Raw genomic sequence first — 72,089 nt, 5'->3', positions numbered from 1 at the left:
ATGCCACTTGTGCTTCTTCCCTATCTTTTTAGTATGTGCGGACACAATGAATCCGAACCACAGACTTTTCCCACTCTTTGTTACTTTATCAAACATTAACCACTTTCTACCTGAAATGTTGTGAGATTCATTTTATTGGAATTTATTCACTATTATTGGACAGTTACTTCTTCCCCTCAGAGACCTCTCTTCCCCTTCTTCAGGCTCTGACTCCTCATTCCCTGGCTCATGTACCCCTGACTGTCCCAAAATACATGAGACTTCCTATCTTTTGAGCTCGCAGATGTGTTCCAGAAATCCATTTCCATGTTTGTCCATGTCAGTTTGTCCTCTCTGCTCCAAAGTCCAGTAAATGCGAGCTGTCCTTATGCTCAGTGGATGGGATCATTCCTGACAGACGCGATGGGCTGGGTCCTGTGCAGGAGGCAGAATTCCCGGAGTCGGCCTGAAATGTCAGGTGGAGGCCCGCATATTATCATCCTCTCCCTCCAACCCTCCTCCCGCCACCCCCAGGACCGAACTTCCTTTCCCATTAAAGACTTTACAGGGCTGTCGGTTGCACAATCACAGGGCCGGCAGCCTCGCAGTAATGGCAGCACCATGGGGAGCGGTGGCCACTGCCTGTACTAGGAACATAGGAACAGGAGTAGGCCTTTCAGCCCTTCGAGCCTTCTCCACCATTCAATACGATCATGGTTGATCATCCACTTCAATGCCTTTTTCCCACACTAACCCCATATTTCCTTATGTCGTTGGCATTTCGAAATCTCACAATCTCTGCTTTAAACATACTCAATGACTAAGCTTCCACCGCCCTCTGAAGCAGGTAATTCCAAAGATTCACAACCCTCTGAGTAAAGGAATTTCTCCTCATCACTCTCCTGAATGATTTACTTCTTATTTTGCAATTATGTTCCCTGGTTCTCGACTCCCCACCCAGGGGAAAAATCTTACTTGCAACGACCCTGTCTGTCCCTTTATGTATTTTTTAATGTTTGCATTAGATTACCTCTAATTCTTCGAAACTCGAGAGAATACTCGCCCAGTTTCCACAATTACTCTTCATAGGACAGTCCCGCCATCCCGGCAGCAAGTCTGATGAACCTTCGTTGCACTCCCTCTATGGCAAATAGATCCTTCCTAGGGTAAGGGGACCAAAACCTTGCACAATAATCTTGGTGCGGTCTAACCAAGATTCTGTACAATTGAAGCAAGACTTCACTATTCCTGCACTCAAATCCTCTTGTGATAAAGACTAACATCCCAGTAGCCTTCTTAATTGCGTGCTGCACCTGCATGTTTGCTTTCAGTGATTATTGACAAAGATATGCAGGTCCCTTTGTACGTCTACACTTTCTAATCTCTTGCCATTTAAGATATAATCTGCACATCAGCTGCTCCTGCCAAAATGGATAAGTTCACGATTTTCCACGTTATATTCTATCTGCCATTGTTCTTGACCACTCAGTGGGTCTGATCAAATCCCCTTGAATTCCAATTTGCATATTCCTCACAAAGCACATTCATCCCGAGTTTTGTGTCATCCACCAACTTGAAAATATTACATTTAGCCCCCACATCCAATCATTAATATTTATTGTGAACGGCCTGGGCACGAGTACTGATTCCTGTGGTACCTTACTATTTGCAGCCTGCCAATGCCAATGACACGTTTATTCCTACTCTCTGTTTTCAGCCTGTTAACCTATCCTTAATCCATGTCAGTATATTGCCTCCTATCCCACGTGCTTTAATGTTGATATTACTCTGCTGTGGGTGACGTTTTCAAAAGCCTTCGGAAAATCCAAATATAACGGGTCCACCGACTCCCCTTTCTCAATTCTGCTGGTAAAATGCTCAAAAATCTCCAACAGGTTCGTCAAACATGATTTCCCATTCATGAAACCATGTTGACTATGCCCAATCAGATCATTATTATTCAAGTGTCCATTGATCACATCCTGCAGAATAAACTTTTATATTTTCTCTATTACTGATGTACGGCTAACAGGTCTGTGGTTCCCTGTTTTCTCTCTCCCTCCCTTCGAAAATAGTGGTGTAACATTTGCTACCTTCAAATCTGCAGGAACCATCATCCCCATTCATTTCTCCAATACAGGCTTGATCCTCACACTAATTTCCGTCATCTCCTCTTTCTCCCGAGTCCCTTGGATGTCTAATTTTTGGAGAGTTCTTGTATCTTCCTCAGTGAAGAAATGCACAAAGAAATCATCTAGCTTCACCGCAATTTCTACGTTCCACTGCCTGCAATGGACCCAAATTTGACTGAGCCAAACATTTCCTTTCTTTGGACATATCGAAGCTTTTGCAGTGCTTTAGTTTGTCTGTTTTTTGATTATTACATTCATATTCTGTTCTCTCTCTCTTTGTCAGTTTTTGGTCCTGCTTTAATGTATTCTCAAATCTTCCCATTCCACTGGTTTGCTACTATTTCTGGCAACTTTATACGCATTTTAGTTTAATCTTATAAAACCCTTAACTTCCTTTGTTAGCCACTGTTGACTGCCTTTACTTTTGGGTTTTTTGTACCTTGAAGGAATGTACAGTTGCTGTCAACAATGAAATAATTCTTTGAAGACTATCCATTGCGTCTGTACTGTCAGACCTTTGAATGCATTTTCATAATCCACCGAAGTCAATTTGCCCCTCATACCTTCATAATTTCCTTTATTCGAAATTAACAGCCTGGCTTCAGGTTGAACTACTTCAGTTTCCAACATAACGTAAAATTCTATCGAATAAAGTCAATCATCCTGACAGCATTTTTACCAACAAGATTATTAATTATCCCTTTCTCGTTACCTAATACTAGATCTAAAATAGCCTGTTCTCTCGTCTGTTCCTCAACATAGTGCTCTAGAAAACCATTCCGAACAGTCCAACTTCTCGTCCTCCACAGCATTAGTGTTCATTAGATTTACCCTGTCTATCTGCAGATTGAAGTAACCTATAATCATTGTATTGCCCATGCTACATGTTTCTAATCTCCTTATTAACACCGTGCTCCACACTGTCACTACTGCTTGTTGGCCTAGAAGCAACTGCTACCAATGTTTGCTGCCCCTTGCTGTCTCGTAGCTCCACCCAAACACCACATTTTGTTTTTACGATCTGAGATCATCCCTTACTAATATACTAATCCAATCCCTTATTATCAGCACAAAACCACTTAATTTTCCTGCTTTCCTTTCCTTTCCAAATCTCGAATCTCTTTGAATCTTCAGTTCCCGGTCTTGGTCACCCGAGAGCCATGTTTCTGTAATGACAATTAGATCATACCCATTTACCTCTATCTGTGCCTTTAAGTAACCTACCTTGTTTTGACTGTTGCGTGCATTCAGGTAGAGTGCCCTTAACCTTGTCTTCTTAATATTATTCTGCATTCTAAACCTAGTTGAGGTTTACACAGAGGGTGGTGAGTGCCGGAATCTGTTGCCGGGGGTGGTGGTGGAAGCAGGTACCATAGCGATGTTTAAGAGGCATCTTGACAAATACATGAATAGAATGGGAATAGAGGGATACGGACCCCGGAAGTGCAGAAGGTTTTAGTTTCGGCAGGCATCAAGATCGGCGCAGGCTTGGAGGGCTGAATGGCCTGTTCCTGTGCTCTACTGTTCTTTGTTCTTGGAGGCTTGCCTTTATTTCGCCTACTTTCTGATGCTGCTGCCTACTATTCTCCCTCCTGTTTTAACTCTAGTTTCTTCCAATTTGAGCTATGCCTCCGGTTTCCATCCCACTGACAAGATTGTTTAAACCCTCCCCAGCAGCGCAGCCCAATCTCCCTGTGAGGATATTAGTTCCAGTCCTGTGAAGCTGTCGCCCGGTTAATAGGCCACTCAGGAGCCTCAGTTGGCCTCAGGGCGTGAAAGCATCATTAGGTCTATCCAGCTCCCGGGAGAATCAGAACCTGCAATCCTGATGTCAGGCTCTATGGGAAATGATTCTGCCTTGATTCTCAAAGCCCCCACAACTAAACCCGACTTCAGGAGGAGAACAGGCTCCAGCAAAGTGAGTCTGTTTGTCACCTAGTTTCCTTCCATCATCTTTTTCTGGTAGATTTCGAGGGTCCTATTTGAAATTGATTGTTATTTGTGTCATTTGCTCACCATTTCCACTGGAATTCCACTCTTTGTCAGTGACTCTTGCCTGGGAATCAAAACGAAACGAACCACTTTTTGTGATCCTGAGAACTGTGCAGAAACCCTGTTGTAAATTCTATGTGTATGGACCTCTGGTGCAAACAGTTGGATACTAAACACACAAATAATGTCTCTGGAACACTGTATGAGTTAAGCAGCACTTCATTTGCTTAGAATACGGGGACCATTCTTTGTTCCCTTCCTTCACATTTTTTCCCGAGTTTGCTGTGTGCTGCTGCTTTTTACTTCTTTTGCCTTGAACTGGAAAATTTCATCAACTTTTTCCCTCAATCCCATTATTCCCTGGGTTTCTCATGGCCGTCTCTGATACTTCCCTTTTCTTCCTCGACCATACTGCCTCTATTGCATGGATTGGCTATCCACGAATATCTACTCTAAACCCACCAACTCCCACAGCTGCCTTGATTATCTTTCCTCCCACCCTAGAAAGACTCAGTGCCATTCTCCCAGTTTCTCCATCTCTATTCCATCTGTTCCAACTATGTTACCTTTCATACCAGTGCTTCAGAAATCTCGTCATTATTCATCATCCAAGGATTACCCTCCACTGTGGTTAACAGGACCTTTCATCATGTATATCCTATTTTCCGTGTTACTGCCTTCACCCATTCCCCTCCCGGCCAAAACCATCATAATGTTCCCCTTGTACTCACTTTCCACCCCACTCGCCTCCACAATGAACACACCATCCTCCAACATTTCCACCATATCCGGTTAAGTCCAGCATTAAACATATATTTGGCTCCTCTTCTCCCACCCTGTTCCCTGCACCCTGGTCCACTCCACAATTGGCCACAATATCAGATAATTTTCCCTGTCACCTTCACATGCAAGGGCAGGAGAGGCAACAACTCCCTTTTCACCTCCTCCCTTCCCTGTATCCAAGGCCCCAAACAATCCTTCCCAGTGAAAACAGTTTGCTGTACTATTTACCATTTAGTAATAGTATTCAGTGTGCGTGGTGAAGTCTGCTGGACATTGGGACAGGAGCAAATGCAGATTGGGTGATTGCATTGCATGACTCCTCCGTTCAGTCTGCAAGCGTAATCCTGACCTTCCAGTCACTTATCACTTTAATTCTACACCCTCCTCCACTCTGACCTCTCTATCGCTAACCACTATCCTCTTCCATTGCAGCTCAATTTCGAATAGGTGTTTTATTGCATCTCGGGTTCAACACTTAGATTAAAATATTCAGAGAATAAACATTGCTTCCACTTTCTCGGACAGCCTGTGCTGTTACTGGGGGATTGTTACACCCGAGTCAGTGAGAGTGGAGGTGGTGCAGGGATTCTCTATTAATACACAGCTGGTGGGTTTTCCCATCATACTGTGTCACTTTTCCAGGCTCGTCTTTGCCAGATTTTCCAGGTTCCTCCCTCCTTCTGTAATCTGCTGTAACCATTTAAACCACCCACTTTCTAATCCTCCTTTTCCTTTGCCCCATCCGATATCATTCCTGCCCTCCAACTGATCACAGACCTTCCCCATTGTTCTTTTCTCTCCCATACCCGACTTTTCACAGACTCTATCATTGCTTTAAAACTGTTCATCTCTAATATCGCCCAGTACTGGAGAAAGGCTATCAGATTGAATCGTTAACTCTCTTGCTATATCCATAGATGTTGTCTGCCCTGCTGAATGTTTTCTTTCATTCTTCCACGGGATGTGTGTGCTGCTGGTAAGGCCAGCATTGATTGGCCATCCCTTATTTCCCTTGACAACTGAGTTATTTGCCAGAGCAGTTCAGAGCGCATCGAAGATTCAAACACATTGCGCTTGGTTTGGAGTCACATGTAGCCAGATTTCCTTCCATAAAGGACATTAGTGAAGCAAATATTTTTTGGACAATAACAAATGCTGGTATCATTCCACCATTAACTTTCAATTCCTGCTTTTTGTTGATTCGCCGACTTTATTAATTACATTGAATTTAAATTCCACCAACTGCCATGGTGGGATTTGAATCGGTGTCCGCGGGGCATTAGCCTGCTCCTTTTGATTACTAGCTTAGTGACACTACAACATCTTTTCCTCTTCAACATTGTCCTATTTTCAAACAGATTTCCATCAGTGTCAATATTTTGTTTTTAATTTGGTCTTGATATGAACGGGTGAGTGACATGGGTGAGGATAGGTGTTCCAGAGTTTTAACTTCATACACTAACATTTTAATCCTTGACGGGTACCCCGCCTGGATGTCACACTAACAGGCTTTGCTTCCAATTGGGCAGGATCGACCAGATCCTAGGACCAGGGCTGTCCAAATACTGACCCCGGGGTATGGGAACAGCTGCCTGACATTGGGGTTTCCAAAGGCTAACTCTGGAACGGGAGAGAGTCTTGTAATGTCCGATCACTGGGTTGCCAATCCTGACAGCAGGGGAGGTGGCTTCAATCCTGAAGTGTGATCTCAGGGCAGGGAAGGATGTGTCCTGGAGAGTATGTTATCCAAGAGACAACAAATAGTCTGATCAAGGGAGAGGGGTCCAATCCTGGAGGGAATTCTGATCCCGGAAGAGCGGGTCTAATTCCGGGAGTGGGGTCTAATCTCGCCTTTAGGGGTCCAGTTCTGGTGGGGGATGGTTAGAATGGCCAAACCTGGCTTTCTTTGTACATGGCGTCTCACATGCAAATGTTCCCGATGATAACAGGGAAAGCAGGCTGGCCAGAGTTAAACCTGTCAAACGTATAAAATGAGAAATTTACAGCATCAGTAAAATATTCCAATTGCTAACCTGCCTCCTTGGAGCGTGGGTCTGCCCATCCCCTGTCACAGCTTCATTAAAACCAGAAATGGACGGGTCAGAGGTGGGTTGTGATCGGAGTTGAAATTTTTAATATTTTTACCTCTGACACGCCAGCAACTCACCTATTTGATGTCATAAAATCCTGCCCTTACTGTCTGTAAAATGTTGATCGTTAATTCCCAGTCATTACTCCCTTCTCTCTCTTTCAGTTAATTTAGTGGCGATTGTGATCCTGGCTCGGGGAAAATGCGCCTCTCCACCTGCACCACTCGCTACCTGTTGGCTATGGCAATGGCGGATCTACTGGTCATTATCACTGACGTCATACTGTTTTGGATCAGTACTTATTATTTCCCAATTTCCTTCCTGAAAATCACCCCTGTGTGTAGTGTTAACCTTGTCCTGGTCTGTGCAGCCGCAGACTGTTCTGTCTGGTTCACCGTCACTTTCACCTTTGATCGATTTGTAGCCATTTGTTGCCAGAAGCTGAAAACAAAATATTGCACCGAGAAAACTGCAGCTGTGGTTCTAGCAACAACCTGCATTCTGCTCTGTTCACAAAACATCCCCTACTACTTTATCCTTGAACCTCTATGGGTAATGGACAACGTACCATGGTTCTGTGTTTTCAAAGCAAGCTATTATACTGATAATGGATGGGTGGGATTTGACTGGTTTAATAAGCTTTTAACCCCATTGCTCCCATTCGCTTTAATTCTGTTGCTCAACGGTCTGACAGTCAGACACATTTTAGTGGCCAGTCGAGTCCGTAAGGGACTGAGACGTCAAAGCAAGGAGGAGAATCGCAATGACCCAGAGATGGAAAGCAGAAGGAAGTCTGTGATTTTACTCTTCACCATATCAAGCAGCTTCATATTTCTGTGGTTAGTGCATGTTATACATTTCTTATATTATAACATCACAGTATCTGATCCCAGGGTTTACAACAGTTCACAATCTATATTTCGACAAGTCGCATGGATGTTGCGGATTTTAAGTTGCTGCACAAACACATTTATTTATGTGGTGACTCAGTCCAAGTTCAGAGAGCAGTTCAAGAGCACGGTGAAATATCCAGTTACATCAATTATTCAGCTAATGAATAAACATTACAACTGGGAGCAGCCCAGAGGCGGGTCCAAGTAGTTCCAGTACATGAATATAATATTTATCCAAAATGGGAAAGATGTGACTGACAGCGGGTTGACCCACAGTACATTGGTGGGTTGGTGTTATGAAGAGACACTCGCCAAAGAGCAGTGCAGCAGCAGAGAAGAGATGACAGACAACTCGATGACTGAAAAACCACTGGTGTTGGCGTTGTCACACACACCAAAGGGCAGCTGGGCAGTGTGCCAGAAGCGAGCAGTTGGATACGGGAAATACACTGACTGGGTTTGGCGAGGTCGATGGTTGCACATGACAAATAACAATGTGCTGGTGGGCAAGAATTGACCTTCGGAGCACCGGACAGAAAAGAGGGAAGGTAAAGAGTCAGAGTTCCCTCTGCAGAATATGAAGGGAAATCGCAATCACAGTCTCCCCTCAACTGCCACGAGTTCCATTCTCAGTTCATCAGTGCTACTCAGAAAACAAAACTTGGTCGGAGAGCAGCAACATGCTACAGATGGTGGAAAGCTTTTTGTGTCAGTCATTATTATGAATATTATTTGTTCATATTTTGTGAACACTTTATTTATTCCGACTCCCTTACATTCCCCCCAACTTGGTCACTGCTATTTCTCTCTCTCTCTCGGGAGAGATTAAACTAATAATATTTTTAGGAGCCACATGGGTTACACATTTACCCCAAATCCCGCTCAATGTGACATGCACACAAGTCCAAACACGCAGTCTCATTCATAAACACCATCTCAAACACACACACACACTCACACATACTAAATAAAACTCACCATGTCATTCTCACAAGCAATTAGACACGGGCAGAAACTGCTGGCCTAGCTAGCCACGTCCACAGCCCATTAAAGAATCAAATCAAAGCACACTCACATTCACACACACAAACACTAACATATACACACACGCACACACACAAATACACATGTACGCACCCCCCCCCCCCCCCCACACACACACACCCACACAGAATCCAGTGTGAGTCTTGTGGCAGTAGGAACTGACTTATCGTTTAAAAAACTGTTGCTGGGAAGAGAATGAGTATAATTGAGGAGGAGAGCATGTTGGCATTAATGTGATAATCGTAAGTAGCAGAAAAATATACCGTGAGTCTGCAAGTACATCCAAAAATAAATGATTGTTCATCATTCCTTGCACATAATAACGGGATCTAATCTGCTTAGTTTTGTCTTCTTACTACTGGTATACATATAATTAGCTGGAGGCCATTCAGCCCTCAAGTTTGAACTGCCAATTAGTGACATCATAGCAGATCTGAATCTGAACTCCATAACCCACCTCAGAGTTTATATTCCTCAATCCACTTGGTGAGAAAAAAATCTATCCATCTCAGGTTTAAAATTATTCGTTAAACTCCAGCATTTCCTGAATTGTTTTCATGGGAGAGAGTTCCACACAATCAATATTCTCAATATGATGCACTGTTTCCTATCTTCCACCATCAATGGCCTGCCTTCGACTTTAAAGGTCTGCCCTTGAATCAAACAGCAGCAGGAAAAGGCTAATGTCCACACAATTCTTATTAATTCCTTTCATATCTGATAAAACTTTAATCAAAACCTACGCTACTGCCCCTCCTATCTCTGTAAACTCCTTCACTCCTACAACCCTCCCTATGTCTGTAATCTCCTCCACTACTATAACCCTCCCTATCTCTGTAATCTCTTCCACTTCCACAGTGCTCCCGATGTCTCTAATCTCCTCCAACCCTGAAACGCTCCCTCTCTTTGCAAGTTGCTGAGGCCCTGAGCTCTGGAATTCCCTCCAGATCCTACATCTCCATATCTCTGAAAACTCCTCCAGCCCCTACACTCTCCATATCTCTGCAACTTCCTGAAGCCCCAACAATCCTACCAATTTCTGTAAGATCCTGCAGCCCCCTAAAGCACTCCCCTCTCTGTAACCTCCTCCAGACACGACATACACCTAGATTTCTGTAATCTCACCAGCCCTGAAAAAAATAATCCTGCCTGTGTCATCTGCGCCAGCGTCCACAACCCTCTCTATCGCTTCAATAACGTCTGAAACCGCTAACACTGCCTATGTCTCTGACCTCCTCCAGTTGCTACAGCTGATCCTATCTTGGTAACATCCTCCAGATAACACAACCCTCCCTATTGCTGGAACATCCTCTAATCCTTACAAGGCTTCTTTCTCCGTCTCTGTAATCTCCTCAATATTCCACAAACCTTACTATCCCTGTAATCTCCAGTAGCCCCGACAACCCTCACTACTTCTGAAATCTTCTCCAGCCCCGACAAGCCTCCCTATCTCTGTAGGTTCCACCAGCCCCGAAACCCTCATAAATCTCTACCTATTCCAAGCCCTATAACCGCCATAACTCCGTAACCTCCACCAGACCCTGCAGCTCTGAATCTCTGTAACCTCTTCCAACGTCTCCCCAGCTCTGCAAAATCGTCCAGCCCCAGAAAACCTCCGTGTCTCTGTAACCTCCTGCAGCCACTAAAAAATTCTCTATCTCTGTAGCATCTTCCAGCCTTCAAAAGGAGTCAACCGTTTAAATGGCCGCATCAAGGCAAAACCAGAGAGGTAAGTAATAATAAATATATATGTGTCATTGTGAAATTCATTTCTAGGTACAGAAAAGAAGACTATGTGTTTGGGGGGCTGATGGCAAAAACAACAAGTGCTGGAAATACTGAGCATTTCCAGCACTGTTTTTTTTTTCAGAATTCCAGCATCCGCAGGATTTTGGTTTCGTATTTCGGGGGTCTGTGGATTTTTTACCACAAGGGAGGGGCTGGAGGGAGCTCTGAAGCAAATAGTTTGGGAAGCGCTGCTCCAGAACAGTCAATGTAATCCCATAGATTTCCCTCTCTCCATCTCTTGCTGCAACTTGTTCCCTGCACCTTCCTCCTTGTTCCGAGCTCTGTTTCTTCACATCTTTAAATCCCTATCTCTGTATCTCTCAACATCCTTTCTATCTCTGCCCCTCTCTAGAGTCTCACAAGTTTTCATTTTCATTCTCTTTCTGTGACTCTCTGCATCTTTACCGCTCTCTCTCTCTCAGTCCATTTCTTCATTCACTCACTTCCAAATCCCTGAATCTTTCCATCTCTGCTCCTCCTTTCTTGCAAGATTAGCTCTGCATTTTCCCCCGCCGCCCCGGGACACCATTCGCTATTCTGTAAACACGTCTTACTTTGTATCTCTGCCCCTCCACATCTTTACGTCTTTGCGTCTCTCAATATCTGCATCGCTGCTGTATTCGCTCTCTACACCTCCAACTCTCTCTCTGTCTCTGTCTCTGTCTCTCTCTCTCTATATATCTCAATTTCTCTCTCTCTCTCTGTCCTTCTCGGTATTTCTGACCCTCTGTTCTCAGTTTCGCTCTCACTGGTTTCTGACTCCCTGCATGTCATTCTCCATCTCCCTTTCCATTTATTTTTCTCTCTCCATGGTCTGTCCTAACTCTGGATTCTATTTTCTGTGTCTCTGTCTCTCTGTCTAGGGGTGGAATTGAACTCGTTGCTTGGTGTTGTACAGGGTGTTTGTGCACCGGGATTTGCTTTTCATCTCTCCCCAGTTTTGCTCTCATTGATGTAAAAATAGGAGAGAGTCGCTGAACGGGCAGCCGATTCACAACCACCCTCCTCCCCGCCACCCTGGTTTGCAACATTGGCACCAAGTCTGAGTCCAGCCCCGCGTTTCATTGTCCCTCTGTGTACCTGCTCCCCGACTGTCTCTGCCTGTCTTCTTGAGGCTCAATGAGGGAAGGGACAGATCAGCCATGATCTAACATGGGTGGGACAGGCTCAAAGGGCTGAATGGCCCCTTTCCGTCCTTGATGCCAGTCAGTGTGTGTGTCTGTGTGTGTCTTCCTCTGTTTCATTCCCTGAAGGTGACGGGGAGAGCAGGTGAAAAGCCTTTCTGCAGAGAGGGATGTGTCTGGGCTGGGATCTTCCTGTGCGTTAAAGGTTCAGAATTCCATTAGCCTCTGGGGTGTTGGTCATTGCTCTATGCCCGGCCCTGCCGTTGGCCGTACATGAGTTAAAGGTGCCGAGGGTCTGGGAGCCAGTTGATGGAATTCCAGTGGCTTTCCCAGAGCTAGAATTAAAGTGAATTAAAGATTGTCGGGAGACGGAACCACACCCAGGAAAGGGATAGAAGTTGGAATTACACGGTGGCGGCGGGGGGCACTGTTGACTGGAATGGAAGTTACACGGGGGCGGGGTGTGGGGATGCTCATGGGGGAGATGGTACAGGATGGGAATTAGTAGAGTGGGACTTTTACAGGTCAGGGGGGGTATTTAGAAAGTGCGGGTGTTTACAGTTGGAGCAGAGGGGAGAAATAGAGGGCAATATTCACACAGGGAATTAGTTAAGCTAAAATTGGAGGGGAGGATTCTCCAGGTTTATAATTGGAGGGGAAGGAATCTCCAGGTTTAAACTGGGAGGGGGAGGGCAGATTCTCCAGCCTGTTCATGGATTGTTTAGATGTGGGACTTTTGACGGGGAGGGTAGGGATTAATTGCATGGTGGAATTTCCACAGGAGGGGCATTAGATAGGGGTATTTTCACAGGGGGTTTTAGAAGGGATTTTGTTCCTGGGGGTATTTAGATGGGAGTCTGTCTCTGAGAGTGTTTAGATGGGAGTCTGTTCACAGGAAGGGTATTTAGATGTAAGTCTGTTCCTGGGGGTATGTAGATAGAAGTCTGTTGCTGAGGGTATTTAGATGGAGGATCTGTTCACAGGACGGGTATTTAGATGTGAGTCTGTTCCTGGGGGTATTTCGATGGGAGTCTGTTCCTGGGGATATTTAGATGGGAGTCTGTTCACAGGTGAGATATCAGATCGGGGTCGGCAGACGAGGGGTAACTCGATGGGTGTGTCTATTCACGGGTGGGGGGAGGATTTGCTGTATGGGAATTTTCCAGGGGGGAAATGTTGCCGTGGTTAAACTTTGAGTAGGGAGAGGAGGAAATTTGTGGGGGTGAGAAATGATTTGCGGGGGGAGGAATAAATTTTCGGGGGGAATAAATTTGCAAGGGGAAAATTGTGATGAGGGAATTTCCTGGGCGGAATTTTCAGCATTCTGAATCCACATTTTGACTCACTCTTCCATCAGTAAAAACACCCACTCCCCTTCTAATGGCACCTTCCCATGCAAATACTGGAGATACATCACCTGCCCTTTCACGTCCTCTCGTTCAACCATCAGGGCTCCAAGCACTCTTTCCAGGTGAAGCAGCAGTTTATCTGTACTTGCAGAGGGGTGTAGTGGTTAGCACTGGAGCCTCATAACTCCAGAGATCTCGGTTTAGTTCTGGGTATTGCCCTTGTGAAGTTTCCAAGTTCTCCCTGTGACTTTGTGGGTTTCTGCCGGGTGCTCTGGTTTCCTCACACAACCAAAGACTTGTACGTTGATAGGTGAATTGGCCATTGTAAATTGCCCTAGTGTAGGTAGGTGGTAGGAGAATGGCAGGGAATATAGAGTTAATGTAGGATTAGTATAAATGGGTGATTGTTGGTCGGCACAGACTCGGTGGGTCGAAGTGCTTCTTTCAATGTTGTACCTCGAAACAAATAAATATCGTACTGAAAATAATTGTCCTTTACACAGAGGAAACCAAGCACATGTTATGTTACTCCTTTGTTGAGCACTTCCAATAAGTCTGCAAACGTGATGCTTAGCTTCCAGTCACTTGCCATTATAATTCCCTGCCCCATTCTCATGCTGATGTTTCTGTCACGGCCTGCCACACAGCTGCAATCGTCCGGAATCAGCGTCAACTTCAAAAACTCACATGATACCTACTCCTCCATTTGTTTTTGACAGCAGGCATTGGGAATGATTCCGCTCTTTATTTATTCATTCCTGCCTTCCACCCTATCACAGTTATTCTCTTTAGTTCCTTCATTCCTTTCCTCTGTTCCCCTTTTCCCAGCCTCTGTTCTTACATAAATACTGCTGCAACAGAACACTTTATAGTTCTGAAGAAAATTCTCCAGCCGGGAATTTTAATTCTGTTCCTCTTTCTAAAAATGCTACCTTGCCTACAAGGTAGTACCAGAACTTGCTGTTAATTTCTCAGCTTCCCAGCCTCCGCAGGATTTTGCCTTTTTACGGAATAAAGTATCATGGAGAAATGAAGAAGTGAGGTTGTAATTGAATGTAAACAGAAAGAAATACATGCAATAGAAACATGACTTTGGAGAGGCTGGCAAAAAGGGGCTATGAGGGGCTGAGGAAAGTGATCTCATTAGAAATACATTTTGTAACTTGCTGCCTTGATGTTGAGGGCAGCCACCTCGATTACCATTACCGCCATTACCAGCAATTGAGCCATCACTGTTTTTCTTGCCCACTTTTCTTGTATAAGCCCACTACAGAGCGGCAATGTATTTCTGAATCGTTCCTCTCAGAAATGCCGCACAATTATACTCCATATAAGGACTGCGTAGCTTTCGAGAGTAACTTATCAAATCTTTGAGGAAACGTGATCACTCAGTGAGACTGTCTCGAGAATCAGAACACAAAGACACACTGACTGGTAATCAGAAGCTCCAAACATTCACCATCGTTGAACTGTGCAGGGAGGGATGTGATGTGTTCTTGTAAGCATTACGGAATGTGCTTTATAAAAGGTGATCACTTGGAGTCAACAAAGAATTTCCATTACCGAAATATATGAAAAGCAGCTCACAGTCTGCAGGACCTCAGAACAGTCACTGTGTGTTTTGCTGTTCTGTTGAACTGAGAGGAAGGGCCTAACATTGTGATGATTTCTGTGATATCAACATACTGCGGCAGGACATTTCACCTCGGACTTTGAACTTAGCTACATAAAATCCATAAGGCCAAGTATCGGGGGAAGAATGTTTGTGCAATATCATTGATCGTTGGAAAAATGTGACAGCTTAGTGACTGCAAATAAACTGATCTCTTATTGCAAAGACTGACTCACAGTACAAAGATACGGTAATCTGTGTACACTTGCCAGAATGTAAAACCCAAAATATCAACAGGTCACGATAAATGACTGACTACAAATCAATCGGCAAAGTTAGGTACAGCAGGAGCATCAATTCTCCCTGTGGTTTTAAAGTAAAATAGATGAACTTGTGAAATGTTCAGGCTGTTTTCTCCACCTGCATGCATAGGTTAATGAAACAGTAATACTGTTAATCTAGTCAGGTGGGTGAGGCTGTGTTACTGTAAACGGTTAACTCATTGTGATCCAATCACCAGGAATGTAGCCTCTATCAATGTCACTTGTTAACTCACTATGATTCAATGCAAAGATTGGAGCTGAAGGTAGATATTTGCTTCAATAGACTGTTCACTGCAACTCAATAAATAATAATTAATGTCAGTCTGATATATCCGGGAGTGAAAGTAGATCTGGAGAATGAAAAGAGCCTGAAGATCTAATGCTAATCAATAAATTAGCTCAGTTGTGGTGTCTCTATAAAGTTACCACAAGTAGAAAACCTTGAAATGAATTCATTCCCCGGATGTAAAACAACAAATCTCCAGAAATGGACATTTAACCAAAGAATTCACAAACTGTATTGGAACCAGGCTAATGACCCTCATAACTTTGCCGTCCACTCACTGGTTTCTGCAGGGGTATCGGGTCCCGTCACAATCTGATAGCTTTGTCCCCCTGAGTTATGTTTTGCAGGTATCAAACAGACTTACAATATAGTAAGTATGAGTTATGGGTGTTGACAGCAACTGGTTGCCAGAACAACTTGAATTACTCGTACATAATGATGGAGGTTTAAGATGTTTGGTATGGGTCTCTTGTATCTGTGAGAAGCCGGCCAATCCTGTAACTCATAAATACTGGTACTTTATTCATTTAGAGATACAGCACAGAAACAGGCCCTTCGGCCCACCCAGTCTGTGCCGATCAACAACCATCCATTTTTACCAATCCTAAATTAATCCCATATTCTATACGTAAATTCGGGACAATTTATAATGGTCAATTTACGTATAAACCTGCAGGTCTTTCGCTGTGGGAGGAAACCAGAGCACCTGGCAGAAACCCACACGGTCACAGGGAGAACTCACAAACTCCACACAGGAGGTACCCAGACCTAAACCCGGGTCAATGGAGCTGTGAGGCTGCGGTGTAAACCACTGCACCACTGCACCACTTAGCCAGGAACATCCCGAAAATGGTGCAAGTAAACAAGGAACATCCAGTAAGCACTGATATTCGGATGTACCTTATGTCACACATGCCGGATCCTACATAAACGCTGAAACTCGAGGATCTCCTTGTCAACACGGTAATTTCCAAGTCTCTCTGTCAATGGATAACATTAACGGGACACAATAAATACTGAGAGATGCAAGGTCTCCTGTAACGAAAATCTTATGGTCCCAGAAGATATTACCACACTGCCAGAGATTCTTGTCAAATGTTGCCACTTCAATGGATAAATTGTATTCATTGATAAGCAATCCCAGAACTGTCTGTCGATAACATAAATCCAGAGGTCCATTTATAAATGCTGAGGATGCCCGACGATTCTGTCAAAACTGGAACATAGTCTCACTCCAGTATCCAATTGCAAATAAAGTCTTGCACCCGAGGGATCCCTGTACACACATCTCCCAATCCAGGGGTGCCATGTAATTGTACAAATGGCGAGATGCACTAGCCAAGAACACAAGAGCCGCGAATATACGTTGTTAAATGATAAAAAAAATACAGTGAAGCATGCTTCATACAGTTAATAACTGGATATTGTAGTGCTTCGGCAGTTGTATTGTACATATTGTTCATTTGAGGCTATCATGCACACACGAGCCAGCAGAGGGAGCCGAAAGATAAATTGAAATAAAACGGAGTAAAGAAGACTCCATTATGTTCAAGCGTTTGCTGACTCGGTCCTCAGTCTTTTCCTCATATTTCTTACTAAACTTTGCTAAAATACTGGCCAGTCCAGAGACCATCAGAGTCATTGATCCTTACAAGGAACAGACAGCAGTAATGAGGTGGTTAATGAAATAAAAAGACAGTTAAATGTAGTTTACTGAATTAATAGTTGGAGATGGAGTATCATCAGGAACTAGCGAGCAGAGGTAGCACAACTTGTGGGCACTATGAACTGCCATATGTATCATAATTTCTAAATATACTATATGGCAATTTAAATATACATATTGAAACTCGCAGTTCATACTTTTCCTGGCTATTGTTCTCAGGCGTTGATCCATTTTCTCCCTCTTTGTAAAGCTGCAGGTACCTGTCAGTCACTGACGCGATGGTGGAATAACATTGCAAGGAGAATCTTGTTTAGATCAAACAGAAACCTCGCAGTGACACAAATAGGTCCCTTGGCAAGTGCCATGAATTACAGTCAGTAAACAAACAAGGTCAGTGACATGCTTTCTTCTGAACACGTTATATGTCAAACAGTGTACTTGCCCAAATATTGCGCAGACATGAATTGAAGCTTTCTAAAACCCAGAATATAATTTGATTGAATGTTCCACTGGTGAAAACTGCACAGCGCTATCGTTACATTGGTACAATACTGTCCATATCGACCTGTGGATTTTGTACAGTGCCATGCGTGCATTTAAACAGTACTGCCTCCCTCTGCTGGTGAATACTGCACAGTACAATTGTTTCATTTGAGCAGTAAAACCTCCATCCTTGTGTCGGTATGACAGTGCAGTATTATATTAATATAGCAATGATGAGTGCAAAGACTACATTGATATATTAATGTCTACCTCATTTGGTGAATACCAACTTATACCTCTGGTGGGGAAGACTAAGCAGTGCACTGGCTACATTTGCACAGTCATACCCTCGTTTCTTTGGAATACAGAATAGTGCATTGGTTACTGTTCCGATCAGGTGATGAGGGTCACATTACTCCCCACTTGTCCTTCCTCTCATTTGACTGCAGCAGGGTTTATATTCTTTTTAGACACTGGATGTACTTAACAGTCCAGTGAGTGTTTTACCTTTTTCCTTTGTTGTCATAGTAAAAGAAAAATATTGGACAGGGTTTCTTGAGTTTAAACAAGGAAGAGGTGAGTTTATCACACTTAATAATCAGATATAAAAAATAAACGTACACTACACATTCACACACGTACACAGACACACAAAGACACATAGAAACACGCACACACACACCTGTATTACAGCGTGATAATAAGTTGATGGGTGTTTGGAGTAGAGTCCATAACACAGTCTGTCTTGTATCCAGCAAACAGCAGCAGATTCTGCTTGTTCCACACGAGGTCTTCTGGAGAGAGAAAAAGAGACACCCCTCATGGCGTCTTCACGGAATGAGTCACTGGCTTGTGTGCTTTGTCCAAGGGGTAACTCCCAGCTTTCACAGAGATGGACTGACGGTCACATGACTGCCTCAGTGTATTGCCTGGAACCGTCAAATGGAATTCAAGTTTCGTAATTTCAGTCCCTCAGGGCTCAGGATGTTAACCTTTACACCTGGAGGATTGGCTCTTTCAAGGCTAATGTTTAGGCTGGCTCTATACGGCCTTCGAATGAAAGGAATCTCCTGTGATTAACTCAGCAGAACAAACCATTATTTTGTGTACAGGCCCATCAGACATGTGTCTCCTCTTTGAGGCCTTGGAATGTTCAAGGTGTTCAAATACAAATTGTGGTGGCCATCTTGTCTGCCAGCTTTTTAAAAAAAGTTAACTGTAGAATTCCATCTTCTTCTGTTTCATTAAATGTTTAAAGTAGGTTTCCAATCCAAGAATTTAAAAAAAAAACTTTTTATAGCAGGTTTTCTTGACATTATGTTTAATATCATAATGCTTATAGCCACTGGTAGATCCACTTCCATAAACTGCACCAATGGCTCCAGCTGATGCAATATGTGCTTTCACACGAGACACAGTAAATTCACCCAGTATTTCTAAACTTTTTCAAGGTCAAGAAAATAAACGTGCACAGCATCTATGGAGTGACACATAAAACATCAACTGGCCACGAACCATAAACAGACAGTATTTTCATAAACTGACCTCCTACGGAAAAACTGAACTTGTTCATATAAACTGACGCCAACCATACATTTATACTATTCATAAAATATTGCGCGACTCATTAACTGAACAGGTCTCCAAAGCATACACATCGCAACTAAATACATAACCATCGACATCGAATTGTTTTGTGAAGTGTTCTCTTCTTTTATTCTTGTCCTAGATGTGCATCTCTTTAAGGGAGCTGCGGAAAATTGTAGGTGCCTCTCCACTCTCACAGGAGTGAGGTGCTTAGCCTGCCCAGTAAACATATATCGCTTTTACTGTCTCTGCTGACAGATTCCTCTGCACGGCTAGGCCCTTCAGAAGCAGGAGAACCAAGCCAGCAATACCAATCTGAACAGTCACCGCTCATACTTCAACACGCACCAGTTCAGCTTTGAGCACAATGCCTGGGAATTATGGTGAGTTCGCACAGTATGTACAGGGTGAAGTTCACCTTGCAAGTGAGTAGCATTGGCAGTGGTGAAAGGTACAGCAGAGGACAGAGGAGGCAGGTGAGTGAACCCTGACCCAAACATTGCTGAAGAGTGTGGAGATTACCAATGTAATGCCTGAGTTTTCACGCAAAGGAAATTGGAATAGTACCAGCAGAGAACGGTTGTGTGAGTAACCTTTCAAAGACTTTCCACATCATGGATGAGACTATGGAGGAGCAAACAGTCTATGACTGGTACCTGGACGTTCCTGCTTATGGGACGAGTTGCCTGTGTCCTGTTATGGAGAATGTGCTGTCACCTACGGAAGCTGCAGTGAGGCTTACACAGAAAGAACCCTGGTAACCACCAAGGGCAGCTTTGATTGCAGCCCAACCTGCTGCTATTGGGGCTTTGGTTTCTACAGTGTCTTCCAGCCTCGAAAAGTAGAGAATCAGCGTGGACAGATTTAGTGGCTCGAATGAAGAGGAGCTTTGGTCAGATCACTGATGTCCTTCAGTTTTCTCTCATGCAGATCAGTGATAGATAGATGTGCAGCCACATGGGAGCAGACTGGCGCTACGGCAGCTGCAGATAGTGTTCTCTTTCAAGAGGGAAGTGCATCTGTGCCCTTGAACAGACCCTCATACTATGCCCATGCAGGCATCAGCAAGTTAGTCGAGATACACCAGCCTGAAGCCAGTCACATTCTCGGTCGCACCGCCGAAAATGCCGGTTGTAAATATCAGCAGTGCCCTTTTTACGACTGCAGCAAGCGTCCAGCACGCTGAACGAAAAGGGGCAGCTCCATAATTAGAACATGCCAGCCTTCAGGGAAACACCATTCAGTGGCACATGAATGAATATTAATTTGAGTTCAATTTTTATTAACGTAACATAAGTCAAACGTTTATCCATGTCAATTTGTGCAAAACGTTTTGTTCATAATTTAGGGTCTTCACAGTATGTGGGCGTGTGAATGCCTCATGCAGGGAATTTCTCTGTTCTGGTGCATTGGAGATGTGAGCTAAATGTCGGGGAAGAATCATCTTCGTGTATCACTTGGTGCAGGGATGGGAGGAAGGGGTGTGAGTAGCATTTCAATACAGCCGATATTTAATCCCTTGTGCTCAGACTTCACATGTTACTCGCAGCTTCACCGTGCAATGCCAGGCACCACATGGTCAACTTTCGGTGTGGTCGCCAATTCTGCTGCACAATGACAGTGCAGTGACTGGTACGGCAGAGCCATCTCTCAGTGTGGGCTCCAGGTCTGGCTGCTGACACAGGGCAGTGGGAGGGAAATATTAAATATCTATCAAAGAGGACCACATATCTGCCAATGTGATAGGAAAGAGGAAGGTTAATCCCAGGGTAACTGCTACAGTCGTGAGTCAATAGGGGATCCCTCCACCGAGCACGAACCCACACTTCCTCCAATTCAACTTGCTCGTCCATTACCAATACATGCTATTCAAAAATACAGGAGCGCTTTAAAGGCTGAAAAGTGCCAATAGAAAGTTGACGTGTTCATTGAAGCCTCATCCAATCGCCGTTTGGTCTGTGCAGAATAGACTCCATTGTGAGTAACGAATACCATGTACTCAATTAGATGCTTGTTTCGTCCAGAAAGAATGTTTGGGACGCTCTCTGTGAAAAGGGAGGAGGGGAAAGAAAAGGTGCCACATCATCCGACACTTGCATGAGATGTTTCTGTGGGTAGAGGAGTGATTCTAGGATTGATAGAGGACTAAACTAGAGCTTCACAGAGGGAATAGAGCCTTTGGATTGTGGTCACATGGCGCTGGACGTCACAGAAATTGTAGAAAACTGTTGAATATGTAGGTGTTGCTGTGAAAAGTGAGGACAAGGCGAACTGGATCATGGCTCTGGTGGCGACGAGAAGGGATGTGGGCGGAATTGCAGGTTATGTGCCTGAAGAAGCGAACTCTTCAGTCGAGGAAAGACAGAAGCCAATTCGGAAATGATGATGTGGAAGGTGATTAGATTAGAGATACAGCACTGAAACAGGCCCTTCGGCCCACCGAGTCTGTGCCGAACATCAACCACCCATTTATCCTAATCCTACACTAATCCCATATTCCTACCAAACATCCCCACCTATCCTTATATTTCCCTACCACCTACCTATACTAGTGACAATTTATAATGGCCAATTTACCTATCAACCTGCAAGTCTTTTGGCTTGTGGGAGGAAACCGGAGCACCCGGAGAAAACCCACGCAGACACAGGGAGAACTTGCAAACTCCACACAGGCAGTACCCGGAATTGAACCCGGGTCCCTGGAGCTGTGAGGCTGCGGTGCTAACCACTGCGCCACTGTGCCGCCCACGGTGGCGTCGTTGGAACCGCTGTAACAGAGATGTAGATACCTGGAAAAGGCAATAGAGGCCTGACACGAAGCAGGATGGAGGAAGTAGGGGTGCATAATCAAGGTAGGTCTCTGAGTTGGTGCCTACAGATAAACATTGTGAGCTACCTGCTTATCCTCAGTTATGGAGATAGTAACTTGAGGAATCGAATTGAGGATGGGTCGTGTAAAGGTAAAGTAGGCATGGCAGCTAGAAGCCTTTCAGTTGGGAACCAGTTCAGGAAACTACACTGAAAAAGTCATCAATGTACCCAAACGAGATGCCGTTTGCTGGTGGGAGTTAAAGGTGTCAAAGGACTGGATGGCAAGGCGAGTGATAACGATGCCGAGAGGCTGCACTTCCCAGTCAGAGATACAGGTGTAGGTGTAAGATACATCCTGGTAAAAGATGGACTGTAAAGCGACTGGAAATCCCGGTGTGGGCAGGTAAAGTAGAGAGCTGCATATTTTGAATGGGCTAAGTTGTAGATGGTTTGAACATTGCGGTAACAAATGGAAGTGTTGTGGGTACAGCCGTTCTGATGAGGGATGAAGTAGACGGGATCCAAATTTTTTGAATGGATTGAGTTTAAAAGGGATTTATCGTACTGGTGATAAATAGAGTTTCAGCAGAATTACATGCTCTGGAGAGAGATCGAAGTTTAAAGGGAATGAACATCTTGGTGAGAGATGTAAATGTAGAGTGGTTGGACGGCCTGGGGAGGGATGGCGTTGAGGGAGTCTACATGTCCTGTTTACAGTGTTGGACTGGATGTCCATGGTGAAAAGGAAACATTTATGGCCAGGAAACTAGAGTAGCTAAAATCGTGGATGGCTACAGAAAAAGACAAGGGGAGAAAGCGCAATAGAAAGAGTTAAGATCCATCGGGAAAGGAGCAGATTGAAATGTTAAGTCTATCGAGGTAGCCTTGTTTGTGGATGTTTGGAGGATTTGGAAGGGGCTGTGCGTGGTTACAGGCACGGGATGAAGATCTCAAGAGGAAATGATTTCAATGATAGTATGGGAAAGGATGACATGATTTTCGGTGGTGTGGTCATGGTCTGTGGGAGGTGGAACGATGTGTCAGAGCGTTCGTGTTTAGGCTCCCCAAGGAAGAGGTATTTACAAAAAACAACAACAGTGATTCCATTGTCAGCAGGTTTAATGACAATGTCAGGGTTGAGAGAATGAAGTGCTGCAGGTCACAGGGACACAGACAAGAGAGAGTAAAGGGGGCGGAATTGATTTAATCAACTTGCTTCCATCTTAACACAAACCTTCACTCTTTTACTCTCTCCAGTCCCCCTTCATCCCTGGTTCTATATTTGCTAAAAGTAATTAATCTCGGCTAATATATATTTCTGAAGAAACGCATTAACGTTCAAAGCGAGTTCTGTGTCTCTCGCCACAGATGGTATCTCAGCTGTTAAGTATTTCCAGCATGATTCTGCTGGTTGATACGGGTATTTCAGTAAGCCAACGAGTCACAAAAATCACAGTTTTCTGGAGAGTAATGCACGGTGTATTCGTTCTCCCGACAGAGTAACAATTGCGCTCTGCTGATGACTAACTGAAATGTTTAAAATTGCCGGTAAAAACACAAAAATTTCTGATCACATTCTCCTGCTCTCCCACCATACTCCAGAGTAATGTAGCGCAGTAAAACAACATTGTCTTGTATCTAGGAATTGGTGTATATTTAGTATTTGAACCATAAAAGAGTCATAAATATTGACAAAGGCACAAATTCCAACTGCAACATTGAATAAATGTTTTTAATTATTTTTTTTTAATTATTCCCATTGTACATCAACACTTACATTATAAACTGCAGTAATTTGTCCACGTTGAGTATATGGCGGTGGAGCAAACAGTTACTATAAATGCAGACTAAAGAGACAGACTATTTATTTGTCACATGACGTGTTCTAAACCTTTTTATTAACAGGATATGGAAAAGTGACTCGGTTACTAAACGAACTTTGTATAAGCTCTTTATTAATTAAGCAATGGTTTTAATCTCTGTGACAGTGTTGGTAATAACAGGCGGAGTAATATATCTCAGTATTTGTATAGACAGAGAAATGATCCGAAATCAATTCTGTTTGGTATTTTAATTAAACAGAATACACACACTTCCAGAAAAAAATACCAAGAAAAGGCAAATCTAGTTATTTCAACACAAATTAACATGATAGTTCATTAAAATAAAGTGATGTTTATATAGTAAAGCAAAGCACATTTATCATGTTCACACTGTTGGATAAGTTCACATCATTCGTTCATATTTAACACAGAATATTTTCCACCAATCTGTGATCATACTCCAGACATCATAGGCAGGATTTGAGGCTGACTTTTACCTTAAAGAACAACAAAAACGACTGGTGAGGGTTACAGCAATGTTAACCATCAAACCAACACATCAAATACATTATATGATCCCTTCAGAATATTTATGCTTCAATAAGCCTCCTATTTCTTTAGTAAGTACAGAAAATGTTCTCTCTGATACTTTGGAATCACTGACCATTGAAAACACCATTAATGATCATATAAAAATTGGAAACAGCCGGGACTGCACACTGTCAGCACAAATACATGGAGCAAATAATAAAACATTGCTCTCACCGGACTAATGGAGATGGAAGATGTTGAACCACATAGTCACTGCCCATCGTTGTTGGAACGTCTGCTATTGTGAACGTGTCACAGTGAGCATCCTCATAGTTGTCAGCAATGGAGGGAACCGGTAAACCGGGATCAGTGCGAGTCTGAGAGCTGTGTACTGTGGAGAGAAATATTATGTATTAATGATTGGACAGAAAGCGGGTTCAGTGCGGGTCTGAGAGCTATATACCGTGGAGGGAAAGAATATGGAGTAACGACTGGACGGAACGCGGTTTCAGTGTGCGTCTGAGAGGTGCAGACTGCGGAGAGAACGATTATGGATTAATGATTGGATTGAAAGCGGGTTCAGTGCGGGTCTGAGAGCTGTATACTGTGGAGAGAAAGATTATGGGTTAATGATTGGACTGAAAGTGGGTTCAGTGTGGGTCTGAGAGCTGTATACTGTGGAGAGAAAGATTATGGAATAATGATTGGACTGAAAGCGGGTTCAGTGCGGGCCTGAGAGCTGTATATTGTGGAGAGAAAGATTATGGGTTAATGATTGGACTGAATGCGGGATCAGTGCGGGTCATAGAGCTGTATATTGTGGAGAGAAAGATTATGGAATAATGATTGGACTGAAAGCGGGTTCAGTGCGGGTCTGAGAGCTGTATACTGTGGAGAGAAAGATTATGGATTAATGATTGGACTGAAAGCGGGTTCAGTGCGGGTCTGAGAGCTGTATATTGTGGAGATAAAGATTATGGATGAATGATTGGACTGAATGCGGGTTCAGTGCGTGACTGGGAGCTGTATCCTGTGGAGAGAAAGATTATGGAATAATGATTGGACTGAATGCGGGATCAGTGCGGGACTGGGAGCTGTATCCCGTGGAGAGAAACGTTATGGATTTATGATTGGATTGAAAGCAGGTTCAGTGCGGGTCTGAGAGCTGTATACTGTGGAGAGAAAGATTATGTATTAATGATTGGACTGAATGCGGGTTCAGTGCGGGTCTGAGAGCTGTAAACTGTGGAGAGAAAGATTATGGGTTAATGATTGGACTGAATGCGGGTTCAGTGCGAGTCTGAGAGCTGTATACTGTGGAGAGAAAGAATATGTATTAATGATTGGACTGAATGAGGGTTCAGTGCGGGTCTGAGAGCTGTATATTGTGGAGAGAAAGATAATTGATTAATGATTGGTGTGAAAGCGGGTTCAGTGCGGGTCTGAGAGCAAGATACTGTGGAGAGAAAGATTATGTATTAATGATTGGACTGAAAGCGGGTTCAGTGCGGGTCTGAGAGCTGTATATTGTGGAGAGAAAGATAATTGATTAATGATTGTTGTGAAAGCGGGTTCAGTGCGGGTCTGAGAGCTATATACTGTGGAGAGAAAGATTATGTATTAATGATTGGACAGAAAGCGGGTTCAGTGTGGGTCTGAATGCTGTATACTATGGAGAAAAAGATAATGGATTCATGACTGGAGTGAAAGAGCGTTCAGTGCGGGTCTGAGAGCTGTATTCTGTGGAGAGAAAAGTTATGGATTAATGATTGGATTGAATGCGGGTTCAGTGTGGGTCTGAATGCTGTATACTGTGGAGAGAAAGATTATGGATTAATGATTGGACTGAAAGCGGGTTCAGTGCGGGTCTGAGAGCTGTATATTGTGGAGAGAAAGATTATGTATTAATGATTGGACTGAATGCGGGTTCAGTGTGGGTCTGAGAGCTGTACACTGTGGAGAGAAAGATTATGTATTAATGATTGGACTGAATGCGGGTTCAGTGCGGGTCTGAGAGCTGTATATTGTGGAGAGAAAGATAATTGATTAATGATTGGTGTGAAAGCGGGTTCAGTGCGAGTCTGAGAGCTATAGACTGTGGAGAGAAAGATTATGTATTAATGATTGGACTGAAAGCGGGTTCAGTGCGGGTCTGAGAGCTGTATACTGTGGAGAGAAAGATTATGTATTAATGATTGGACTGAATGCGGGTTCAGTGCGGGTCTGAGAGCTATATATTGTGGAGAGAAAGATAATTGATTAATGATTGGTGTGAAAGCGGGTTCAGTGCGGGTCTGAGAGCTGTATACTGTGGAGAGAAAGATTATGGATTAATGATTGGACTGAAAGCGGGTTCAGTGCGGGTCTGAGAGCTGTATACTGTGGAGAGAAAGAATTTGTATTAATGATTGGACTGAATGCGGGTTCAGTGCGGATCTGAGAGCTGTATATTGTGGAGAGAAAGATTATGTATTAATGATTGGACTGAAAGCGGGTTCAGTGTGGGTCTGAGAGCTATATACTGTGGAGAGAAAGATTATGTATTAATGATTGGACTGAAAGCGGGTTCAGTGTGGGTCTGAGAGCTGTATACTGTGGAGAGAAAGAATTTGTATTAATGATTGGACTGAATGCGGGTTCAGTGCGGATCTGAGAGCTGTATATTGTGGAGAGAAAGATAATTGATTAATGATTGGACTGAAAGCGGGTTCAGTGCGGGTCTGAGAGCTGTATACTGTGGAGAGAAAGATTATGTATTAATGATTGGACTGAAAGCGGGTTCAGTGTGGGTCTGAGAGCTGTATACTGTGGAGAGAAAGATTATGTATTAATGATTGGACTGAAAGCGGGTTCAGTGTGGGTCTGAGAGCTGTATACTGTGGAGAGAAAGATTATGTATTAATGATTGGACTGAAAGCGGGTTCAGTGCGGGTCTGAGAGCTGTATACTGTGGAGAGAAAGATAATTGATTAATGATTGTTGTGAAAGCGGGTTCAGTGCGGGTCTGAGAGCTATATACTGTGGAGAGAAAAATTATGTATTGATGATTGGACAGAAAGCGGGTTCAGTGTGGGTCTGAATGCTGTATACTATGGAGAGAAAGATAATGGATTCATGACTGGAGTGAAAGAGCGTTCAGTGCGGGTCTGAGAGCTATATACTGTGGAGAGAAAGATTATGGATTAATGATTGGACTGAAAGCGGGTTCAGTGCGGATCTGAAAGCTGTATACTGTGGAGAGAAAGATTATGGATTAATGATTGGACTGAAAGCGGGTTCAGTGTGGGTCTGAGAGCTGTATACTGTGGAGAGAAAGATTATGTATTAATGATTGGACTGAAAGCGGGTTCAGTGTGGGTCTGAGAGCTGTATACTGTGGAGAGAAAGATTATGGGTTAATGATTGGACTGAAAGCGGGTTCAGTGCGGGTCTGAGAGCAGTATATTGTGGAGAGAAAGATTATGTATTAATGATTGGACTGAATGCGGGTTCAGTGTGGGTCTGAGAGCTGTATACTGTGGAGAGAAAGATTATGTATTAATGATTGGACTGAATGCGGGTTCAGTGCGGGTCTGAGAGCTGTATATTGTGGAGAGAAAGATAATTGATTAATGATTGGTGTGAAAGCGGGTTCAGTGCGAGTCTGAGAGCTATATACTGTGGAGAGAAAGATTATGTATTAATGATTGGACTGAAAGCGGGTTCAGTGCGGGTCTGAGAGCTGCATATTGTGGAGAGAAAGATAATTGATTAATGATTGGTGTGAAAGCGGTTTCAGTGCGAGTCTGAGAGCTATATACTGTGGAGAGAAAGATTATGTATTAATGATTGGACTGAAAGCGGGTTCAGTGCGGGTCTGAGAGCTGTATATTGTGGAGAGAAAGATAATTGATTAATGATTGGTGTGAAAGCGGGTTCAGTGCGGGTCTGAGAGCTGTATACTGTGGAGAGAAAGATTATGTATTAATGATTGGACTGAAAGCTGGTTCAGTGTGGGTCTGAGAGCTGTATATTGTGGAGAGAAAGATAATTGATTAATGATTGTTGTGAAAGCGGGTTCAGTGCGGGTCTGAGAGCTATATACTGTGGAGAGAAAGATTATGTATTAATGATTGGACTGAAAGCGGGTTCAGTGTGGGTCTGAGAGCTGTATACTGTGGAGAGAAAGATTATGTATTAATGATTGGACTGAATGCGGGTTCAGTGCGGGTCTGAGAGCTGGATACTGTGGAGAGAAATATTATGCATTAATGATTGGCCTGAAAGCGGGTTCAGTGCCGGTTTGAGAGCTGTATACTGTGGAGAGAAAGATTATGTATTAATGATTGGACTGAAAGCGGGTTCAGTGTGGGTCTGAGAGCTGTATACTGTGGAGAGAAAGATTATGTATTAATGATTGGACGGAAAGCGGGTTCAGTGTGGGTCTGAGAGCTGGATACTGTGGAGAGAAATATTATGCATTAATGATTGGACTGAAAGCGGGTTCAGTGCGGGTCTGAGAGCTGTATACTGTGGAGAGAAATATTATGCATTAATGATTGGACTGAAAGCGGGTTCAGTGCGGGTCTGAGAGCTGTATACTGTGGAGAGAAAGATTATGGATTAATGATTGGACTGAAAGCGGGTTCAGTGCGGGTCTGAGAGCTGGATACTGTGGAGATGAAGATTATGTATTAATGATTGGACTGAATGCGGGTTCAGTGCGGGTCTGAGAGCAGTATATTGTGGAGAGAAAGATAATTGATTAATGATTGTTGTGAAAGCGGGTTCAGTGCGGGTCTGAGAGCTGTATACTGTGGAGAGAAAGATTATGTATTAATGATTGGACTGAATGCGGGTTCAGTGTGGGTCTGAGAGCTTTATCCTATGGAGAGAAAGATTATGGAGTAATGATTGGACTGAGAGCGTGTTCAGTGCGGGTCTGAGAGCTGTACACTGTGGAGAGAAAGATTATGGATTAATGATTGGTCTGAATGCGGGTTCAGTGCGGGTCTGAGAGCTGTATCCTATGGAGAGAAAGATTATGGAGTAATGATTGGACTGAGAGCGTGTTCAGTGCGGGTCTGAGAGCTGTATACTGTGGAGAGAAAGATTATGTATTAATGATTGGACTGAATGCGGGTTCAGTGTGGGTCTGAGAGCTTTATCCTATGGAGAGAAAGATTATGGAGTAATGATTGGACTGAGAGCGTGTTCAGTGCGGGTCTGAGAGCTGTATACTGTGGAGAGAAAGATTATGTATTAATGATTGGACTGAAAGCGGGTTCAGTGCGGGTCTGAGAGCTGTATATTGTGGAGAGAAAGATAATTGATTAATGATTGGTGTGAAAGCGGTTTCAGTGCGAGTCTGAGAGCTATATACTGTGGAGAGAAAGATTATGTATTAATGATTGGACTGAAAGCGGGTTCAGTGCGGGTCTGAGAGCTGTATATTGTGGAGAGAAAGATAATTGATTAATGATTGGTGTGAAAGCGGGTTCAGTGCGGGTCTGAGAGCTGTATACTGTGGAGAGAAAGATTATGTATTAATGATTGGACTGAAAGCTGGTTCAGTGTGGGTCTGAGAGCTGTATATTGTGGAGAGAAAGATAATTGATTAATGATTGTTGTGAAAGCGGGTTCAGTGCGGGTCTGAGAGCTATATACTGTGGAGAGAAAGATTATGTATTAATGATTGGACTGAAAGCGGGTTCAGTGTGGGTCTGAGAGCTGTATACTGTGGAGAGAAAGATTATGTATTAATGATTGGACTGAATGCGGGTTCAGTGCGGGTCTGAGAGCTGGATACTGTGGAGAGAAATATTATGCATTAATGATTGGCCTGAAAGCGGGTTCAGTGCCGGTCTGAGAGCTGTATACTGTGGAGAGAAAGATTATGTATTAATGATTGGACTGAAAGCGGGTTCAGTGTGGGTCTGAGAGCTGTATACTGTGGAGAGAAAGATTATGTATTAATGATTGGACGGAAAGCGGGTTCAGTGTGGGTCTGAGAGCTGGATACTGTGGAGAGAAATATTATGCATTAATGATTGGACTGAAAGCGGGTTCAGTGCGGGTCTGAGAGCTGTATACTGTGGAGAGAAATATTATGCATTAATGATTGGACTGAAAGCGGGTTCAGTGCGGGTCTGAGAGCTGTATACTGTGGAGAGAAAGATTATGGATTAATGATTGGACTGAAAGCGGGTTCAGTGCGGGTCTGAGAGCTGTATACTGTGGAGATGAAGATTATGTATTAATGATTGGACTGAATGCGGGTTCAGTGCGGGTCTGAGAGCAGTATATTGTGGAGAGAAAGATAATTGATTAATGATTGTTGTGAAAGCGGGTTCAGTGCGGGTCTGAGAGCTGTATACTGTGGAGAGAAAGATTATGTATTAATGATTGGACTGAATGCGGGTTCAGTGTGGGTCTGAGAGCTTTATCCTATGGAGAGAAAGATTATGGAGTAATGATTGGACTGAGAGCGTGTTCAGTGCGGGTCTGAGAGCTGTACACTGTGGAGAGAAAGATTATGGATTAATGATTGGTCTGAATGCGGGTTCAGTGCGGGTCTGAGAGCTGTATCCTATGGAGAGAAAGATTATGGAGTAATGATTGGAATGAGAGCGTGTTCAGTGCGGGTCTGAGAGCTGTATACTGTGGAGAGAAAGATTATGTATTAATGATTGGACTGAATGCGGGTTCAGTGTGGGTCTGAGAGCTTTATCCTATGGAGAGAAAGATTATGGAGTAATGATTGGACTGAGAGCGTGTTCAGTGCGGGTCTGAGAGCTGTATACTGTGGAGAGAAAGATTATGTATTAATGATTGGACTGAATGCGGGTTCAGTGTGGGTCTGAGAGCTTTATCCTACGGAGAGAAAGATTATGGAGTAATGATTGGACTGAATGCGGGTTCAGTGCGTGTCTGAGAGCTGTATACTGTGGAGAGTGAGATTATGGATTAATGATTGGACTGGAAGCGTGTTCAGTGTGGGTCTGAGAGCCTTATACTGTGGAGAGTGAGATTATGGATTAATGATTGGACTGAAAGCGGGTTCAGTGCGGGTCTGAGAGCTATATACTGTGGAGAGTGAGATTATGGATTAATGATTGGACTGGAAGCGTGTTCAGTGCGGGTCTGACAGCTGTACACTGTGGCGAGAAAGATTATGGATTAATTATTGGGCTGAAAGCGTGATCAGTGCGCGTTTGAGAGCTATATACTGTGGAGAGAATTGTTATGAATTAATGATTGGACTGAAAGTGGATTCAATGTGGGTCTGTGAGCTGTATACTGTGGAGAGAAACGTTATGGATTAACGATTGGACTGAAAGCGGGGTCAGTACGGGTCTGAGAGTTGTATACTTTGCAGAGAAAGATTATGTAGTAACGATTGGACTTAACGCGAGTTCTGTGAGGGGCTGAGAGCCGTACACTGTGGAGAGAAATATTATGGATTAATGTTTGGACTGAAAACGGGTTCAGTGCGGGTCTGTGAGCTGTATGCATTGGAGAGAACGTTTATGAATTAATGATTGGTTTGAAAGCGGGTTCAGTGCGGGTCGTCTATATATGTGTCAATAATGTAAAGGGGAATGGAATTTTCTGACAGCTGAATGTTTCCCAGCTCCATTCACTGTTTTTTTTAATCGCTTCGTGATAGCAGATGAAATGGATCAGCTAAGCCTGAATCAGTGTGTTCATTTTGAGCACCTGAAGGATTTCCAGTGACTGTGTTAACAAGAGAGATATCACACACCGAATAACATAAGGGTGTCCTTTCCAAAATAAGTCAAGCACTGTTTTGTCTAATTTCCTTTAATCACAACATGAATTTATATCAACCAGTAGTCTGTGACATTGCCGAGTGGAACGAAATTCAAAGTAGTGATGGAGAGCTGGTGACTGTGGGAGTTCAACTCACCGAGAGTGGAGAGATCACGGCCGGCACTTGTCAGTGTGAAGAGATCATCAGGACCACTGTCCAGCAACATGTCACCATCCTGAGTGTCAATGGCTCCAGTCGTTACATCATCATAATCACCCGAACCCACACCTGAGAGGAAATAATGATTTTCACTGACATTAAATGGTAACAATGAATACTTAGAATTATATTATTAGACGTCAGTCTACCAGGGCCGGCCAGGGTAGACTGTGATCTTCAGCCGTAGTGAAATTAGATGCTGATGAATGGTGGGAGCATGTCGTGTCACAATAGGTAAGTCACAGATCATGCTATGTTTAAAATGCAGCCTGCAATCGATTGAAAGGCAGGGCCAGTGTGGGACATTAGTTGGGAGACAGACAACCCGCATGTTTGGCAGATGGCAGCAGCCAGAGCAAGGGTGGCGCCCAGGCTTTTGCATGCCTCCATGAGCGTGTTCCTTCAGACAGCAAGGGCAAGGAGGGAAGCGCTTTTCCATCGGGACGGGAGGAGAAGGCCAGCATGGCAGGTGAGGAGGGCATGGCAGGAGATTGAGCAGGGGGTGAGCAGCCGTGATGTGTTCCCATGGGCGGCACAGTGGCGCAGTGGTTAGCACCGCAGCCTCACAGCTCAAGCGACCCGGGTTCAATTCTGGGTACCGCCTGTGTGGAGTTTGCAAGTTCTCCCTGTTTCTGCGTGGGTTTTCTCCGGGTGCTCCGGTTTCCTCCCACAGCCAAAAAGACTTGCAGGTTGGTACGTAAATTGGCCATTATAAATTGCCCCTAGTATAGGTCGGTGGTCGGGAAATATAGGAACAGGTGAGGATGTGGTAGGAATATGGGATGAGTATAGGATTAGTATATAATGGGTGGTTGATGGTCAGCACAGACTCGGTGGGCCGAAGGGCCTGTTTCAGTGCTGTAACTCTAAAAAAAAGTAAGAGGTTTCAGTGCAGAAACGGGCTAAATGCCCTTATGTCGTATGGCAAGGTGAATGCACTGCGTAACATTAATCTGACAGCCTTTAATGTCACAAAAGATAAAAATTAAACTCATTGGTGCAGATGTTCCTCCACTTTCGAGCACAGCTCAGCGACCACCTCCTTGGAAAGGCACAATCATCAGTGACACTGCTGCTCCGACATTTGCAAGGAGCAGAGCCTCTGATGGTAAGCCCTCTTTGGTGGGTGGCATCTTCTGCACTCAAGAAGCTGGATGCGTGCGGCTGTGCACCCTGCTCATCCACACTCTCTTCCAGCCTCACGATTCTTGTCCCTGTCTGAGTGCTGCAGCCTAACCCCAGGGAACTGCAGCTGTCTCCATCTCTGATTGTCGTCCACTATGGGAGTCCTCAAAAACGGAGTGACAGACACCTATTGTAAATTGCTGCACTCACTTCTCAAGGCCTCCATTCTTTTTACTTGGCATATGTAAGTTACAAGTCGGAGAGGATGTTCATCCTGAATACTTCTGTTGTGATCTCCAAGATCGGTCAGCCTCCAGATTACCAATACCGCGATACAGTATCTCTCACCCTCCCTCCAGTGCCACAATGCTTTTCACAGCCAAAACGGAGCTTCCTCTGAGCTTCCCCTCCCTTACAGATGGAGAGTCTCTGAAAACTGTTGTTCTTGCGCGCCTTTCACGAAATTGTGAATAGCTTGGAACATTGCCATGAATTTCCTGTTTTATAGATTCAATTACCTGCCCAGCGCCTTAAAGTGCCGCCTCCACCCACCAGCTCGGCCGCTTCCAGGAATATAATTTAACAGCGTAAAGACGTCGGGTTTCCTTTGCACCGCTATCCAGCGGCATTTTCTCTCCTAGTCTGTCGCCACTGTGTGACAAAATTCTGCCCGCCATTTTGAAGTCACATCTTTCTCATTGAATTACCCATTCAACATACGCACACATGTCACATTTAACCGCCCAGACATCAGTGTCAAAAATCACAATAATTGAATGTCTCATTCCATTAATGTACTGGGTGCAATCGGGATGATTTTGTAAAATTCCAAATTATTTCTCCATTTTTTAAACTAAAATCACTCAGTCAATCTCCATGTCTTCAGCAGCATCACTTCGCAGTGAGTACGTTCTGATATATTTAGTTCTTGATTTTAGATAGCAGACAGCGTGATGGATTAAAAAAAAGTAAAGGTAACAAGTAAAAATGTACCCACCCTGAATGCTGGAGGAGTTCCCTTCAGGATTTTCTGATCCAGGATCCGTGTCACCCAAACTGTGACTGGTGTAATATTCAATCTGATTGAGGGACTCAATGGAATCAGCAACTGTAAGACACAAACATGGATGGTTATTGGAGAGATTGAGTGGGACGTTCGAGAAAATAACAATAAAACGTCATCATCTGGTGACAATATCCTGGAACTTTGTATCTGACACGATTGTGAAACATTCATCACAGGGATTGCAGTGGTTCAAGTGCAACTAGAGATGGACCATAAATGTTGGCTCATATAGCGAGCAGTTAAAACAATACACAGTGCAGCTGGTGGGTCAGATTTCAGACATCAGAGCGGAGACAATAGTGTAAAACATAGTCTGTTAGCACAGCTTCTTAATCCAGAATTCCTCCACCCTGTCCCCGAGTCCTTCCCTTTCAGAGTCTCAGACGGCTGGTGGTGGCTTCAAAACCGAATCCCACCCCGGATAATGGGGCAGAAAAGAGTGCAAGGAGGCTAATAACGAAGTTGTTCTTCTTGGTGTGTTTTGTTTCAACCTGAGAAATTTCTATCAGTGGTTAACTCGCTCCCCAAATGTAGCGCAAGACAAAACTTTTATTGATTTGGTAGAGTTTTTGCCCCTAGTATCGTGAAGCAGAATTTGCCGATTAATGGGTGGAATAGGTTTTTTGAAGAAACCACCGATTTCAGGTAAGGAGTTCCTGGTGGGAACATGTTTCCGATCCAGAAATCCAGTCACCGAGAGAAATAAAATCTGTGTCAATGTAACTGTCTCCTCCTGAGAGCAGTGAATATTTATGGTCCAGTTTAAAGGGAATAAAATGACATGATAGTGATAAAGATTTCAAAGTCAGCAGACACAGAAAATGCTACAAAGATGTGATGATCCATGAAATATTGAAGAGAGTTTCAGTCGATTTATGATATTCAATTGCTGTAGGATACACTATAAAATAACAAAAAATAACACGAACAGCCGATGCGTTTGTTATTCAGGTGTTCAGATATCTGAGGCAGTCCGTGTGCAGACGGAAGGGAAAATCGATCATCGGTTTTGATTGCTAGTTAAAAATAAACAGAAATCACGGGTGAATATCTTCCCAAACCCATTGCTCATCTTACTATACACACAGATATAGACACACTCACACTGTAATAGGACTCCTTCACATGGTGATAGTGAGCGGATTTCTGATAGGGTTCAGTCAGTAAACTGACAATTAAAATGTGGTATTTAAGCGGAAGTGACATTTTTTTGTTGAAAATTCAATTCGGTATGAAATATAAAACACAGACCTAAACGCCGGATCTGATAGGAATCTTTGCCTGGTGGAACATTCCCAATCTCTTCATAAACTGCTTGGTACAAACCAACCAGTGAACCGTTGGTGCTAGTGACAAAACCTGTCAGATGGGTGGGAAGATTCACGTTTTGTTACAACCCATGAGCGTTTAACAGTAAATTATCTGTGAACACATCCAAATCACATAGATAGTAATAGTAAAGAGTAAAAAGCCAGAAATTGTGAATGCGGAGTAGATTTGTTGTGTGTATTTTCGTGTACGTCTATGTGTCTATTTTTCTGCATACTCATATCTTCACCTGCAACAGACTGGGGACAAATGTGTTGACTGAGGAAAAAGTCAATCAATTTTGTTAGAAACGATCTCCCCTGAGAAAGCCATGCTGACTAACCCTGATTGATCCCTGCCTCTCCAAGTGGAGATTAATCCTGTTCCTCAGAATTTTTTCCAACAGTTTCCCTACCACTGATGTTAGATTCACAGGCCTGTAATTACCTGGTTTATATCTGCTACCCTTCTTGAATAATGGTACCACATTCACTGTCCTCCAGTCCTCTGGTACATCTACAGCGGCCAGAGAGGATTTGAAAATGTGTGTCAAAGCCCCTATCTCCTCCCTTGACTCACATAACAGCCTGGGATATATCTCATCTGGGCATGGGAATTTATCCATTTTATGCCCGCTAAAACAGCGAATACTTCATACCGTTCAATGCTAATTTGTTCAAATATATCTCAATCCCCCTCCCGGATCTCTACATCTACGTCGTCAGTCTCCATGGTGAGCACAGATGTAAAGTGATCAATTAAAATCTAATCCATGTCCTCGGGCTCCACACACAGCTCGTCACTTTGGTCCCTAATCGGCCCTACTCTTTCCCTGGTTATCATCTCGCCCTTAATATACTTATAAAACGCACTGGGATTGTCCTTTATCTTGCTCTCCAGTGTTTTTCCATGTCCCCACTTCGTTCTCCTAATTCATTTTTTAAGTACGCCCGACACTTTCTATACTCCTCCATGGACTCTGCTGTTTTCAGCCCTTTGAATCTGCCATAAACCTCCTTTTTTGTTCCTTATCCAATCCTCTATATCCTTTGACATCCATGATTCTCTGGACATGTTGGTCCTACCCTTCAACTTTACGGGAACATGTTGGCCCTGAGCTCTCCCTGCTTCATTTTGAAGGTAAGACATCATGGGATCCAATACAATTTGACAAATTGGATCCAAAATTGGCTTAGTGGCAGGAGGCAGAAGGTGATGGTCTAAGGTTGCTTTTGCGTGTGGAGGCCTGTGACCAGTGGCGTACTAAAGCGGTTGGTGCTGGGACCCTTATTGTTTGTCGAGTACATTAATGACTTAGACGTGAATATAGGAGGTGTGGTCAGGAAGTTCGCAGATGGCACGTAATTAGTGGTGTTGTAAACAGTGAGGAGGAAAGCCGCAAATTACAGGGTGATATAGATGGGCTGGTAAGATGAGTGGGAGAGCAACAAGTGGATTCTATTCTTGAGAAGTGTGAGGTGAAGCATTTCGGGAGGATTTACAAGGCAAGGGGATATGCGATGGATGGGAGGACCCTAGGAAGTTCAAAGCGTCAGAGGGACCTTGGTGTACCTGTCCATAGATCATAGAAGGCAGTAGCAAAGGGCGATAAGGTGGTTAGGAATGCATATGGGATACTTGCCTTTATTAGCCGAGGCATAGAATATAAGAGCCGGGAGGCTATGATGGAGCTGTATAGAACGCTAGTTACGGCAAAGCTGGAGTACTGTGCACAGTTCTGGGCACCACACTATCGGAAGGATGTGATTGCACTGGAGAGTGTGCAGAGGAGATCCACCTGGATGTTGCCTGGGCTGGAGCATTTCAACTATGAAGAGAGACTGGATAGGCGAGGGTCATTTTCTTAAGGGCAGAGAAGGCTGAGCGGGGACCTGATTCTGAAGGCCATTGATGGGATAGATTGGAAGAAACTATTTCTCTTAGCGGAGGCATCAGTAACCGGGGGCATAGAGTTAAAGTAAGGGGCAGGAGGTTTAGAGGGGATTTGAGGAAAAAGATATTCACCCAGAGGATGGTTGGAGTCTGGAACACACTGCCTGAAGAGGTGGCAGAGGCAGGAACCCTCACAACATTTAAGGTATTTGGATGATCACTTGAAATGCCACAACATACAAGGCTAAGAGCCAAGTGCTGGCAAATGGGATTAGAATAGATAGGTTCTTGATGGACAGCATCGACACGATGAGCTGCGGGGTCTGTTTCGGTGCTGTATAATTCTATTACTCTATCACTCTCTGACCTGATCTCGTACTTGCGATCGTTTGTAAAATACTGCCAGTCTAGTGAGGTTACAAGGCTCGATCTTTTCAGCTTTAGGATTGTCTTGTTTCAGAGCCTTATCTGGTCACGTCCTCGGAAGAGATAATATGCCTATGCTGCCCTCGCTGTGGAATCTTTCGCAATAAGAGAGAGAGAGGGAGAGTGAGAGACTGCATTTTCTGTAAGAAGTCAAAATTATTATGTAACGTGTTTTTTTTTTATTAAGAGTTCCATTTGTTATTATAAATTAGGAGAGATTTGAAATATGATTGGAAGCCTTGCTTTGGAATGTAGAATCATGGCTGGTGAATGCAGAAGTTCCTAAACAAGTATCACTTGTCAAAATAACGGACAGACCCGGTTAGACAGCTCGAGATTGGATGCCCAGAGCCAGAATTTGAAGGTTGGAATTGATTCCCAATTGATGAAGGAAGATTAACAGTCAAATAAACTGCTGAATGTACAGCTCAAAAGTTTCAATTAAACGTCCTGATCCATAGTTACAATAAGTAAATTCTTGCAGAGTTTCATGTATTATGTGATGAACTCTCACAGTAAATGTGGACACTTCAAATCAGTCTCCATTTTAAATGTCACATTTTACTAATTCTGGAGCACACTGAATGCAGCAAAACAGCAAAAAAAAAGATTACTATGTATTTCAAACAAGGTCACTTGACATTCCATAGAAAGCTGCAATGAACGAGAGTCTTGCAAGTATATGACACAATATCTGGGATCTTGTGTTGGATCCGCGGTAAGAGATGAGCCTCACCTCTTCGAATTGACTTTTTCAGTATAACCACCATCAGTGAAATCAACACACCGATTAGCAGGACTCCAAAGCAGACCGCAACTAGGATGAAAGTCGTTGCATATCCCTGTTCTTAATGACAAAAATAAAGAAAGGTTTAACACAGACACAGTCCGTCTTGTGTGATAAAATATTTACAATAGTTATTTAATATTATATCCACTGCTTTTGGGCAATGAGTCGGGCTGAACATTCCCCAGTATGTGTGGTGCACATTGCACCAGAGGAAAGTGTGAACCATTCTAAATTAAAGGCAAAGTGTCCCCATGTTTCTGCTGAGTACAGGACAATTCAGGTACAGCCAGCAACTGGGATTAGAAGAGTTTCAACCTGACAATATGCAATATGTGGTGAGGAACAAAACGTTCCAGTCAGCGAGAACGTGCTCATAGTATCTTCAGAAAATGGCCGCAATACCAATTCAACTAATACAAACCCTAACACGAGCTGGAACACTAATACTGGTAAGTACCTGCAGATGTGGACGAGACAGCAATTGGAGGCACATCGGGTCCTGTGGAATATATTGTACAAAAAGTTCAGGAGGATGAAACTTCAGCACTTTGCATTTAAACAATAAATACTGTTATTAATTTCCTGAAGTAATGAGTCAATTTAACAAAACAAGGAACCCTAACCCCACTCTCCAAATCCTGCCACCCTCACCAGAACAAATCACACTGGCATCTTCCTTGTGATCACAGTCAGTTTGAGCCCGCGATGAGGGAGGACAGTCGGCCAGAGAAGATTCACTTCCAGTGCACTTCACCTCATCCAGCCAGATAACACCGTCACCCTGAAAGAACATGGCCCCTCCTGGGGCCAATCGAGCGTGGCCACAACTCAGCTGTCTGCAGACAACATTGGCATCGGCCATATCCCAGGAGTCATCACACACCGTGCCCCAGATGTTATTGCACAATATCTCCACTCTCCCAGAGCATTTCGTTTTACCTCCAAACAGGCGCAACCATTGTCCCGAGTCTGTCAAAAAGAATCAACGATTATTATTAATGTGGTAGAAGACAGGAGTACCAGTCACATAGTTGATGTAATAAAGATGAAGTAGTACCTTGTGAAAGTACACGTTTACAACCATGTTCTCGAAAGCAGTCCTTTGATCTGTGGGGCTGCTCCTTAATTACCTTTGCTTCTGTTGAGAAGAGAAACATGTTGACTGTGTCAGACACAAAAGTTTGAAATGACACTCCCACATTGAGAGGAGTGTCGTGTTACCTGAACAAACAACACCAGCATCCGCCCTGTGTTCACAGTTGTGTTTACCCCACGGTTCTGTTCGACACTGCCAAAGGAACGATTCGTGTGAAATACACTCCATCCCATCGAGCCAAATGGGTCCGGATCCTTCTCCGAATGACTGAGTGTAATAATCGATAGAACTGAGGGGACCGCACTGTAATTGTTTACAGATCACTTCTGCATCCGGTCCATCAAGTGAATCTGAGCACACTGTTCCCGATGTGCCATTGCTAGAACACTTCCACTCTCCCCTAACAGCGATGCTTTCCATTCACCAGCCGCATCTCTTTGTGCTCTGTCAATGACACAAGAAATATCCAGATAGTTAGATTGATAACTCGTTGTGTGTTCATACTGCACAGCTCAACACATGCTGCACCGGTTGCGTTCACTGATTGCGGGTAATTATTTCAGAAAATTGATAGAAAAACACCGACAGCCCATAAAGTAATAAAAATTAATGAACATGGTTTTCACAACAGAAGAAGAAACAATGTTATTGAATTCTTTGAAGAAGTTACAGAAAGATAACGGGGATACTGCAGTCGATGCAATATGCAAGTTTCTTTTTTCAGAAGTACCTCTGACAAGGTACAACATGGTGGGATCATGACTGGGGTCAGAGCATGTGGACTCAAGAGATCAGTGGAGGTTTGGTAGAAAACTAGCTACAAAAAGTGGTAACCCAGAATGGCAGAATGTTGGAAGTGGTGTTCCTTTGGGCTGGGTTCACTGCTGATCAATATTTGCACAAACGGTTTGGACTTTGGCATGGGAGACATAATTTCAAAATTTAAGATGACAGCAATTTGGGGATACAGTTAACACTAAGGAAGACAGACAAAATACGGGAAGACGTGACTAAATGGGCCGAATGGGCATACAATTACCAAATTAGTTTTAATACAGATAAGTCTGAGGTGGTGAGTGTTGGTAGGAAGAATAAGGAGGCCACCTATTTCTTGCAAAATAAGAGTGAAAATGATGTAGAGCAGCAACGAGATCCCGGGATACAAAGACACTAATCACTTATAAAGTGACAGAGGCCGAAGCTAGTGATCATAAATATAGGATAAGCATGAATAAGTCTCATATGAAATTCAGGAGATTTTGATTTTTACGTAGGGAGTGGTTTGAATTTGGAATTCCGAACACAAGCAATTGTTGAGTTGAATAGCACCGATGTCTTTAAGGAAAAGCTGAATAGTTACATGAGGGAGAAAGAAGTAGGAGGACATGCAAAGAGTGTCAGATGCAGTAAAGTGGGGCGATACTTGTGGGCAACATAAACACCAAATTGAACAGTTAGGCCGAATGGCCAGATTCTGTCCTGTGCATTGTATGTAATTCGATGTAATATCTTCCCTGTGACGCCACCTGCGCAACATTACGGAAAATGGGCACATGGAAGCACCCTTACCTGAACACATGATCCTCAGATCTTCTTCATGAGAACAGTCGTGGTTACCCCACGATGCTGAGGGACATTCCCAGAGAAATGATTCGTTACCGTAACAGTTCAGTTCATCAAACCAAACTGGCCCTGAGCCTGGTCCACAAGATGCAGGAAGTGACATGTCCAATGCCTTTCCACAACCCAGCTGTTTGCAAATCACGTCAGCGCCCGCCAGATCCCAGGAATCAGCACAAACTGAGCCCCATGTCCCATTGTAATAAATCTCCACTCGGCCAGTACATGGGCTTCCACCGCCGGACAGCCTTAGCTGCACGTGGTCTGTTGGACAACAGTACATGAGCATTATAAGTTCAATACACATTCACCTCATCACTCAATCCAACTTATTGTCCCATCACCAGATAAATCAAACATGTTAAATGCGCCTTCGAAAGGTAAATAAAACTATACAACAGAATATCTGTTTACACTTCCTTATTACATAGAATATAAAGAACAGGAATGTTTCAGATGTCCTACTAGATCTGCCTTTGACAAGTTATGGTCTCCAGTTCCCCTTTTATGTTTGAATGCTGTGTACGTTGTTGTAAGGCAAGCAGTCACGTGATTAACTGTCAATTTATACTCATGTTATATAACTCTATCTGTTCCTTGTCTATGTATGTTACCCTTATTTGTTTTTTTTTGGTCAGACATTTACTGCCATCTCCTCTTTCCTTGACTAACAAGTGACTTGCATTTCTCTAGCGTCGTTAACGTTATAAAAGATCCCAAGGCGCGAAACAGGAGTGATTTCAAAGAAATTTTAACACAAAGCACCTAAGATGACCAAAAGCTAAGTCAAAGAGTTAGTTTTTATGGAGGATCTTAAAGCAGGAAAGAGAGGTTGACAGGCAAAGTGATTTAAGCAAGTAATTCTGGAGTGTGTGACCTTCGCAGTTCAAAACACAGCCGCCAATGGTGCGCAATTAAAATGAGGAATGCTCATGAAGCCAGAACTGGGAGCTGTCAGACTGGAGCCGATTGTAAAGACAGGAGCTGTGAGGCCAAGATTTCCGCTGTGTCCGAAGAAAATACTTACTCTAACCAATCGGTATCAAAACTGAATCATTAAATATCTCATACGTTGTAAGTTCCACTCTGGCATATGTAAATAAATGTTCATTGGAACAATCCAAAACATCTGTCCACACTTACATTCTGCAGAATAAAACATCCCCAGAACATATGCCTGCATTTTCATGCTGCACAATAGAACTTTCAAGGGTAAGTCCAAAACATCTGTCTACTTTTATACACAGCCTAATGAAACTTACACCAGGCAATCTCCCACACAGCTGTGAGGCCTACTTACATACTGGACAATGGAACTGATTGCAAGCTCGCTGCTGGATTTGATACCAGAGCTCAGAGTCCAATTCCATATTCTATTTATCACAAGACCTTTATCTTTAACCTCTATCATCATTCACCCACCTTCCTGCCTCAGCCCATCTGCTGCTGAAATGCTCACCCATGCTTTGTTGCCTGCAGAATCGAATATTTCAATGTTAACCTGGGCGATTATCCATCCTGCATACTCCAGAAACATCAGCTCATCCAAAGCTTTGTTGCCTGCCCTACATGAAGCCCCTTTCAGGAGCGCCACTGAACTCACTGTTCTAATGGTTTCCCTGCCGCCAATGCCTCGAGTTTTCAATTATGATCGTCATGTTCAGACACCTTCATGCTCTCCCCCTGCCATCAGTATAACCGCCTCCAGTCTGAACCATTTCAATAGCTCTGCTTTTCTCGGAATCCAGCTGCTTGTACTTCACCCACTTCCATTGCCCATAACTTTCAGTTTTGCCTTTAACCATCTAACCCCTCCCCCCCAGATCCGAATTTTCACCCGAAATATTTCCGTGTCTCCAGCTCTTCAAATCCAACCATCTGACTAAGAATTTAGTCACCCACTCTAACATCTCTTTGTTTGGCTCTTTGTCAGTTTTCAGTCCGATTATATTCCTGTTCGTCTCCTTGTGATGTATGTGTTAATTGAAAGTTCTGTAATAAAAAAAGTTCTTGCTGTTTAATTGTGTCCGTGTCCTCTCTTTCTGCACACGACCACCATCCAGCCCCAGCTCCCCGACCGCCCACCATCCTCACCCCCTGCCCCCAAGTGAAATTACTGGTCTGAGACACCCAGGAACAAGTAACCAAGATTATCACTTTTCTCAGCAGATTAGACATTTCACATCCTTGTTATTGTAAAAGCAGTGAAGAATTTGTTTACCTGAACACAGGACCCCGACATCCATACTGTCAGTGATAGACGAATTCAATGTGAAGAAGCTGCAGTTCTGGAGCTGCAATTCGTTTCCTTCACACTGGACATCATTCACCCAGACGGGTCCTTCTCTCTTTCCGTCCTTTGAACATTTATAAGCGGCTGTCGCTTCACCGCAGCCCAGTTGCATGCAGAACACGTTGGCATCATTCAGGGTCCAGTGTCTATCCTGCAATCTCCCCCAGCTGCATTGTAGTAAATATCCACTTGCCCATCACACCAGCTTCCCCCATTAGTCAGCCTCAGTGACCAATTTTCATCTACAGCATGCAACAAATTGAGAATTGTGAAACTGAAGCAAAATATCACAGAATTTACTGCCACCAGAAAAGTTATTAATTTTAATGGTTACTATTTCTGTCATCATTGTTCAGAAGGCTTGTCGAAAGATCTTCTTCACCATTACCTTTTCTCAGTAAATACATTTTAGAGACGGGAAAAGTTAAGAGGGGATGTGCGACACAAGTTCTTTACACAGAGGGTGGTGAGTGCCTGGAGCTTGCTGCCGGGGGAGGTGGTGGAAGCAGGCACGATAGCGACGTTTAAGAGGATCTTGACAAATACGTGAATAGGATGGGAATAGAGGGAAACAGTCCCCGGAAGTGCAGAAAGTTTTAGTTTAGGCAGGCATCAAGATCGGCGCAGGCTTGGAGGGACGAATGGCCTGTTCCTATGCTGTCCTGTTCTTTGTTCTTTGTTCATCCAAGCCCCAAAACACTGCTTCTCAGTGAAACAATGATTTACTTGTACTGCCTTCTTTTTAGTAAACTGCATTTACTGCATTGACTGATCATGATACAGCCTCCTTTACATTGGGAGACCAATCACAGTTGAGTGCTTACTTTGCACAACTCCTTTGTTCAGTCTGCAAGCTTTACCTGAAGCTTCCAGTTGCCTGTCCTTTTCATTCTTTATTCCGCTCCCACTTTGACCTCTCTCCCCTCTTTCTCCTGTACAGTTCCAATGAAGGTTAACATAAGTTTGAGAAACAGCACTTCCTCTTTCCACTAGACTGTTTACAGTCCTATGGAATGAACACGAAGTTCAGCAATTTCAGATCCGATTCCCTCCATTTTTGGACGATATTGTGCCTTTTAATTTGCAGCTCCTCTCGAGATGTGCTTTTTAGTTTGCTCATTCCGATATCTTTTTGCCTTGCATTGTGCCATTTACCATTTAATCTCTCCTGTCTTCCACCATATCACAAATTGTTCCTTTCGTTCTTTCCTTGTTTCCCCCTTTCTTTAAAAACTGTTAAATCTCTAAGTTCTGATGAAAAAGCTGCAAATTGCAAGGTTGATTCTGTTTCTTTCACTATAGATGCTGCCAGAACCTCTGAGTATTTTCAGTACTTACTGTTTTTATTACCTATATTTTAAATTGTGAAACGTGGGAGCAATTTGCGTTGAGCAATGTCCCACGTACAGCGATCAGTTAACTGAGCAGATAATCTGTTATATGAGGGCGCTGGTTGAGGAATAACTGGGAGAATTGTAATTTACATCAAGTTTGTGAAATAATCAAAGACATAGCATATTGGTGAAATAACGAGTTACTTCACTCACTATCATTTTATTGCCCTTAATGTAATGGAAATTAAAATTTATCTCATGTCATTTAGCTGGAAACAAGTTCACAGATTTTTCTATTTGTCAGCTGATCTTTGCAGAGAATTCCATGATAATTCATATTTGAACGGCCAACATTGATCACAGTTTCAATGCTCGAGCAACATTTCCATTCTATGGCAGTGGTCCTGGGAGCAAATTGCTGATTCTATAGCCCTTGAATAATGCCCTAGATTTACCACAAAAGAGATATTATATGAGCGGGAAGTACTAATCACGAGACATTGTATGTATTCAATGTTTACTGGAGTGAAGCTCTTTGATTCATTTGTAATTTAATTCAGACCAATAAACCGACAAACACATCTCAGAATCTTAGTGTCAAAGGCAGCATGGGATCAGCAAAACTAGTGAATCAGCGACCTGTAGAAATAGTCAATGATGCTTGACAGCAGAACAGTTGAGGTATTTCAGTTCAATTGACTGAGATGACTCACCCGTACAGATGACACTGGCATCATTTTCATGGGAGCAGCTAAACTGTTCCCAGGATGAAACAGGACAATCCCACAATCGTGTCTCATTCCGCCGACACCTGTAACTTTCCTTCCACACTGGACCGGCTCCCTTCCCAAAGTGAGCTCCTCCCGGGATTGAGGTTACTGTCCCACACTGCAAGTGCTCACAGACCACGTTGGCGTCTTCCAGATCAAAGTACATGTCACACAGCGTCCCCCACTGGTCTCCGTGCAGCACCTCCACCCGGCCAGAGCATCTGTTCGTCCCATCAACCAATCGAGGTCCATGTTTCCCTGTATTGGAAACCAATCCAAATCCAAATAATTTATAAATCATCCTCTGCATAGAAACAGCAAAATAGAAAATGGGTATAAAAGTTGAATCTTATGTACACGATTATCTATCCATACTTTACACAAATTATCTATCAAAAACAATTAGAATTATCACAGCAACACAAAAGCAAAATACTGCAGATGTTGGAAATCTGAAATAAAACAGAAAATGTTGGAAATACTGAGCAGGGTTAGCAGCATCTGTGGAGAGAGCAAGAGAGTTATGTTTCAGGTCTGTGTACTTTCATCACAATAATTACTACAGGACCTCTTTAAGAAGTTGGCTGAACACTCAAAAATTAACAGCTCTTCTTGCAATCGCTAATCGATTGTTGGTCTTGATCTCTTGGATTTTGGAATGTAAACGATGAAGGATGTGATGTTTCTGTTGTCTCTGTTGTCACGTTTGGGCACGGCACTTCACAAAACCACTGGCTTTGGAGGTTGTTCAGGACAGTGTCACTAGAATGGCAACAATGCTTAAAGCGTTACATTATGAAGACAAGTTGCATAAACTTTGTTTGCAGTAGATTTGGTTCAGAAGGATTACAGCTTATCTAGTTGATGTGTTTAAAATGGTTAAGGGGTTTGATAGATGAGCTGTCGAAGATCTGGAGAACAAATACAAAACAAGCCCATTTAGGAGCTGCTTTTATTTATGCGGATGTGGACATCTCTGGCAGAGGTGGCAGTTATTGCTCAACTCTATTTGCCCTTGAAACCGGTGTCAGGACCGTCCTCTTGAACTGCAATTGCCTGCATGGGGAATGTTCTTCTGCAATGCAGTCAGGTAGAGTTAAGGCAAAGTGTGCAAGCATCGAGTGTACCTTTAACTCCATGTGTTGTAAGCAGAGTGGGAAGTTTGGAATTTGGTAATTAGTGGCTAACACTGAAATCTAGCCTTAACATTTAGCAATTCGCTTGGAATTAAAAACCAAACCGCAAGGCAGTTCATTGTTCGCAGTTAACAGGGCAAGTCAGGTTAGCAGTAAGCTGTCAATCAGCTGTGATTGTGCGAACTCGGGTAATTACTGTCAGCTGGAAACTGTCGAGACTGTTGCATCTCGAATGTGCCTCAAAAAGCATATAATATTGGACGTCATTGCAAGAGGATTTGATTCAAGGAGCAAGATGTTACTGCACCTATACAGGGCTTTGGTGACACCACACCTGGAGTACTGTGTGCAGTTTTGGTCTCCTGTTCTGAGGAAGGATGCCCTTGCCATGAAGAGTGTGCAAAGTAGATTTACAAGGCTAATTCCTGGGATGGCAGGATTCACGTATGAAGAGAGATCGGTTTGAATCGGACTATATTCACGAGAGTTTAGAAGAATGAGAGAGGATCTCAGAGAAACCTATAAAACTCGATCAGTACTAGACAGGCTAGATGGAGGGAGGACGTTCCCGATGGCTGGAGAGTCCAAAACCACGGGTCACAGTCTCCGGATATGGAGTATGCTATTTAGAACCGAGATGAGGAGAAATGTCTTCACTCAGAAGGTGGTGAACCTGCGGAATTCTCGACCACAGAAGGCAGTGGAGGCCAGATCTCTAAATATATTCAAGAAGGAGATAGATATCTTTCTTAATGCCAAAGGAATCAAGCGATATGGGAAAAAACGGGAACAGCGTACTGAATTAGATGATAGGCCATGACTTTGTTTGAATGGCGGAGCAGGCTCGAAAAGGCTGTCTGGCCTGCGCCTACTCCTATTTTCTATGTTTCTATTTTTAGACTTCTAGTAAGGCAGAGTGTAACCACAGATTGCAATGTTAACTGAATACATTATGAAAATAGTGGGAAGTTAGAGTTTGCTAAGAGTAAGAATTCGGTGCAGAGGGGGAAATGGAGGTATTTTTTATTCTTTCACAGGGGGTGGTAATTTCGTGCTAGGACAGCATTTATTACCAATCCCGAAGTGCCCTTGCAAAGATGGTGGTGAGCCGCCTTCTTGTACCACTGCAGTGCATGCGCTTTCAGCGCACTCACATTGCTGTTAGGAAGGGAGTTCCAGGATTTGACCCAGCGACAGTGAAGGACCAGTTATATAGTTCCAAATCAGGATGGTGTGTGCTTCGGAGGAGAACATGCAGATGGTGTTCCCATGCATCTGCTGTCCTCGTCCTTCTAGGTAGTACAGGGTGAGCGTTCGGATGGTGCTCTGTTTTGTCTGTTAAACTGGAGTCAGTGACTGGAGCCACCGGTTTAAAACAGCGCCACAGCCAGCAGGAGCAGAGCCTATTGGAAGGGGCTGAGAGGCAGACACCAGGCAAATAGAGGGAAAAACTCACTAAGTGAAGCAATTGTCAGGTCAGAGTGTGAGAGGACGTGGGTAAGTTGTAAATAAGTATTAAGTTAATTGATGAGTGCTTAGTGTTTCGTCGTTAGCTAACCAGTAAAATAGCGTTAAAGCTAAAATGCATCTACAAATAATTTTACCTCTAAAATAAAGACAGATTAAGTTCTGGCAGAGCAGTTTTTTTTCTGGATATAGGAATGTGGATATAGAACTGTCCCGAGGGAACTTGTCTGATGTAGATATCTCCACCTGGAAACTCTCTGGCTCAGGATCATAGAGATGTTGTGGGAATTGGAGAAACGCCAACACATCTGGCAGCAAGAAGAGTATATGACAGTTTGCTGCAGATTTCAGTCACACCTTGCAGAGAGCTGCAGGATCAGAATGAGGTTGTTGCAGCTTATAGTACACAGTAATGGAAATCCAGATCTAATGGAGAATGAGGATAAACAGAAGTGAACAGGAACAAAGTACTGTCTATTTGTGAGGATAAGGATGAAGACTGTTAGAAGGACAGCCAGAATGTTGACCGGGATACCTTCGAATAGGAAGCTGTTCAAAAGGAGGAGGAGTGGAGCATAATGTGATACTTTTAAGTGATTCAATAATTAGGGCATTAAGAGTCCCACACAGTATTTTCCCAACTTGTGCGAAATGAGGGTTATCTCAAATCAGATTGCAAGAATGGAGGGGAAATATCCAGTCGTTGTGGACCATGTAGGGAGAAACAACATAGCGAAGAGTAGGCAAGAGGTTCTTTTCGGAGAGTACCAGGAGCTGAAATAGAAAAGAAGATCTCAAGGATTATAATCTCTGGATTATTATCCAAGCCGCTTGCACATTGGCATAGGAAAAATAAACGATTAGGGAGATGAGCACGTGCTTGAAGTTTATGATGTTGGAAAGAGGTGTTACATTCCATGGGACGCTGGCACCTGCACTGGGATATTAAAGAACCATTCTGTTGGATTGAGCAGCACCTCAATCGGGTTGGGATCAAGGTCCCAGAATAAAGGATACATAGGGTTGTTACAGGAACCTTAAAGTAGTAAATGGGTGAGGGGAGGTTGGTGGGGGTCGGGGTGAGGGGGTAGAGCACAGTTGTAAATGTAGAATATCTAGGTGCTACAGGAAAATAGAAAACTAAAATATGCAACATTTGAGTCAGACCATTTTCCGGTTTTCCATCACGTGCCTTTGCGCTGAAAACAGCAGTTGCTTTCTTGAAAAAGCAGTTAGAAATACTGACAGACAACGACGTTTTGGGCCATGTACTCTGCCCATTGTTTGGAGAAATAATTGTAATTGGTGGAAGCTCTCTATTTATATGTAGTGCAGAACGGGAATGTGGGCAGGATCTTACTACTGATAGGTTATTTTATGTTCTTGTTCAGGCTGTTATTGGTCAGTTAATTATATTCCATGAGAGGTCAGTATATGCCATTATTCTTGCTGCTGATTCGTCAGTTATTGTGCATCGTGGCAAGTCAATCCATGCTACTGTTCTGGTCGTGGTATGTTGGCTGCACAGCAGGTGCTTGTGCGTTTCTCGAGGAGGGAAACCCTGATATTCACTGAGGAACAGGCCACTGTGAGGGGGAAGGTCTTGTGTTTATCGATCTCCATAGCTTCCTTGACGCAGTGAACGGCACAAGCCTGCCATCAAAGAAGCTCAACTCAATGACCACCGCATTGAATGGTCCAATTCCAAACTCAACCTCATCTATTATGGACTGGCGTACACGCCACAATAACATCATAAGTATAAAAGAGACAAAAAACATGCAAAAATGCAAAACGAAAAATGTACAGATCTTCGTGAATGGCAGAGATACAAAGAATAGCAAAGGATGACAAAACAGTTCGCAAGAGCTGCAAAACGTTTACAATAACTTCATAAATATATTGTCATTAAAAGCAATGTGGTCTCATTACAATGACAGTTGTGATATTATAAATGAAAATAAGGAAATAGCAGGAATTATACATAATTACTTTGCATCAGTATTTACATGGACACAACTTTTATTAAGGTTCTTTGTTGCCGCAGTCGGACAAATGCTGACCTGACATTGAGGGATGTCACTGTCATCTGGAATGCAGCTTTATCATACATGTTTGTACAAAGGGTGTGATGAGGTCTGAAGCTGAGTGGTCCAAACAAACCCAAACTGAGCATCAGTGAGTAGTTCATTGGTAAGTACTGCTTGATAGCGCTGTAAACAACACCTTCCATCACTTTGTTAATGATAGAGAGCAAACTGCTGGGACAGTAGATAGAAAATTTCAATTGTCACACTGCTATTTAAAGAAAATTTAGCGAGGGAACCGAGGGAATTACAGATTGGTCAGCCTAACAGCAGTTGTCAGGAAATTACTAGAGAATATTCTGGGAGATGGAGAGGCTGATCACCTTGAAAAGTTGCAGCTAATCAGAGAGAGCCAGCATGGATTTGTAAAAGGTAGATCATGCTTGATGAACCTGATCAAATATTTTGTGGAGGTAACTAAAGTAGAGGACAGGGGATCCTCAATGGATGTTATTCAGATGAAATTCCAGAAAGCACTCAGCAAAATCCCTTGTAACTGATTGTTGGCTAAAGTTGAAGCTCATAGAATTTAGGGAAAATTATTGACCTGCTTCGGACGTTTGTTTAGTGGGAGGAGACAGACAGCAGGGATAATGGACAGATCATCTAACTGGCAGGATGTGATGGCGCCGTCCCACAGGAACCTCAACTATTCACCATATTTATTAATGATTTCGATGACTGGATAGAAAGCCACATATAATTGACATACTAAATATTGCAATTGAAAGAAACCATCAGCCATATTGTAATCATGTATATTTTAAGCATAACTTTCCAAAAAACAGATTCAGTGACTGTGCAAAACTATTTCAATATTGGTGAGTGTGAGGTGTCCAACTTGGACTTAATAAGATTACAGTACTTTCTAAATGGTGAAAAGCCGGATGCAGCACAGGGAAAAGAGACTTCAGGGTGATAGGCAAGTACAGGAACGAAAATCAAAACAGTCAATGGATTGCTGGGATTTATATCTACAGGAATGGAATACAAGGGGCTAGAAATGATGCTGCAGCTAAAAAGAAAAAACTGGTCAGGCCCCATCTGGTGCAATGTTCAGCTATGGGCAATGTGCATTGGGAAGGATATATTGACCAGGGAGACTGTACAGCATAAGAGATACGAGAATGATACCTTGGCTTCAAATGTTTCTGTTTTTTTATTCATTCATAAGATGTGGGTGTCTCAGGCAATGCCAGCATTCATTGTTCATGCCTCGTTGCCTTTCACAACTGGGTGACTTGTTAGACTATGTAAGAGGACAGTTAACAGTCAACAACATTGCTGTGGGTCTCTAGTCACATGTCGGCCAGACCAGGTAACAATGGCAGATTTCATCCCCTAAGGATATGATTAAACAAGATTTTTTTTTAAATGACAATCGACAATGGTTTCATGGTCACCATTACTGAGACGAGTATTCAATTCCAGATTTATTAACTGAATTTAAATTCAACATGCTGCGATGGTGGGAATTGAACCAGCGTCCCCAGAATTTGCCTGGGACTCTGTATCGCTAGTCCAGTGACACGAGCACCACGCCACTGCCTCCCCTCATTATGAAGAAGGATTACACAAACTGAGGCTGGGTTCCCTGAAATTTGGAAGAGTCATATCCTTTCACATTCCCAACCCATGTCTTCCAGCTGCTGGAAAGTCTTTGGGAATTCTACAGGTGAGCTACTTGCCACAGAATGCCGATCATCTGACCTGCTCCCGTCACACAACATTATTGTGAATGGTCCAGTTCAGTTTCTTGTCAATGACAACACCCAGTAGGACTTGATGCTGGTAGTGAATTCACTGATTATAATAGCGAGGGGAGATGATATTGTCTCTCTTGTTGGAAATAATCATTACCTGACACGGAGGTGGTGAGTGTGTTACTTTCTACCTTTCAGCCCAAGTCTAAATAATGTCGTGATCTTGATGTAAGTGGGCATGAACTGTTTCTTAATCCGAGGAATTGTGAATGGAACTAAAGACCATGCAATCATCAGCAAAAAGCCCAAATTCTGTCATTTTGATGGTGGTAAGGTTACTGACAAAGCACCTGAAGACAGTTGGGCCTCAGCGAACAATTAGGAAACACATTTTTCTGCAAAAACAGTGTAAATCTGGAACATTCCCTAACAACTTCCAAAGTACATCTAATCTAAATTTTCAAGACTAATATTGTTAGATTTTTGTTAGCTCGGTGTATCAAGGAATCTGGTTCAAAGCCAGGTAAAGAGACTTTGAAGAACATATCAGGTATGATCTAACTGAATGATCGAACAGGCTGGTGCAACTGAAAGCTCTGTACTGATAATGTGGATATGTGTCCGATCCGGTGGTATTTAGCGAGTAAAATGCACACATTCGATAAAATAACGTTGTAATCTTTCACTTCTGGCCTGATTGCACTGAGCAGTGCTAGAGTACAGCCGTTCTTTTATACCCTGCCGTTCAGTAAGTGTTAACGTGGGCACAGTGGAACAGTGGTTAGCATCACAGCTCCAGTGACCTTGGTTCAGTTCTGGGTGATGTCTGTGCTGAGTTTGCACGTTCTCCCTGTGAATGCGTGGGATTCTGCCGCGTGCTCTGGTTTCATCCCACCGCGTAAGACTTGCAGTTCGAAAGTAAGTTGACCATTGTAAATTACCCCCAATGTGGGTAGTTGCTCGGAGAATGGTAGGTAATGTAGGATTAGTATAAATGGGTGGTTGTTGGTCGGCAGAGACTCGGTGGGCCGAAGGACCTGTTTCAATGTTGTATGATAAGAATAATAACGTGGTCAGGGAGGGTCAGAAGGCTATTGTAATGTCGGATCATTCGTGGTGTTCAAATTAATGTATCGAAATAGGCCAGTGCATATTCATTCAGTCAACTCCCAACTGTTGCAGCCAATATTCAATTCTAAATATACATTCGGTGCAGTGGTAAACAAACTTGGGAAAATTCTGCTTCTTGCAGAATAAATGTTAAGATTTAGAACCATCTTGTTAACCATTAATTGCGGGTATTTTGTATCACGTTACACCAGACCTTTAAAGTAATAGTAAACTACAATGACTAGTTTAGATATGAACCTTTCAGACTGCAACATGGGAATGCCACTTTCCTCAGTTTTGCAAATATTAAGCAGGACGTTGTCTGCTTTTAGGTAAGTCTGTACTCACCGGAACAGATCAAACTGGCATCGTTCCTATGGCTGCACTCCTGTTGAGTTCCTTGAAAAAGGCGGCAGTCCAATAAACTGGACTCGTTTCCAGTGCATTCAAAGATATCAGTGCGTACGAGCCCAGTGCCCTCTCCAAAATGGGCATATCTTGGCACAGACACGACGACTCCACACTGAAGCTGACTACAGACCACATTGGCGTCTTTCAAATCCCAGTCAAGGTCACAGACTGTTCCCCAGTTTTCACCACACTGGATCTCCAGTCTGCCTGAGCATGGAGAGTCTCCGGATGTTAGTCTAGGATATCTGTGATCTTAATAAGCATATTATATCATAATTAGCATAATACTTTAATAATCACAATAATACAAATATTTACATTTCAATTCGCATCTGATTAATCACAGATCTGGCAACATTCGTTCTCAGATTCTGTTCAAAACGGATGATGCTGGATTTCCTGTATCACTACTGCTTATAATGTGACAGAACTATCATGTTTAAAATGTTACTTTATTTATTTATAACTTCCCCAGTCGCCGTCACTGTAACTGAGAAACATGCACTGTATCAGCAGTTAGAACTGGGCAAGAAGTATTGTGTGACAAGAACTGGTGCTAGGAGTACTGTTGTTCATATTTAACATAAATGATTTCGACTCAGAAAAGGGATGCACAATTGTAATATTCACTAATGACATCTACTTGGAGCAATAGTTAATACAAAGGCAGATTGTGAGAAAAATACTTTACGTTAACGAAATTGTAAGTGAATTTTAATGCAGATAAATGTACACTTACACATTTGGGTAGGAAGAGTGAGAAGCCATATTCCTGAGACAATGATAATCTAAATTGCATCGAGGAGCAATGGGACTTAGGGGTACAGACACAAAAATCAATAAAATATCAATACATGTTAACAAAGTTCTTGGAAATACAAAAAATGATTGAGGTTTGTTCATGAGTGATACGTTGAAAGGGGAGTCACACCCAGCACAAGGAAATATTTGGTGTTGATTGGGAGAAGGTTGATTGGGTGCTAACTAGTCAGTGTTTCCCTGCTTTTCCAGGCAGTGTGTAACTGAGCAACTTTACACCATATCAGTTGAATCCTAGTGCTGTAACTGCTGTAACTGTACTGGATCAGCTTGGCTAGAGTTGTCGCTAGTTTCAGAGCACAGATCTTCAGCACTACAGTTGCAGTATTATCGGGCCCTTAACGTCTGCTCAGCCGCTTCTTAATGTTGTGTGCCGTAATCTTCGGAATGGACCAAACAATAGAACACATTTGCACAGCGCTAACACATTGACATGAATTATCACATAATACTTCTCACCTTTTGTCAGTCTGAATAACTACCTTTAACCACACTTTGTTGATTGTTTTGCACCCAGTTTTCTACTGTCTGTCATGATCACCCTTCAAAGCCCTTCATATGAAATTAATTATCTTGAAACCACATTCACAGTTTGAGGTTTAAAAACTGGACAGACAGTTTATGACCAGCAAGATACAGCAGTCAGCATATAATCATAGAATGTTCACAACACAGAAGGAGGCCATTCAGCCCGTTGTGTCCATGCTGGTTCTCAGTAAGAGCACCTCAGCTAGCCCTATGCTTCTGTCCTTTCCCCATAGCCATGCAAAGATTTTCTCTTCAGGTGCTTGTCCAATTCCATACTGAAAGCCACAATTGAATCTGTCTCCATCAGACTCGCAGGCAGCACATTCCAGATCCTAACCACTCGCTGTATAAATAACTTGTTCCTCATGTCACGTTTGGTTCTTTTGCCATCCACCTTATAACAGTGTCTTCTGGTTATTGACCTTTCTGCCAAGAGGAACTCTTCTTCTCTATCTACTCTGTCTTGACCCCTCATGATTTTGAACACTGCTATCAAATTTACTCGTAGCATTCTCTGTTCTAAGGAGAGCAACCACAGCTTCTCCAACCTATCAATGTAACTGAAGTCTTTCATCTCTTGAACCTTCCTTGTAAATCCTTTCTACACCCATTCTAAAGCATTCACATTCTTCTGAAATGTCGTGCCCAGAATTGTACACAATACGCCAGTTGAGGTGAACCCAGTGTTTCACAAATGTTCACAATAACTTCCTTACTTTTGTACTCGATGCCTCTATTTAAAAAGGCTAACATTCCATTGCCCTATTAACCACTTTCTCAACCTGCCATGCTGCCTTCAACGATTTGATTAGAAATACTCCCAGGTCACTCTTGGCTGCAGTCACTTTATAATTGTACCCTTGAAAAGAGACCGGCAGCTAGCATTAAAAGAAATCCCAAAGTTTTCTCCAGACAGAGAAATAGTAAAAGGGTGGTAAAAGGAGGAGTGGGGCCGATTAGGGATCAGAAAGTAGATTTACATATGGAGGTAGCGGGCATAGTTGAGGTATTAACTGAATTCGTGGCGTCTTTCTTTGCCAAGAAAGAAGATATACCACAGGCAATAGTGAAAAAGTAGGTAATTCTGATACTATAGGGGTTTAAAATTAATAAAGAGGATGTATCAGATATACCCTGTTATATATGAAGATATGCGTGAACATACAAATTAGGAGCAGGAGTAGGCCACTCAACCCCTCGAGCCTGATCCACCATTCAATAAGTTCATGGTTGAACTGATTACTCCACATTTCCACCTACGCCAGATAACCTTCCAGCCCCTTGGTTATCAAGAATCTACTTACCTCTGCCTTAAAAAAATCAAAGACTCTGCTTCCACTGCCTTTTGAGGAAGAGAATTCCAAAGAGTCACGACCCACTGAAACAAAGAAATTCTCCTCATCTCTGTCTTAAATGGGCGACCCCTTATTTTTAAACAGTGACCCCCAGTTCGAGATTCTCACACAAGGGGAAACATCTTTTCCACAACAACCCTGTCAAGTCCCCTCAGGATTTTATATGTTTCCATCATGCCGCCTCTTACTCTCCTAAATTCCAAAGGATGCAAGCCTAGCCTGTCAAATCTTTCCTCGTACAACAGGTCACCCATTCCAGATATTAGACGAGTAAACCTTCTCTGTACTGCTTCCAACGCATGTACATCATTCCTTAAATAAGGAGACTAGTACTGTACACAATATTCCAGATGTGGTTTCACAAATACCCTGTGTCGCTGAAGCATAACCTCCCTACATTTGTATTCAATTCCATTCGCGATAAATTATAACATTCTCCTAGCTTTCTTAATTAAGTGCCGTACCTGCATACGAACGTTTCGCGTTTCATGCACTCGGACACCCATATCCCTCTGTACCTCAGAGCTCTGCAATCTCTCAGTATTTAGATAATATGCTTCCCTTCTATTCTTGCTGCCAAAGTGGGCAATTTCACACTTTCACACACTATACTCCATTTGCCAGGTCTTTGCCCACCCAATTAACCTAATTATATCTGTTTACAGACTCCTTATGTCCTCTTCACAAGTAACATTCTTACCTATCTTTGTGTCATTAGCAAATTTAGCAAGCATACCGTCGGTCCCTGCATCGAAGTCATTTCTATAAATTGTGAAACGTTGAGGCCCCAGCACAGATCCCTATGGCACACCACTCATTACATCTTGTCAACCAGAAAAATGACCCATTTATGCCTACTCTCTGTTTCCTGTGAGCTAACCCATTTTCCATCCATGTTAATATGTTACCCCCTCCACCATGAGCTTTTATTTTCTGCAATAGCCTTTGATGTGGTAACTTATCAAATGCCTTCTGGAAATCTAAGTACAATGCATCTACCAGTTGCCCTTCATCCACAGTACATGTAATTCCCTCAAAGTACTCCAATCAATTGGTGAAACATGATTTCCCTTTCACAAAGCCATGTTGACTATACCTGATTACCTTGAATGTTTCTAAATGCCCTGCTATAACATTTTTAATAATAGCTTGTAACATTTTCCCTAAGGCAGGTGTTAAACTAATTGACCTTTAGTTTCCTGCTTGCTGTTTCCCTCCCTTTCAGATTGAAGGAGTTGCAATCGCTATTTTCCAATCAAAATGAACCTTCCCCGAATCTAGGGAATGTTGATAAATTAAAATTAACGCATCAACTACCTCACTTGCTACTTCTTTTAACACCTAGGATGAAGTCCATCAGGTCCCGAGGACTTGTCAGCCTGCAGCTCCTATAATTTGCTCAGTATCTTTTCCCTGGTGTTTGCAATTTTATTGAGTTCCTCCGTCCCTTCCATTTCCCGACTTACAGCTAAAACTGGGATGTTACTTTTATACTCAATAGTGAAGACCGATGCCAAATATCTGTTCAATTCATCTGTCATCTCCTTATTTTCCATTACTAACTCCCCTGACTCACATTTTATAAGTTCAACGCTCAGTTTACTACCTCTTTTCTTTTTTTTTTAAATGTATATGTACAAACTCTTAATATCTGTCCTTATATATCTATCTCGCCTTCTCTCGTCCTCTAATGTTACCTGCCTTATCAATGTTTTAGTCATCCTTTGTTTTTTAAAAAATATTCTGTCCAATCTTTTGACCTGCCTCCCATCTTTGCGCAATTACAGGCTTTTTCTTTAAGTTTGATACGACCTTTGGCTGTTTTACTTAACCACGGATGGTGGGACCCACTCTTGGAATGTTTCTTTCTCGTTGAAATATGAGAAATTGTGTATTCTGAAATATTCCCTTAAATGTCTGCCACTGAAACTCTATTGACCTATCCCATAACCTGATTTGCCAATTCACTTTAGCTAGCTCTGCATTCATGTCCTCATAATTGCCCTTATTTAAGTTTAAAATAATAGTCTTGGACCCACTCTACTCTCCCTCAAACTGAATGTAAAATTCAATCGTATCATGATCGCTGCTACTTAGGGGCGCCTTAACTGTGAGGTCATTAATTATTCCTGCCTCATTGCACAGTACCAGGTCCAGTATATCCTACTCTCTGGTTGGCTCCACAAGGTATTGTTCCAAGAAATTATCCCGAAAATATTCTATGCAGTCCTCATCTAGGCTATCTCTGCCCATCTGACTTTTCCAGTCCATATGTAGGTGAAAATCCGCCCCTAATTATCACTGTACCTTTCTGACAGGCTGCCATTCATTCTTTCATTTTTAACCCGCCCCACCGTGTGGTGAATGTCAGGTGGTCTGTACACCACTTCTGACAAGAAAATTCTTGCCTTCATGATTTTTCATCTCTACCTGAACAGCTTGTATATCCTGGTCTCCTGAACTTAGGTCATCCCTCACCGTTGCGCTAATACCATCATTAATTAACAGAGCTACCCCTCCACCTATTCCTAGCTTCCTGCCCTTCCTAAATGCCATGTATCCTTCAATCTTCAGGTCCCAGTCTATTTCTATATATAAATGAACCTTGGTGTCCAGGGCACAATTTAAAAGTTTGCAGATGATACAAAACTTGGAAGCACTGCGAACTGTGTGGAGGTTAGTACAGATCTTCAAAAGGACATTGACAATTTGGTGGAATCGGCAGGCAGTTGGCGGATGAAGTTCAATGCAGAGAAATGTGAAGTGATTCATTTTGGTCGGACTGACATGAAGATGAAATATAAAATGAAGGGTTCAATTCCAAAGGGGTTACAGGAGCAGAGGGACCTTGGTTTAATAGTGCATAAGTCATTGACGGTGGCAGGCTAGGTTGAGAGATCGTTAAATAAAGCATGCACGGCCCTGGGCTTTATTAATATGTGCATAGAGTGCAAGAGCAAGGTAGTTATGTTGAACCTGTATAAGGCACCTGTTCGTCCTCAGCTGGAGTATTGCATCCAAATCTGGGCGCCGCACTTGAGGAACGATGTGAGGGCATTGGAGAGAATACAGAGACGTTTCATGAGAATGGTTCCAGGGATGAGGAATTTCAGTTATGAAGATAAATTGGAGAAGTTTGGATTGTTTTCCTTGGAGAGGAGAAGGCTGAGAGGTGATTAGTCAGAGGTATTCAAAATAATGAGGATTCTGGCCAGAGTAGGTAGAGAGAAACTGTTTCCACTAGTGAAAGGATCGAGAAGGAGAGGAAACCAATTTAATGCATTTGGTAAAAAAAAGCTAAAGTGACATGCGGAAAATGTTTTTCATGCAGCGAGTGTTTAAGATCTGGAATGTTTGTCTGAGAACGTGGTGCAAGCTGGTTCCATTGAAGCATTCAAAATGGAACTAGACAGTTATATGAAAAGCAAGAATGTGCAGAGTTATGGAGGCAAGGCAGGGGAATTGAACTGAGTGAATTTCTCTTTCAGCGAGCCTATGCAGTCATGATGGGCCGAATAGTCCCCTTCTGCACTGTAACAGTTCAGTGATTCTGTGATATTGCCTCTCCTCCGTGTTCCAACCAGAATGCATCAGTTCACACTTCTCTGCATGAAATTTCATCTGCAACCTGTCCGCCCATTTCACCAGCCTCGCTTTATCCTCTTGAAGTCTATTGCTATCCTCATTACTGGTCATGTTTTCAGGCAAACTCGCCTCTTTTCTTCCAATAGTTCAACGGTGTTGAGTTTAATCGTTGCAGCTACTTCCGGAACTATCTTAGCTCCTTTGTTTAATATTCTGTGCATTTTACTTTCTCAATATTTCCTAAAATTTAAAAGGCAATGCGCAGGCAGCGGTGGGATATTAACGCGCAGTTTCCTCTTGTGATACCCACAATCATTGCGGACCCATTACTTCAGCTCCCCGAGGCTGAGAAACCTACCTCTCTCCCTCCCCTGCTCCCCAGTCTCAGCTTCACAATCTGTGTAATACATCAGATCTGAGGCCAAGCGATCATTGCAGGCGAACAGCCGGGCTGACAGTGCATGCCGGGCAGCGGCTGCTGGGTTGATGAAGGGAGAGGTGGATTAAGATTGTGACATTTCCATCGGTTCAGAACATTCTCTGCGGCTTTAGGGAAAATTGCAATTGGAACTGCACTGTCTGTCTTGTAAATGTGCTGAGTATCAGGTATTTGCTGCTGCCGGTGGAGAATGTTTAATAAATATGGTGCTAATTATATAATTTTAAACAGTGATCCGAACATTAACATTAATTCTTACCGGAGACTACTGGAATTATTAACATCTGACATTTCGGGTACTGACCGTCCCGGATTGTTTTACTTTTGCTACTTCCCAGATTCTATCAGCCGCGGTGGGAGATGAGAGACTGAGAAAGATTTTTACCTGAGCAGATGGCACCGGCATCATCGGAGTGTGATTAGGAATAGTGACTCCATTGAGCTGACTCACATTGCCGCAGAGCGGCCTCGGTCCCGCTGCACTTTACATTGAACGTCACAATGAGTCCGGACCCTTCCCCAAAGTGAGCCCGACGCGGTGCAGAGACCGCGGTCCCGCAGCCCAGCTCCCGACACACAACAGTGGCGTCAAGCAGGTCCCAGTACGAGCCATACACAGTCCCCCACTGTCCCCTTTAGTCTATCTCCACTCTCCCAGCGCACCGACTGCCCCCATTCGCCAGTCTCAGCTTCACCATCTCTGTAAAATATCAGAAATATCATCAAGCGGTTATGGTGTGTTAAACCCACAGGTTCCCAGCGCACCGACTGCCACCATTCACCAGTCTCAGCTTCACCGTCTCTGTAAAATATCAAAAATATCAGCAAGCGGTTCGAGTGTGTTAAACCCACAGGTTCCCAGCGCACGAACCCTCCCCATTCACCTGGCATGAATTGATAGGAACATCAGTCTGCACTCAGAACCCTAATAAAACCCGAAGTCAATATTACACATAAAAGAAAAAGGAAACTGAAATATTAATAAACGGTGCAAACGAGCAGGGAACCAGAAGACAGCCGGATATTCCCACCAACACAACGGCTCCAATGGGAACGGGGTGGCGACAGGCTCAGAGTCGATTTAACCGGCAGAAGTGGGGAGATGGGCGTGGCTGTAATGATCTCATATTTACGTGCTAAGTACTGATTGGGCGAACACAGTGAGATCCCAGCACCACGAAAGAGCAGGGGAAATTACCCCCTCACCCAACACAGCCAATAAAGATAAGGCTGGATGATGATGTGATCAGGATGTCAGCACAGATTGGTGAGGTGGACCTTTGGACCGGGAACAATGTCAGTGGAGGTGATTCTTCACTCTCTGCTCTTCAGAGACCCTCAATTATTGTCCCACCGCATGAAGACAGCAGTCCCTCTCAGCTAGGTAACAGTGTGAGTGGAGCTGATTATTCTCACTCTGCTCTGCAGAGACCCTCAGTTACTGTCTCTCCACATGAAGGCAGCAGCCATCTGTCAGCTAGAATTAAAGATCTTTACTATCACAATGAGCGACACACTCCCTTTCTGACTAGCAACAGGGCAACGTGATCAAAAAGGTGCTGAGATTGTCGCCCAAGCTTAATATTTAATGGGATGGGTTGGAGCAGAGAGATAGCAGATAGTGTGAAAAAAAAGGGCGATTACCTGACGGGTCAGTCTTACTGTTCCCAGGTCTGCCTGAAATGAGAAGTTAACAATTAGAGTTCACTGGGAAAAGAAATGAGTGAAACTGTCTGAAAGAAAAGACACAAATACAACTAACTGCAGGGTCATTATTCCCAACACTTTGCGGAAGAAATTATAACCCTAACGTGATTTCATTCATTAAAACAGAAAATACAGATTCTGCATCAAATTAATATTGGTAATGGGCCTAAATGTATCCAGAATTGTTTTCACATATACAAACACTGACACCCGGATACACTCTCCCCTTGTGGCGGTGGGTGGGCCTTATGTATTACCAGTGTGAAGGTGCCTGAGAAGGCGGTGGTGATGATCCTCTCCCTTATAGAATTTTACATTGAAACAGCACAGAGGGATGCCATTCGGCCCATGGTGCCTATGCTGTCTCTTTGTAAGTGCAGTCCAATTAGTCCCACTCCCTTTCCCCATCGCCCTGTACATTTGTGCTGATGGTGCTCTGACCATTGATGACCTGTGTAGGTGCCCTGAGAAGAGAGTGGTGATGGATCTGCTTTTCAACCCACTGGTGATGGCACTGTCAGTGAATTCAGCATTCTGATCGAAAGTTCGAGAAGGAATGGGAACATTTAAGTTCAATTAAAGATTTTCTGATCCTGCGGTAAATTTCGATGCCTTTTAATTTATTGCACAGCCTTCCACCTGTAACTTTCAAAGTTTCTATAAAGGTGTAATTGGGCCTTTCTGCTGTTCAATAAAATATATAGCTTCCTCAAACAAAACAAAACAAGATGAAATATCTGTCAGTCTCCTAACTCCGTGCTGACTGTGTCTTACTAAGTTGCTGCTGTTCCGATTCTCTTGTCACCTGCCTCGCCGACGTGCCCTATTCTTTTACCCGTTAATGATGTTCGATCAATGGTCCTCCCGTTTACTGGTTAAGTGTTTCTGCTTTTTAAAAATGCAGTCTGTCGTTTGACTGTCCCAATCCCCCTGATGACAATTTGTCTCACAGATCTCCAGGTGTTTTTCTATTAGCAACATTATATACGATAGAGGGTGTATTGAGCTGCTCCCCATCTCGCTGATCGCAATGTGTCTCACAGATCTCTAGGTGTTTTTTTAATTCTCAACATTACATACTATGGAGGGTGTGTTGACTTGCTCCCAATCCACCTGATCACAATTTGTCTCACAGATCTCCAGGTGTTTTTCTATTAACAACATTATATACTATAGACGGTGTATTGACCTGTACCCAATCTCCCTGATCACAATGTGTCTCACAGATCTCCTGCTATTTTTCTGTTCTCAACATTATATACGAAAGATGGTGTGTTGACCTGCTCCCAATCTCCCTGATCACAATGTGTCTCACAGCTCTCCGGGTGTTTTTCTATTCACAACGTTATATACTGCAGACAGTGTGTTGACCTGCTCCCCAACTCCCTGGTGAAAATATATCTCCCATGTATTGTTGTCTCTTTGTATACTCTGGTGATATATTATTGCCAACGGGACACCAATTCCTGTCCTCAGCTGTGCCTTCTGAGTAATCTTGAATGTGTTACATTTTCCCAACTATTATCTCATTGGTCTCTTTATGCTCCTAATTCGATAATGTAAATAGTGTGTGACTTCCTCCCAGTAGGAGCCTTAGCATTCCTACCAACTTTCCGTGATAATAGTCAGTTCCCATACATCCCCTTTTCCAGTGACCCAATGACAGACGAGGGGGAATAATCTTTCAGTATTTACTGATAAACGGTTCCAATCTCAGTGTTTCTGTAGAGTCCGCGAATCTTCTTCAATCCATTCAGTCATTTCCCCTACTCTTCATGCATTTATCATTTCAGCCTGTTACCACCCATGTCACACTGGACTTTTTTTCCCAGATAATCCAGTGGTTCAAGGAGAAAACCCACGAGCACCTTCTTAGGGAAACTAGGGATAGACAACACATGGGTGCAGAACAATATCGCCAACATGACGATAGTGGTCCAAGAAAACACCCCGCCATCCCATCTGGCTAAGTCGGGTTATTCAGTAAATTCTGGCTAGCCAGCGAGTTCATATCCCGAAAATGAATCTAAACAATCTGTAACCGAGATTCCCATATTTGTCTATTCGACCAGTTTATTTCTTACCATCTCAGATAAATGTTCAGTCGTTCCCCTTTCTCAATCATTGCTATTTTTCCATTTATCTGCACTACTCATATCTGCTGACTCCTCCATTTGGCTCTCATATCCTTCCTCACAATTTCTAACCGCTCTCATTATTTTTCTTGAAAAAGTTTGAATGCATTTCTTTGTGTACCGTTATCCAAATCACCTCCACATACAGGGAATATACCCATTATTCCCATGCTCTTCTGGTCGGCCTCCATCCCGAGGTAAACTTCAACTGATCTAAAACTCTGCTGCTGTTATCCTGGCTCGGACAGTCCCGCTCACCCGTTTCCCCTGCTCTCACCGACAAGTGGTAACTCCCGCTTCCCACACCTCAGATTTCGGCGGTCGCACCATTACCTTCCTGATGTTTAGACTAATGGGTTTGGTGCAAAACTGTTAAGTTATTTTAACATTTTATACTGATGTCAACTTGCTATTGTACCGTATTACTACAAACAGTAACATGGAAATATTAATTATAAATAACAATCAACTCAAAGGAGGTGAACTGAAACGGGATAAACGTGGGATATACAAAGGCCAGAAATTAAACTCTTGAATGTGTTACAAAACCAGGGATGGAGTGGTTTAGGGATTACAAAATACAGTCAGTACAAAGAGTTTATAAGTACATGCTTGTCACGGCAGATTATTAGGTAGGTCAAGAATCAAAATAATTATATTTAATCAAACTATTTTAGTTCCAATTTGAACTACTTCCACAATTAGGTGAGCTCTTGTAGATTTCAGAAGCAAATTAATTGATAGAATTACAGTTATTATCGCTTACACTGACAAGCAAAGCACTGGACAGAAGAAACTCATATCAAACAATCCGGACTCTGTGCGTCAATAGCATTATCAGTAAGTTTTAGCAATCACTATCCATAACACATCAGCTAGTGTCTGAAGAAACGTTACCACGGTTAGAAATAAACAAACACGCATCAAAATTTTACAGTACCGAGACAATTTGTTCTGGGCCCTGTCTAGTGAATTGAAATATGCAAACGAATTCAGGGTTTCTTCCACAGGTGATCAGAGTATGGGACATGTGGAAGGACATTGAAGAATTTAATAGGAGTAGGATTAGGCCATACTGCCTACGCAGCCTACTCCGGCATTCAGTTAAATTATGGCTGATCTACTGCCCCAGATCTACTTTCCCACCTTTCCCCAGAGACTGGGAAACAACTCCAGATCTTTCATTAAACACTGCATCGCACCATATAAAAAAGTATGGGACATGTGGAAAGAGATTCAGAAACGCGTCTGGATATTAAATATTACATCAAATGTATGAATCATATAGAAAGAGTCTGAGAAACACTAATTATTACACAACACCGTGCACCTAAATGTATGAAATAGAAAGCATGATTTAATGTGAAAAGGCTTTGATTTGAAGATTTTCGGTGACTAAATAAAACTGTTCATACGTCAAATCCCCTGAAAACAGTAGCTTCATTTCTGGAGGGTGTAATTGATAACTCTAATAATAATCAGTACAAATGTAGCAATATTGATTGCACCTCCTGTTAATATATTATACAATATTCATTGTCCTTTCTGAACGTTCCAAATGCTGTAAGAACTATTTAATCTAATTCTCTGCATCACACGGCACTTCACTGAGAAATTCTGGGGACAGATATCTCAATGTGGGATGAGTTGGCTAGATGCAGATCTCAGTATACTGCAGTTCTGACTCCCATACACTCGATTGTAACCCTGAGCAATTTCTACTTCCAGGAGTCTCGGTTTTAAACGCCTCATTAGAATTTTAACTCCAGTCTTCAGCGTCTGTACGACAGCCATAGAAAACAATATAAAACCAACTCTTGCGGCATTTATGTTCAATTTTGGTACTAAAACTGAATTTAACTCAATTCTCCTCTGGAAATACAATTAAATGTTAATCAGATGACAAATATTACATCCGCTTTTGCTGTCAGCGACAAAAGTGGATAACAGTTGCCTATTTGAATTTGATGAACTTAAAATCAAACAGGACAAAACGTATTTAATGACAAATTTATAAATTAAGGAAACTGTTTCAATATTCACTTTATACAATCTCAATAAGTGACAAATTAAAATAAATATGCACATTTCGTATAAATTGATTTTGATCTGGGGCCAATTGTTAAAAAAAAAATGATTCAGGGAGTCAGATAGATTTCATACTTTCTCTTTGTTCTTTGGCTTGCAGAAAATATTCTTAAATGACCTTCAAATTCAGGATTTTAGAATACAATCCATTTTGCAAAAACAAAAGACAATTCATCATGGAGGTATGCAATAACATTTAGGGAGAGTTTTCCTGTCGTGAACCAGCATTTGTTGTCGATAGACATTGACAAATGTAACCAAACCCGCACTGGAAACAATGAGAAACTGAATCGAATCATCCACTGAAAAACTCTGCAAAAATATCGAGCAGGTGGAAGGAGACTATTCATGATATCTCATTAAACAATTCGCGGTGTTTTACATAAAAGAAGCATGTGGAAGGATACTTTGTCACATTTATTATTACTTGACACTGTACATATGAATATGTGAAATAAGTTGAGAATTTACAATGCAAAGATCTACAGTTTCAAGGTCATCATTAAGAAAACAATAATAAATGGAAAATCCTCTGGAGATTTTGGAATGTTCAGTAACATTATCTTTTGGAGAGGCACTTCACAATTACAGTAATAACTAATGCTAATTAGTTAACTGCCATTAACTGCCTCCAGTTAATATTATACAATATGATAAGATCATGTACAACACTCTAACGTGGAACAAACTATTTAAATTATTTCAGTTCCATTCAGTATGTCGCACAGGGTCAGACAACACTTCTACTGTGAAATACCTGGGACAGAAATGCCCGTGTGGGTTCATTCGGCAGTAGATTTAGCTTTGACTGCTGTTCTATAATCCCTGCATTACCATCGACCCCACACCCCAAACCGTGAGACCTTCTACTCTCTCAGTGATCACGTTCTACTGCTAGATTGCTGTGTTTAAATCATCTGCTTAGAATTTCAACACCAGTCAGTTGTGTCGGTACAAGAGCATCAGAGGACCAAATAAAACAAATTGCCACGGTATTTGTTTTCAATTTTGGATTTAAATCAAAGTTTTACACATGTCCCACCTGGGGATTTAGACAACGTGTTAATCAGATGCAAGCTATTATAAAAACAATGTTTTCTGATAGCAAAAGAATGAATAATTGTTCCCTATTTAAGACTGATGGAAAGTAAAATCAAACCATCAGCCCAAGCTCCGTATTCAATGTGAATTCTACAAATGTGATAAACTATTTCAATATTCTCTTCATATGATAGCAAAGAATAACATTGTTTTTTGTCATAAAGCATGCCTGCTTTTAAAAATGATTCTGAGCAACTAACGATTGGGGAAAAGGATACAGGGATTCATACGTGCTTCATTGTTTATATTTTCTGTGGCTTGAATAAAATTTTCTTTAAATAATCCACAAAACAGGATTTTACTCTCCAATTATTTCATATTCATGGAAATATAATTCGTTAAATACAGAAAGTATCTGATAACACTGGGACTAGGTTGTCCTGTCAGTAAAAGAATAAAGTATTTTTATAGACAGAGATTAATAAATGTAACCAAACACACACGGGAAATAGTGAGAAACAGAATGAAATCATCAATGGAATAACACAACAAACATCGAGCCGTTGGAACAATAATAAAGAACAATATCGCTAACTCATTACACACTACATGGCACTGTGTAAAAATATGTGATTGGGAAAATTAAACTATCTTTAGGCACTGTACAAAAATGAGGAAATAGAAGAATTAATTTAATATAAAAGATATTGATCTTGAAGATCATCACTAACTGATCAATAATACAGAGCAAATTCCCCAACGATTTAGGAACTTTCAGTAACATCATTTTTTTGCAGAGTGCTCTTGAAAATTATACTAACAATGAAAACGAATTGAAAAATATTGGTTCCATCTCCAGTTGAGTGGTTATTATAGCATGAATATAACACTTCAACAATGAACAAATTACTTTAAAACATTTAGTTTCATGAACTGTATCACTAGGACAGCAGACAGCACTTGTATTGACAAAAATCTGTGACAGGAATGTGTGTGGCAGTTCATGTGGACAGTTGAGGTAGTTTTCACTGGTGTTCGACACTCAGTGAGATAAGTTACACCCAGACTCTGATACACTCTATTCAAACAAAGACGGCGCTCTTCCTCTATCAGACGCACTTTAAATAATCAGATTAGAATTTTAATTCCAGCTGGCTGTGTCAGTATAAGAAACACAGGGGGAAATATAAAACAAACTCCCGCAGTCTTTGTGTTCGATACAAATTCAACTGGGAATTCAAAATACCCGTTAATTCGATGTAAAATATTCCAAACTCGTTTCATGTAACCAAAACAATATTACTGTCAGCAGTACCTCAATTGCCAGCACTCTGGCCTCTGAGTAAGGAGATGGTGTTTTCAAGTCTAATTCCAGAGACTTGAGCACAAAATCTGGGTTGCCACTCTAATGCAGTACTGAGGGTGTGCTGCACTGCCCAAGTGCTTTCCATCGGAGGAGAAGTTAAACCGAGGCTCTGTCGGCCCTTTCAGGTGCACTATTTGGAGGAAGGGCAGGGGAATTATCCCTAGTGCTCTGGCGAATGTTGATCCCTCAACCAACATCACACACACAAAGAAAGTATTCTGGTCATTATCACATTGCTGTTAGTCGGCACTTGCTGTGTGTAAATTGGCTGCCACGTTTCCTATATTACACGATGGACAACACGACAAAACAGTACCGAATTGACAGCAAAGCCCTTTGGGACGTCCTGACGTCGTAAAATGCGCTACATAAGCGCAAGGCATTTTTATATAAATGAAGGTTTATTCCTATTTGTAGTTGAAAGAACTTAGAATTGAAACATTCAATCCAAAATTTGTATTAAATGAAACTACTACAAATTAGATAAAACAGTATCCATGTCATACCATCCCAATGAATGACAACTGCAAACAAAATAGATCCGTTTTACGTAAATTGATCTCAGACACTGACATATTCTATTCTAACAGCGAAGTGTCTCTGATTCTAACAGACCCTGCTTAAATCGACCAATGAGATTTTCAACGCCAGTCTGCTCTGGACGAGCGGCTGGTAGAAGGCAATAAACAAGTGCCGATGTTTCATTAAACTCTACACAAGCAAATTAAAATGTATAAGGCATTATTTACTTTCCACACCTCCTGAATGGGTTCTGTATTAAAGATGATAATTAGATTAATAATATACATCATGTAATAATAATCAGTGTATCAGTAAATAACATAATGCATTCAATAATCTTTAACTTACAGGTCAAAAGCTGCAGTAGAGACAGGGTCAGGAAGGACGGCAGCATCGTTCTGGCGCCGGGTACAGCGATGTGAACAAAACATTAACCGAACGCTGTTCTCAGACACTAAGAGCTCCTTACAGCAGCTTCTGAAACTCTGGCTGTTGTGGAAATTAATTCTTTGACAGAAGGTTCTGCAGAAACCAATGTTTCCTTCCAAATAACCAATAGATTTTGACTTGTGTGAACCGTGAATTACAGGATGGTAAAATAAACCAATGAGAAGAAATGTGACCATTAATGGATAAAATGAACCCAGGTTCCAACTACCAGCCTATCCTGCGAGGATAATGACGTGTGACAGTGTGAAAAGTAAATGAATCGCTGATCTGGCGTCCAGATCATAGATTCATAGATGCACAGGAAAGGCCATTCGGCTACTTTAGTCAGAGTCGTCCCTTTGAAAGAGCTGTCTAATTTATTGTCACATATGCAGCTTTTTCTCATAACCCTGCAAATTATTCCATTGCAAGCACTTGTTTAATTGTCTTCATAAATTCCTCTGGAATCTGAATTCATCACTCTTTCGGGTCGTGCTTTCCAGATCTAAACAAGCCTTAGTGTGAAGAAATGTCTCTTCACTACCTTTCTAGTTATTCTGCCGGTTCTACAGAAGGTCTCGGACCCAGGCCCATCTCTGGAACTGCAGAGAAGAGGTAGGTGAGGCAGGGTCACTAGAGCCAGTACGCAATGCCCCGGTGAGAGGGCCTGGTGGTTTTCTTGTGGTGCAGGAGGAGGGAGGTCCTGGGGAATGAACTGGTTCCTGGTGGGGGTGCTCTGTGCGTCACGCATTGGCCATGAAGGAGGCAATGCCCCATCCCACCCGCAAGGCCACAGGGAGAATGCTTCGTTTTACAAGGTGTCCTCTCCATATGGTGGAGGACATCGCTGCTGGTAAGATCCCAGCGGCGGTGGAATGATCCCATAATTGTCCCTTAATAGGCCACTTAAGATCCTCAATCTGCCATTGGGCGAGAAAGCTGTTGTCGGCCTACCCTGCCTCCGGGATCACTGGACGATGGGGAGGCTCTGGGATCCCCATCCTGCCAAGTCCCTTGCCACACAGTGCTTTTCCCTGTGCCCCCTGCCCACCCCTCCTGGTTTCCAATCACGCCTCTGGTGGCCAGTAAAATCCTGGCCATGATGTCTGATGACAAACGCCGCCATGATGGGAAATAATTTCCGGATTCTTACTCTACCATAACCCCTCATTATTTTGAACTCTGTTAGATCTGGGACGGCGGGACTGACGTATGAGGAGAGATTGAGTCGGTTAGGATTATATTCGCTGGAGTTCAGAAGAGTGAGGGGGGATCTCATGGGCGCCTACAAAATTCTAACAGGACTCGACAGGGCAAATGCAGGAAGGATGTTCCCGATGTTGGGGGATTCCAGAACCAGGGGTCACAGTCTAAGGATGCAGGTAAGCCTTTCAAGACAGATTTAAGGAGAAATTTCTTCACCCAGAGAGTGGTGAGCCTGTGGAATTTGCGAGCAGAGAAAGCAGTTGTGGCCAAAACATTGTATGTTTTCAAGAAGGAGTGAGATGCAGCTCTTGGGTCTAAAGGGTTCAAAGGGCATGGGATGAAAGCGGGAACAGGTTACTGAGTTGGATGATCAGCCATGATCAGAATGAATGGCGGAGCAAGTTCGAACGACCGAATGGCCTACTCCTGCTCCTATTTTCTATGTTTCTATCCCACTGAACTTTCCCTGCTCCAATGAGAAAAATCCAAGCTCCTGAATTCTCTCCATGTAAATGAATTCCCTTACCCGTGGTGCCTTCTTGATAATCCTCATTTGTACGTTTTGCAGGGCCTTGAAGTTCTTCCAAGGTATTCATGCCCGGAATTGCACATAGGACGCCAGCTGAGTCATAACAATTGATCTATAAAGTAGTAGCTTGATGCCCGTTATGTTTGAATTCAATAACCCCATTTTCAAAGCAAATATCTCGCACACTTTCTCAATGAGCTTCTCTACTTGCCCTGCAATCCTTAAAGATTTATGAACATGCATTCCCCTGTCCCTCTGTTCTTGCACCTCCTTAAAATGGTACTATTTATGTTATATTGACATGGTGTTTTCACAATGAACATCACTTCTGACTTGACTACAATAAGTTGCATCTACCGTTGATCTGCCTATTTCAGCAGACTTTCTACCCTGAAGTCTGCTATTATAATATTCACGATTTAATGCAGAGCCATGTT

The 72,089-nt window shown here is 42.8% G+C and overlaps 1 protein-coding gene and 1 long non-coding RNA gene across 4 annotated transcripts; both read right to left on the bottom strand.

Annotated features, from left to right (window-relative positions):
• Positions 1-23,702: 23,702 nt before the first annotated feature.
• On the bottom strand, positions 23,703-44,016 carry LOC137363798 (scavenger receptor cysteine-rich type 1 protein M130-like). 3 transcript variants are annotated; one of them, XM_068027355.1, is made up of 11 exons: positions 43,814-44,016; positions 41,542-41,856; positions 40,098-40,416; positions 39,934-40,014; positions 39,528-39,845; positions 39,334-39,375; positions 38,823-38,933; positions 34,391-34,501; positions 32,206-32,337; positions 24,531-24,687; positions 23,703-24,262 (listed from the first exon to the last, which is right to left on the bottom strand). In XM_068027355.1, exons 3-11 carry the CDS (start codon positions 40,390-40,392, stop codon positions 24,259-24,261), a joined length of 1,251 nt encoding a protein of 416 aa, XP_067883456.1. In that variant the 5' UTR covers positions 40,393-40,416; positions 41,542-41,856; positions 43,814-44,016; the 3' UTR covers positions 23,703-24,258. The 3 variants fall into 3 exon arrangements, with proteins under 3 accessions (XP_067883456.1, XP_067883458.1, XP_067883459.1); XM_068027357.1 differs by having other exon boundaries at positions 40,146-40,416; XM_068027358.1 differs by lacking the exons at positions 23,703-24,262; positions 24,531-24,687; positions 32,206-32,337; positions 34,391-34,501 and adding an exon at positions 35,648-35,818.
• Positions 44,017-54,077: 10,061 nt separating this feature from the next.
• On the bottom strand, positions 54,078-69,873 carry LOC137363799 (uncharacterized). The gene is made up of 4 exons (XR_010972823.1): positions 69,837-69,873; positions 62,274-62,306; positions 61,015-61,329; positions 54,078-54,155 (listed from the first exon to the last, which is right to left on the bottom strand). It is a non-coding gene; the product is annotated as an uncharacterized lncRNA (long non-coding RNA).
• Between the last annotated feature and the right edge of the window lie 2,216 nt (positions 69,874-72,089).

This window comes from Heterodontus francisci, unplaced genomic scaffold, assembly GCF_036365525.1.
Source record: "Heterodontus francisci isolate sHetFra1 unplaced genomic scaffold, sHetFra1.hap1 HAP1_SCAFFOLD_92, whole genome shotgun sequence".
Classification (NCBI taxonomy): domain Eukaryota; kingdom Metazoa; phylum Chordata; class Chondrichthyes; order Heterodontiformes; family Heterodontidae; genus Heterodontus; species Heterodontus francisci.
The sequence above is the reverse complement of the archived record's forward strand: the minus strand, read 5'-3'. Positions and strand labels throughout refer to the sequence as shown.

Excerpts from the sequence above, each read along its gene's own strand:
- LOC137363798 (XM_068027355.1), bottom strand. The coding sequence starts at position 40,392 with ATGGAAAGCATCGCTGTTAGGGGAGAGTGGAAGTGTTCTAGCAATGGC. Across the intron at positions 34,502-38,822 it reads GAAAAAGTCAATTCGAAGAG|TTGCTGATTCCATTGAGTCC; the intron begins GTGAGGCTCATC and ends TGTGTCTTACAG. Across the intron at positions 32,338-34,390 it reads GAACTCCTCCAGCATTCAGG|GTGTGGGTTCGGGTGATTAT; the intron begins GTGGGTACATTT and ends ATTTCCTCTCAG.